The sequence below is a fragment of the Euprymna scolopes genome, chromosome 21 (genome assembly GCF_053919585.1).
Source record: "Euprymna scolopes isolate OS-2025 chromosome 21, ASM5391958v1, whole genome shotgun sequence".
NCBI lineage: Eukaryota > Metazoa > Mollusca > Cephalopoda > Sepiida > Sepiolidae > Euprymna > Euprymna scolopes.
Window position 1 is genome coordinate 87,602,650 of NC_136502.1, and position 67,407 is coordinate 87,670,056.

The 67,407-nt window shown below is 33.8% G+C and overlaps 2 protein-coding genes across 3 annotated transcripts in view; one reads left to right on the top strand and one right to left on the bottom strand.

The window, feature by feature from the left end:
* Positions 1-2,792, top strand: part of LOC145242556 (uncharacterized) — a 15,993-nt gene extending 13,201 nt beyond the window's left edge. For both annotated transcript variants that reach the window (XM_080105641.1, XM_080105642.1), the window contains one exon: positions 1-2,792. This exon is cut by the window's left edge and continues 54 nt beyond it. In XM_080105641.1, coding sequence (XP_079961767.1) covers positions 185-922 — 738 coding nt within the window. In that variant the 5' untranslated portion in view covers positions 1-184 and the 3' untranslated portion in view covers positions 923-2,792.
* A 22,340-nt stretch (positions 2,793-25,132) lies between these two features.
* Positions 25,133-59,648, bottom strand: LOC145242557 (uncharacterized). The gene is made up of 2 exons (XM_080105643.1): positions 59,388-59,648; positions 25,133-41,557 (listed from the first exon to the last, which is right to left on the bottom strand). The coding sequence occupies exon 2, from the start codon at positions 40,211-40,213 to the stop codon at positions 37,955-37,957; it is 2,259 nt and encodes a 752-aa protein (XP_079961769.1). The 5' UTR covers positions 40,214-41,557; positions 59,388-59,648; the 3' UTR covers positions 25,133-37,954.
* Positions 59,649-67,407: the final 7,759 nt, after the last annotated feature.

A 67,407-nucleotide genomic window follows, 5' to 3' on the forward strand; every position in this document is an offset into this window, starting at 1 on the left:
AACAAAGAACACATCCAAAAAAACCTTATGGTTAAATCTGTCATGTCCTAGCCACAATGAGCAGTTTAACCCTCAAGATTACAGAACTGCAGAATCCCAACAAAATTCCAAACTAAGGGTCCCAATTTTGCTCCCTTCTTCAACATCAGCTTCTTCTCCAACTGGTCACCCATCATATCCGCATATGTCGTCATCACAGAAAGCGTCCCACATGCACAACAGTGGTAGTGGGAAGCCTACAAAGAACTCACCTGCTGCACGTTCGACACAGCCGACGCTCAGCATAAATACAGACAGCAAGCTCAACATAAACACTGGCCCACTCAGTGCCAACCCGCTCAACTCAAAACAGTTCTATCTACGGAGAAATGCGAGTGATCGATTCGATGGAGAGGAGATATGTCAGAAGCCGTTTCACTGCCCCATCTGTGGAAGCCCGTATCTACGACGCCGTACGATGGAGGTGCATGAGAAGACACACAGTGGCATTCGGCCATATAGCTGCAGTTACTGCCCGCAGCGTTTTTTTCAAAAGGATAAGTTACTGATTCATGAACGAACTCATACGGGTGAGCGTCCATTTGAATGTAACATCTGTTCGAAGCAATTTGCACGGAAGGACACGCTAAACGTGCATCACCGGATGCATTCTGGCGAAAAGCCATACCCGTGCAGCTACTGCCACAAACGATTCGGTCAAAGGGACAAATTGCTGATCCACGAGCGGACCCATTCTGGAGAAAAGCCCTATCAATGCATTTTTTGTTCAAAGCATTTTGCGCGCAAGGACACGCTGAACGTACATTACAGGACGCACACAGGCAAACAGCAGCCTCACAACTGCGAGAACTGCGGAAAGCGCTTTTCACAGAAGGATAAACTTGCTTTACATAAATGGAAATGTTGCGGCACCAACTCTTGAGTAGCGCAGTTTGTTTGTTTTTATTCTGCAATTTGGTGAAGTTAGACCCTCTCTAAGTTTTCTTTTTATCTCCGCCCCCCCCCCCTCTTTTCACGGGAAGCTTCTTATAATCTCTATCTCTAAGATGCTAGTAAGTTCTTCCACTTGGCATCCTAACCATTGGATCGATCTAAAGACAGAACACAGACAATTGTAATCTCCATTATTCATCTTTTAATCATCTTCATCGATCATGTCTGTTAAACAGAATCGGATCAAAACTTCCTTGGCTCCCTGGATTACTAAATCAAAACACACCTGCCAAACAAAAATAAAGAAAAATTTGTATGATGTACGTACCAGTGATAGATCAAAAAGAACAAATTAAAAAAAAAACACATAAATTGATCCAGTAGTTGTTATTTTTATAAAGAAAATTAAATTTTGAGTAAGAGAGAAGAGACTATCTCGCATCAGCATCTTGAAAACAATGCCACAAAAAGAAGGAAGATAACTGTACAATAAATCATGCCTACAAATATGATTTCGCTGGTTAACAAAAAAGTTTTTTGTCTGTATTTTACAGCTGAGTTATGACGCATCTGATGCGCTGAATCCAAAAAGCACGTTGGTTTTGCTCAATTCGGTCAAGCTTTTGATCTACGGCCACGTTTTTTGCATTTTTGTTCACATTTACACACGTGCGGAACATTTTAGGAGTTGGTGAGCGTAAAATAACATTTTGAATAATTGTTTTGGTTGGAAATGATTATTTTAATGACAAGAAGTATTCAGAACCAATAGAATTATGTCAAAAAGGAATTAGTCCTAAAACCTCGAAATCTTTCAGAAATTGGTGCAGCACCATGCTCAGCATTACACAAAGAAGAACTGGCCTGTGTGGGAGGAATTGGTACCTTGCAAAGAAAGAAATATCATCAATGACACTCTGGTGAACAGAGACAGATTACTCTTCCCTCTTCTGTACATTACGTTCAGCTTAATCAAGCAGATTGTCAAGAAAGGATGGTGACTGTGTCAGACTTTTCCAGGATTGACTATGGAGAAGTTGAAAACTGGCATCTGACAGTCCTCAGATCCGGCAGCTCATCAGAGATCCAAAGTTCGAAATCTCAACGAAGTGGAACTGGAAGCATGGGAGGTATCTGTTCTGGTAGTAAAGAACTTTCTTGGCAACAATAAGGCCAGAAACTACGCAAAACTTGTCAATAAGATGTTCACTGTTTTCAGAAACGTGGGCTGCAACATGAGCGTACGGATACACTATTTAATTTCAAATATTGACCGGTTTTCTGACAACTTGGGTTCAATGAGTGACTTGCAGGAGAACTTGAAATAGATGGAGACCAGGTATCAGGAATGCTGGGATAGAGTCATGATGGATGACTACTGTTGGAATCTGAAGAGAGACCTTTCTGCTGCTGAGCATTCCAGGTGTTTAAAGAAATGGAAGTTCAAGCCCTGAAGTTTGAACAATGGTGAAGCGACATGCAATTTACATATACTTACGTTTATCAATGCTCACCATTCAGTCTACAGTAATCGATGTTTCTATCAGGTTATCAATATATGTTGTTGGCAAAACCTTTTTTTTCTTCAAAACATATTTAAGAAGATATGTGTTAACAAAGATTAGCTGATAATGCCACAAAAATGTAATCGATTTTGTCACGAGATCTGATTTTTTTTTTTTTCAAGTCAACTTAGCACAAAAACCTGACCTGATGGAGAAAAACGGATGCCATTTCTTGATTCAGCGGTACAAAAATACCCTAAATCAGTTGTAGAAATCTAGACAACATTTAAAAAGTAAAAAAAATTGTTGCTCAGTGTTTTCTTTATAAAAATAAAACTATTGGGTTAATTTACATGATTTTTGGAATATATTTTGGTTTCATCACAGATATGCACATCATACAGATTTTTCTTCATTTTTGTTTCTTTATATAAGAACAAGAACCAAAACTTTTTGTAATCTCTCTCTCTAAGATTGACATCATCTAAGTTTTGTTTTTTTTATTTCTTTTCACTTCATACAGGAAACCTTTTATAATCTCAAAGATCCTTGTAAGTTCTTCTGTATGACATCCCAACCATTGGAAAAATGGAAATGGCACTAACCCTATACAGGTTTAACCGGCTTCCTCCAAAGGAAGAAGTTTTATGGGAGTATGAAATTTACGAGCAGTTGCATGTATATCCTCATTATAGGGGGAGATGACGACGTTAGGTTTTTGCAATTCTTACAGGGAGGTGTCGACGACCTCCTACATACAGTGCCTGGAATTCTCAAATTAGTCACCCATCTGATAGGGACCAGGCTCAATGTTGCTTAACTTTGGTGATCTGACGAGAATCAGTGTGTCAACGTGATTATGCGATACATATCCCAACCATTGGATAGATCTAAAGACGGAACACAGACAATTGTAATCTCCATTATTTTTTTAATCATCTCCACTGATCATATCTGTTAAAAAGAATCGGGTTAAGACTTCCTTGGCTTTCTGGATTATATAAAACCAAATCAAGCCGGCCTTTCACCATCAATGACATTTTCAAAAGTAAAACTTCTATTCATTTAACGTCATTTTTAGCTTATTTTTGGTTCTTGTCCAGAATCTCTCCTATATTATAAAAAGTAAAACTAAAGAAAAATCTACATGACGAAGCGAAAATATCATACTAAAATTCACATAAATTAATCAAGTAGTTTTATTTTTATATAAGAAAATCAAATTTTATGAGTAACAAAATAGTGGCTGTTTTGCCTGCCATTTTTAAAACAATTTAAAAAAAAACAGAACCAAGGGAGATAACTCAATAATTCAAACTAAGATTTATGTTGTAATGCCTGCAAATTCTCATTAATCATTTCAAAATAATTTTCTTTATAAAAAAAAAATTACTTGATCAATTTACATGATTTTTGGAATATGATATTTTCATTTTGACAAAGGTACATATATCATACAGATTTTTCTCTATTTTTGTTTTTAATATAGGGGGAATTCTGGACAGGAACTTAGTCTTGATATTACGCAAACTCATTCTCCATTCCTACATGGTTCAATGCATCAATTGTCGCCAAATTCCATTCTGTGCAGTCTTGTCTGATCATTTGCTTCCAAGTTTTCCTTGACCAGCCAAACTTCCTGCGTTTTAAGGCATCCATGCTTCTACAATGGTTTATCCAGACAGATGAATATCCAACATGACCATACAAGCATAACCGATTTGTCCTTAGGATAACGTTTATATTGGGCAAATGTTGTGCTTGTTTCTAGACCCACACTAATTGTCAAGAATGGATTTTTGACTGGTATTTTTTACCCAGTCTCAAAGGTGCCTCTGCTACTTGTGTCTTGTTCCTAGACAGGGTTCAAAAGAGAGTCGCCAACCTGATAGATCTTGAACTGTCATCTAAGCTTCAGCCTCTGTCCCATCGATGAAATGTTGCATCCCTTTGCCTGCTCTACAAGTATTTTAATGGTAAATGCTCTGACAAACTGCAAGCACTTGTACCCCCTCAACGTAAATACCCCCGACAAACCCGACAAGCAGCTAAATCCCACCCCTACACAGTAGAGATCCCTAGATGTAAGAGAGCTTTCTACTCCAGTAGTTTCTTCCCCCAGAACTGCTAGATTTTGGAACTCCCTTCCGGGTCCCTGCTTCCCCAACTGTACTGACATGCAGAAGTTCAAGTGTAATGTGAACAGACATCTTGCTGCCCAACTCCTTACATAGTACTCCTGTAACTTATGTCCCTGATAGTAACCCCCTATATCAAAGTGGCAATATGCCTTGTTTAATGTAAAATGTAATTGATTTAAAAAAAAAATGGATGGAGCTTCAGGAAGCTTGAAAATACTAAGAACTTTGTAAACCACAAAAGCATTTTTATTATTTTCTTTTTTTTTTTTTTACTCTTTAACATAATTTACAATTTTTAAACGATTCATTGTTAAATAAGTCAATCCTGCTCTATCAAAAACAAAAATGTCTATTTATCCTTTTGATATTCTATGGGTTTCACCTTCGTTGATCGATCACTTAATGGGAGATTTCAGAAGATTTCTTATCATGTGACCATTTTTTTTTTTTTTTTATTGTACATAGAAAAGAGAGAGAGAGAGAAGCTCAATATTTTTGCCAAATGCATCTCTTCTGAGGTTTAGCAACCTGTTAGTGTTAAGTAGCATCAGCTCAGGGATAGTTTGTGGTCACTAAATTTCTTTCCTTCATCTGGCGTCATCTGTAAATCTATTTATAAATAAATGTTAATTCCACAGCAGTGTAAAATAATTCACCCAAGCGTATCCCTGTCAGTAAAATTGTGCTTTTGAGAAAATCGTCCATCAATTAACAGAAAAACATTGAACTCATTTTTAATTTGATTCTTTCAATTTACAATTCTCATCTCTTGCCTTCTTCAGGTGCATTTTGTTGGATTTGGGAATAGTGTTGAGATTATTTCAAAATTGGAAAAATTTGAGCCTAATTTCTGATTCTAAAAAAATGATTCTTGAAAAAAAAAATGTTTTCTGTTCGCTTTTATTTAATTAAAACTTAATTTTCTATTGTTGCTGTTAATGATAAAATGATGAATATTTATTGATTTTAAACTCCCAGTAAATCTAAAATTTATAGATCTTAACAAATTTGGGTGAAAATGGCACATTAAAAATGGCACAAGTGGATAAATAAGAAAAAATAGCACAGGGGAAAGATATGGATGAAAACCTTAAAAAAAAAAAAAAAAAGATAGAATTTCATGAGGTGGTGTTAGAATTGGAATCTGTAGTTGTATCAGAATTGGGAAAAATATTGGAATCGAACCATCAATACCCTGGACTCTTTATTTAATTTATAGAGTTAAGTTATTCTTGTTCTCTCAACCATGACTGGGTAGAAGTGCTAATTCTTTGTTATTAGTTGTTATCGCCTGCAATAAGGATCGATACTTCAATATCCAAAAAAAAACAGTCACTTAAGACTCACAAAAAAACAATAATTGTTAAAACCTGGTTTGGCTGAACTTAGAAATAGTGTAACACCCTCCCCTCTCCACAAACACACTTAAAAAAAAAGGTTTGTTGTAATAATGTATTGATACCGATTGGATGTCAACTTTCAAAGAAAAATTTTAAATTGTGAGAAAATCTAAAATCATTAAATTAGAAAAAAACAACATTACTAAAAACCATATCACGAATTATCAATGTATTGTCATAAAAACGATTGTTGTTTTATTTTAATAATTATAATGAGAAAAAATGTTTTATTTTAATAAAATTAAATAGTATACATAAATTATGTCGAATGTACATGAATAATTTTTTATGACAAAATTTATTGATAATTGGCTGGTTTTGGATTTTATAGTTTTTTCTTTTGCCAATTAAAATGAATTATCTTTTAAATCAATTATCTTTTTTTATAATGACACAATGTATTGATAATTTATTGACTTAAAATTTTTCAATCCATGTTTTTTCTTTTAAAATCAAATAAATTTCAGATCAATTTACTAAATAATCATTTTTTACAAAATATATTTACATAATTTGCCAAAATGTATTCTTATAATTGGATAATTTTGCATTTTCCTTCTAATGTTTTATATGCAATTAATCGTATTTCTTCTGTCAAAAATTATAATCAATATAATAATCGTTTTTTATAATGAGAAAATTTAGAAATATTTAAAATCTTAAAAAGTGTAACAAAATGCCAATTACATTTTTATTAGTGCATAAGGCACATCTGATTGAGTATAAATAAAATAGTTTTGTTTTTTGTTTTTTTATTCTAGTATCTTCCTTTTTAAAGTTTAATATTAATAGTTTTCGGTAAAATTATTTTCCAGGTAAACATTTTGTTGAATATTTTTCTGTTGAGGCAAAAATCTTTTTTCAAGAAAATTTATATATATATGAGGAGAAAAAGTTAAGATATTATAGAATTGGATTTACAATATTTTATTCAAAACAAGGAATACAAAGTAAAGGTGAAAGGTTCCTTATTCCATGGAGTTTCAAAGAAAAAAAATTAGCAAAAAGTATGTATAGATATCTAATTTTGCTGGTTAGCTCATTTTTGAAAATGGTCGAAAAAGTTTTTTTTTGAAAGAAAATTTATAGGAAAAATGAAGAAGAAAATTCAATAGTATCCAATTATTTTGGTTGCAAATATCCAGCGAGTTTCAAAAGTTTGTAATAGGTGTGGCGATTAGTAAGTCCTTTGAAATCTCTTAAAAAAAATATTCAGGGTTGAAGAAGTGATGAAAAGTTTGTGTAGATTAATCTTGTATTGAAGAAAGGGAGTAAAATCCAATTTATGGAATTAAAAGATATTACGTCAAGAGACATGAGTTTTTTTTTTTTTTTTTTTTTTTTTTAAATATAGAGTTCAAATGGAGAAGAAATAAAAGTATTATTGAGCCTTTTAAATCTGGATTAAGTTGTTCTATAAATATATGTTCCTATATTTATATTTCTAATCTTTTGAATTTAAAGTTTTTTTTATTAATCTTTTCTTTACTTGTGAGGTTTGTTTGCTCCTATATATATATTATGTACTGTACTGTATTTGTATATATATATTATGTACTGTACTGTATTTGTATGTATATATATATATATATATATATATATATATACACACACACACACACATATAATTTTGTTAATGGTATTGATAATCTACTATTTTAATTATATTGTATATCTAATTCTATACTTAGGAAACCATTGTCATTCAATATAGGTGCTGCTTCTTCCTTTCCACCATTCTTATGTCTATAATTTTTAATTTGTCCTATGAAGACGAGTTTTTTTCCCCTATAAGTTTTCGGGTTCCAAAAGATGCAGGTGTAGAAAGTCAGAAGTTACATCCCCTGAAATGTGGAAATAACAGCCAAGATGAGAATTGTAGTCTGAATAATACAGTATTTAAAAGATGTTGTTTTTTTGTTTGTTTTGTTCCTGTTTATATGAAGTTTTATCTCCTGTTTTTATTCTTATCATGAAATGGCAGACTTTTGGTCGTAAGAATAATGTATTTTTTTTGGTTGTCATGAGACTATTCTCCTAGGGATTACCATTTACCTTCTTATACAAATGGTTTCTCAAAATGAAATAAATCAAAAATGAACATTATTAATATAATTTTAGTTTTATTTTGGTGCGTGTTAAGATAGAATTAACAGAGCTATTTTTTAAATACAGTAGAACCCCAGGATACGGCATTAAAATTTAGTAACAAAATACAGTACAGTATATAATACATATGTATATAATCAAATAAGACCATAAGGCAGGGCAAATACCGTAACCAGGGGCCGGAAAAAATATTGTATTCCACATGATAACCTGAAAAAAAACGTATCCTAGGGCCACCATATCCCGGGGTTCTACTGTATGTCATTTTAAACAAAAACAATGTTACGTACTTAATTATCATGTCAGAAAATAATATATCTAAGGATTATGAACGTTCATTGACTAGAACAACTGCTATTGTATTTTTAATTAAAAAAAAAGTCTATCACTATAGGCTACAAATGTTGGTGTAATGTTAATTTTGTCTTACGAGTGATATCCCTATTGTACGAATTCTTTTGTGTCTACTTTATAATATCTAAGAAAAATGTAAATTTACCCAATTTTCATGTAAAAATTACTTTTCATTATAAATAACTTTTTACATAATGAATTTTCATAACTTTTGGATACATTACTATTTTCGACATGACAAGTAAGTACGTAATATTGTTTTTGCTTAAAATGACATATTTAAAAAAAAAAAATCGATTTGTTGACTCTATCTTAAAAAGCACCTTTATTTTTATCCTTATCTATGAAATGATGCAGATGTATTGTTTTTATTCTACCTAATGGTAGGACTAGCTTAAAAAGTTGTTGATTTAGAAATGGGTGCATTATTCGTATTGTATCAGACATTTATAAATTCAGATAGCATTTGATATACAATTTTAAAAAATAAGATTTTAAAAAATTGATATCCATGCTACAACTGTTAATCAAATTGCCAAAATGAAGGAAAGAAAAAAAAGATACTTGTACAGTTTAATCAAGACATTAAAAAATGAAAATATCGAAAAAAAAGTAATATTGTACGTATCCGTTTTGGAGATCTCCGAAAAAGAATTTCACTTAATTTGATCGAGTAGTTTTTTTTTTTGGGGGGGGGGGTTACAGCGGAAAACCACGTTTTTATGAGAGCGCGTTGAAGGCAGACATCTTGGCTTTTTTCTTAATTTTTGTTTGGAGTTTAGAAACGTCACGGGAGATAACTCCAGTTAAAGCGCCAACACTCCCTTCCCATCTTTAATACTAGCTTTTCTTCCTAAAATTCGAACCTTTTGCTAGGTATCATAACAAATTGTTTTTTCACTATAAAAAAAAAATACTTGATGAAATTAAGTGAAATTTTTTTTTTTTTTGAGAACTTCATTCCATAACGGATACGTACAATTTAAACTTTTTTCGATATTTTCATTTTTAATGTCTTGATTAAACTGTACAAGTACCAAAAGAAAATTAATGGCTGCTATATAATCAAAATTATATTCATATCTTTCGCAAGGCAAAAGAAGTGCATAATTGGCCTAGTAGATACTGAAGCAGACTATGGAATTGACTATTGGATCTTTATGTTCAATTACATAGTATTATTATTGGGAAAGGTATAAACTTGACCTCCTTCTCCAGTTATGGGTAAAATAAGGAGTGGAAGCACAGAATTCGACCTAATTAAAAAAACAAACTATACAGAAAAATCTTTATGTACCTGTCACAGAATGAAGTCATATTCCAAAAATCACATAAATTGATCAACTAAGTTATTTGTTTTAACTAAGGAAATCAAATTTTATGATGAAGCGATCATGGTATGTCATGATTCGCCATATTTAATAAAGAAAGACAACTCAATTCAAACTACAGAGTTTAAAATTAGCCTTATAATGACTGATATGCTATTAATTGCTTGAAATCATAAAAATTGATTTTCTATATAAAAAATATTTTAGCAATTTATGATTTTTGGAATATGGCATTTTCGTTCTTTAATATGTTTATACATCATAATGATTTTTTTTTTTTTTTCTTTAATTAGGTTGAACTCTAGATAATAACAGAATAGGGACTTGTATTCAACAAATCATATACACTGTATCAGATCCAGTATGTTTCGGCATTGTATAACTCCAAAGGGTTGATATGCCATAAAGCAGACAGACCCATCGAAGCAAAATCTATCTTTGCCAGAAATTGAACTCACTTCACCAAATACATTTTTTTTTTTATCCGTGAATATTTTGCTGCTCAGCTTCCACAAAAGACAGTAAACAAACATTTTAATGAAAAACAAAAGAAAACAAAAATCGCAGAAAAAAAAAATTGATGTATATTTTTCTGATATTGTACTGTGTATATTTCTGACTTTCATGTTTCAACTACAATCATCCACACATCATCAGCTTCATAATTTTTTTTTTATATCTTTGTTTTAAAAAAAAAAAATGCTTGACTTTTGTTTTTTTTTTTGTTTTTTTCCTGCTGAAAACATCTTTAATGAATAAAACCATTTTTTTTTCTCAAAATGAAATATAAATAAAAAAGTGAACATTATTAATATCATTTTCGTTTTATTTTTTATTCTTATCTATATATTAATGCAAGCGTATTATGTTTTTGAATTTTTGAGATATGATATGAAGAAAGGAAGTAAAACTAGAAAAACATTATTCAAAACATACAGGAATGTGTAATTGTGTAGCAAGATAAATGCAGGTGTGTGATAAAAAAAAAAGATAATTAAATTGAAAGAATTTATCACACTCTTAGGTGAATTATTAGTACTAGCGGGACCTGTGGAAATTCCACAACAGACTTTTTCATATGTAATATATTGACATTGGCATTCTGTGGTTGTAAAAGGAGACGCCCTGATATTATTGTTGCTCTTTTGTTAAAACTGCAAAAGTATTTACCTAAGCTAGCAGAGACGTCCAGCATAGCCCAGCTGTAAAGTACGCTTAAATATGATATTCTTGCAGATTTTGTATATAGTATTATAGAGTTAATGTTCTATCGATTTTTATAAAGTTGCGATTTCAAAAATATGTCCATATCACTTGGGTGCATCAGCTTGAATCAAAACTGAAACCAAAACTTATAAATATATATATATATATATATATATATATATATATATATATATATATATATATATAACACGTATAAACTTGAGTTCCTTCAGCTATAACTGAAACCAAAACTTATAAAGGATTCTTTTGTTTGTTGCTCTTTTGTTAAAACTGCAAAAGTATTTACCTAAGCTAGCAGAGACGTCCAGCATAGCCCAGCTGTAAAGTACGCTTAAATATGATATTCTTGCAGATTTTGTATATAGTATTATAGAGTTAATGTTCTATCGATTTTTATAAAGTTGCGATTTCAAAAATATGTCCATATCACTTGGGTGCATCAGCTTGAATCAAAACTGAAACCAAAACTTATAAATATATATATATATATATATATATATATATATATATATATAACGTATAAACTTGAGTTCCTTCAGCTATAACTGAAACCAAAACTTATAAAGGATTCTTGGTAAAATTATTTATTACAAGAAATGGAAGTCCATAACAATTAAACGACAGTCACTCAAATGTAAGTGCGAAACATAAAATAAATAACACACACGCTATCCTATTAATATAAAGATTATTATGTTTATTATTATTAGTAGTAGTAGTAGTAATAGTAGTATTTGTATTATTTTTATAAGGAGTTTAGTATAAGAATGATACTTTCCTGTAAAAAAATGTTTATTTACTTTTAAGAATGTTTCACATAAAAAAGTTAAGTTACAAGAAATAAATATTACACATTTATTAAATAAAAGTAAGAATTGTTCACATTGTTCCAATTATTTTCATATAATAATAGTAATAATTGCTAAATAATAATAAAAAAATATAACATTCTATATTATATATAATACATAATATCCGTTGGAAGATGTTTCGTCAGTGATACCAAAGCATTTATCACCATCTAGAAAACGGGAAGTAATGCAACAGTGAAATATCTCAAGAAATATGCCAAATTGGCGGTATATTTTCAAATAAGGTTAGAGTTAGCAGAGAAGTTAAAAATTAGTTTTTTGGGATATTTTTATTATAAGTTTGTTCAAGCTGGAGCATCCTACCAGATGCCAAACATTCACCCACTAACTCAAATATTCCAACCCAGAGATCTTTTTTAGATTCTGACTGTCCCTTTAAGTGCAATTGTTTGAATCTCTTTCGCACTTGGTTCACCGGGTATATTTTCCAGGTAGTTTTTGAAATTCTTTTTCAGGAGTCCAGTTGCCCCTATAATAACTGAAATGATAGCGATCTTCCTAAGATTTCAGTTTCTTTTCATGTCATACATAAGACATTGGTATTTCGTTTTCTTTTCTCTTTTGGTTCTGTTAGACCCAGCATGATTGTGGATACTAACTTCTACTAAGGTTGCTTCTTTCTTCTTCTTGTCCCATATCACTATGTCAGGTTTTGTGGCTCCGTTTTTATGTGTTAGGATATGATGTTACAGACAAGAAGTCTGAAATGAGATGTTGCGAGGAAGAGAGCTTTGAACTGTGAGCTGGTTTTGACGTTTTTGAAGCACTGCCTTTTTTCGTCCCTTTGGAGAGCGGGTGATGAAAAACTCACAATGTGTAAAAGAATAAAATATCAAAGATGACGATATGATTAAGAAAATATGTGTTATGTCTCTGTAGGAGTAGAGATGGAGTGAAGGATGGTGTTTGCTTATTTGGAGTCAATGATCATATTTACAGCAGCTCAGCCCTTTTGGGGAATTTATAAAATAAAAGCACTAATGTACCTTTTTATATTATCGTCACATCTCTTGACCGTGATGGCTTACCTAGAGCAAAAAGCTCATAACAATGCAAGGCTCACTTTCTGGTCAATTAGGACTTTATTGGTTTCATGGTCAAATGGTGCGTCTCTATTTCTCTGCCTATCCTTAGAAGGAGAGTGGAAATTTCTCTATTGATTCATCTTCCATACATAGCTGCATCTCGTCACTCCACGAGAACGCTCAATCACCCGACTGTGTTTGTCGGACTCAAAACTCGAACTCAACTCTCAACAAACTGACTAAAAAAACACCATGTGCGTTCCTATTTATATTATTTTATTTTTTGTGTGTGGGCTGTAATTCCCATTAACTGGCTCACACCTAAAATACACTCACTGACCTGTCTTGCAACGCAGGCGCACGCTCTGTCAACGGAAATCCTGGGTTTGATCTATGTCACCGGTAACCTTTGTTGACTCCTTTGCACTCCCTGGCACAACAAGTTGCATTCACTGAGTACTATGTTAACCGCACAATTCATGTCATGGACTCAATAACATATGTAGTTTTTTTTTTGTTTTGTTACATTATTTGTTTGCTTTGTTTGTTGACTCTTCACACCTTGTTAAGAATTTATGTGCAGAGCCTCAGTCCTGTATGAAATTTTCAGAGAATGTCTATGGAGTGGGGTGAGGTGTGTGTGTGTTAATGCTTATAATGCATTTTCTTTTGAACAGATTTTTATGAAACTTGAGAGTATGGCTGGAATAATTTTCTTCTTTAATATGACATTGTCATTTGGACTAAAATATTATCAAACAAATTATTTGAATTATTGTCAAAAGCAGATGTTTTAAAAAAAATCTGGTTCTCATGTAACTGTTGTCTCCCTGATTCTACTTTCACTTTTTCTCACTCACATGCCCTTATTCTGAATTCGTAGCAGTGGGCTGACATCAGTGGACTTTTTTTTGTATCAAAATGTTCTGCTTTTTTTTCTTTTTTTTTTTTAAGTTTAACCTATTGCACATTGATTATTAAATTTAAAAAATTATTCTAGCAAATTACCTAACAATTTAATAAAGAAAAATATCATAAAAACTGAATTTAACTTTAAAATACTATGAAAAAAATAACTTTTAAATTTAGCAATCAAGTGAAAAAAAAAAATGAAATTTTTACTTGATTAAATAATTTGAAATAAGAAAAATGATTTTTGTTTCAATTTAATTATTTTTACTGTCAATAATTCATATCAGTTTGATTGCTATATATAAAAGTTATTTTTTGCATAGTATTTTCAAGTTAAATTCAGTTTTTACAATATTTTTGTTTATTAAATTGTTAGGTAATTTTGCTAGAATAACTTTTTAAATTTAGTAATCAAGTAAAAGTGATTTTTGTTTTAAATTAATTATTTTTACTGTGCAATAATTCATATCAGTTTGAAATAGATTAAACTTTAAAAAAAAAAATTCTTAATGACCGTTTTATTGCAGGCTTAGATAACATACCTCCTGAAGTATGGAAGACAGGTGGTTTCAATGACATACTTCTTAATTCATGCAATTCTGTATATAATCAAAAAATTATTAATATATGGAGGGAAGAATGCATATTTCCCTTCCCCAGAAGGGTGACCTAAGCATACCAAGCAACTACAGAGGAATAACACTCACTCCAATTGCAGCAAAAAAATCTACAATGCCGTGCTTCTCAACCGTATCCAACCAAAGATCGAAGAAGTGCTCAGGAAGAACCAAAATGGATTTAGAAAGAATCTCTCTACTGCTAGTCAAATACTTACTGTTAGGAGACTAATTGAAGGGGTCAAAGCAAAAAATATTGAGGCAGTCATGATCTTTGTAGATTTCTCCAAAGCATTTGACTCTGTACATAGAGGAAAAATGGCCAGCATATTAAAAGCATATGGCATTCCAAATGAAGTCATTAATGCTATCATGATGCTATATGAGCACACTCGAGCAATGGTCAGGTCCCCATATGGGGACGCTGAATTTTTCGACATCCGCACTGGGGTTCTACAAGGAGATACTCTTGCCCCTTTTCTTTTCATTGTCTGTCTGGACTTTGTACTTCGCACCTCTGTTGATATACACAACATGCTAGGCTTCACCCTAAATGAATCCAGAAACAGACGTCATCAATCAGCACACATAACTGATGCAGATTACGCAGACGATATTTCTTTGTTCGCAAACAACACTGCTGATGCGCAAACACTGTTATGTAAGCTAGAAAAGTCTGCAAATGACATTGTTCTCCACATAAATGCGGATAAGACAAAGTTTATGACTTTTAATGTGAAGGGAGAGATCAGGGCTTTGGTTGGATCAACACTGAAAGAAGTCGCTGAGTTTACGTATCTGGGCAGCAACATAGTTTCCACAGAGAGAGATATCGGAATTTGCATCTCAAAAGCATGGACCGCATTGGATGGGCTACATTCAGTATGGACTTCGAGACTGGCTGACAAACTGAAAAGGCAGTTCTTCAGGGCAGTGGTAGAGTCTGTCCTTGTTTACGGTGCTACAACCTGGACACTCACCAAAAGATTGGAAAGAAAACTAGATAGCACATACATCCGTATGCTAAGAACAATATTAAATATATCTTGGCAAAATCATCCCACAAAGCAGCAATTTTATGGCAATCTACCTGCCATATCTAATACCATCAGCGAAAGATGCCTACGATTTGCCGGTCATTGTCTGAGGAGCAAGCATGAATTGGTGAGTGATGTATTGCTATGGACTCCACGACATGGACGCGCAAGCAGAGGATGACCTAGATCCATGTACATCCAACAGATATCACACGACGCCAACTGTGAACCTGAAGATCTGAGACAACTGATAGAAGACAGGAAACTCTGGAGAGGAAGAATCACATTGGTCCGGGCAAGGAGCACATCATGATGATGATGATGATGAATGACCGTTTTGATACAAAAAAAAAAAAGAAAAAAGTCCACTGATGTCGATCCACTGCTACGAATTTGGAATGTATGTGAACTAGAAAAAGCGAAAGTAGAATCAGGGAGACAACAGCTACATAAGAACCAAAGTTTTCTGAACTTAATTTAGAATTAAACCTATTTTCAAAACAAAAATATAGAAAAATCTTTAAAAAACTTTATGATATATATGTAACAGAGCCTCTAGTGCTGACAGCAGCAGCAGCAGCAGCCGCAGCCGCATGACAAATATGTAAATGGCTGAGTCAGTGCGTAAAGTGACGTCATAGCGGAGGAAGAAAGAAAAAAAAATAGAGAAAAAATACACCACATGGCAAGGATCGACAAAGAAATTGCGTACCAGGGAAGATGAACACTTGGCCCGTGACTTTTAACTAGATGGTTGACGACATAACCGAAAAGACTTTTAAAAGATGAGGCAAAATATTATTTTAGAAGAACCATGAATAAATGCCTTTCATTTCAACTGGAAAAGTTGAGTGGAATTTCTTTCATTTTTGTTTTCCTTTGTGGCGGTCTCAGATACAACGTGTGGGTCTGAGTATTAAAATGTAATGACAATTTTGAAGGAAAATATGAACTACATTATATATATACCCGTCACAGAATGAAGATGTCATATTCCAAAAATCACATAAATTGATCAATTAGTTTTTTTTAAACTCAAAAAATCAAATTTTTTGACAAAGCCATGTTATGTTTTGATTTGCCATTTTTTTAGAAATAAAGGGGAGACAATTCAATTTGAATATCGAAGTTAAAATCAGCCTTATAATGGCTACAATCTATTATATTATAAAACTCAAATCGTCTTGCTTCGGCGTTGAAATCAGCCATTCAGTTTAAAGCTTCCGGTTTAACAAATTCTGCACATACGAATTTAGGAAAACTCGTCTCCGGAAAACTCGTCCCCTTTTGCTAGGTAGGAAAACTGATCCCTTATTGAATAAACATCGATTGAAAACACATTTTATGACCGTTCTTTAAGAAGGGTGCCCAGAAAACTCGTCCTGAGAAAACTCGTCTCCGGAAAACCCGTACCCGGAAAACTCGTACCCAAAAAAACTCCCCCCCTTTTTACTAGGTAGGAAAACTGGTCCCTTATTGAATAAATATCGATTGAAAACACATTTTATTACCGTTCTTGAAGGAGATATTGTTTTTAAATGAGACTATGCACCTCCATAATATTTAAAAAAATTATTTTTAACTCTTGCTTAAAAAAAATAAAGTTGACCACGGAGTCAAGATACGAAAAATGAAACCAAATATTTATTTAAAAAAAAATACTCTAGTTTTAATACTTTTTGTGTCATTACGAAACAAAAATAAAGAAAGAAAACACGTATTATCAAAGAAAGCAATTATTTTATTTAGAAGAATGAATTCAGTTTAAATAATTCTTGTGTTATTACAAAGCAAAAAAGAAAACACGGTCTTATGTAATTTTGGTACCGCGCTGAAATAATAACGTTATTATTTCGAAAGCCATTCTTAACATCGGGAGGGGAGGGTATCATTTAAAAGTCATTTCGGGGGCACTTGTGCAGTACTTAAAAATATACAATTTATACATTTTATTTCAGATTATTAAAGCGTTATTCATATTTTTCTGCAATATTCTCAGCATATTAACCCGAAACGACCTTTCTTTAGGCAACAGAAAAGGATTCATCTTCGATCATGATAATGCTCGTCTCCACACAGCATGAACAAAGATCTTGGAGAATTTGGTTTGGAAATCTTGATACATCCTGCATATTGTCCTGATCTAGCTTCCTTGGATTATCACTTATTTCAAAGATTACAAAACCATTTAGATAAAACTTAGGTTAACATCATGAGAGGAGTTCAAGTATGAGTGAGATTCATATTCCACATAAAAATCAAAAGAATTTTACAAGCGAGACATTTATAAGCTCATTGACAGATGGAATCAAGTTATAGAGAGCAAAGATCATTGTTATTATGAATAAAGATTTTCAAAAACATCTTTTCATTTTCAAGGTGAAATTTTAAATTAGTAAAAACTTTTACACTGACCTAATATAACAATATGACTGTAACCTTAATATTAATCTGGCCAGGATCAAAATGTATTTGTTTTGTGACCCGATTACCTTGTGATTGTGCTACCATAAAACAACACAAGACAAGTACTTGATGTAAATCAGTTAAACTCTGTGTGTGTGTGTGTGTGTGTGGTATCGTCACGTAGCATGGAAAACGAGTAACTCCAAACATTGTCCGTTGCTAGCTGTCATATCTCATCAATCCCCAGCGATTTCCTTCTCCGACCGATATATTCTTGTTCAGTTTCAACTTCAATCTCTCTTGGGGGATCTCCGAGCTGCCAATTGTTAATCAATTCCTTGGGAGAAGTGAAACCGACGGTACTGATGTAGAGAGAAATGAGTTGTGTCATTATCAGCTCTGGTATTGTCTTAGTGAACAGTTGTACTTCGATTATAAACCAGGTTTTTATGAATGAAGAACCATGAATCAGATGATAGGGAATTTAAAGTCTTTAAACTGTAGGGTACAGAAGGACGGGCGTGTCTCATATCACGTTGGGGTTACCAATTTGTAGGGGTTCCTAAGTTTAAGTAAAATTAAATTTCCTCGCCCCAAACAAAATAATAAAAAAAAACAGGAATGAAACAAAACGACACCTCCTTCTGATTTAAATACACCGCATTTACTTTTTTTAACAAAAACAATAAGGTGATAACACAAAGGTCTAATTGGTGAGAATTCTTTCAAAGTCATTATGATTAAAATGTTAGGTGAAAGTCCTTCATGGAATTAATGAGTTTTGAAGGTTAAAGTCCTGTGTGAAAATAATGAGATCATTTTAAAGTTTGTGTTTATCTGGCGAAGTTCGCCTTACTTAAAGAGTCCCATGAGAAAAGTAATTTGAGAAGAAAGTGATTTGTTGTTATTAATTTAGATGTGCGGAATAAATGCGTGCGTGCATAAGTGATTTTTCAGTGTTCGCGTGGCGTGTGTATGGCGGTGTTGGCAGTGACGATGTTGTGAACATGAGAGGCATGTTCTCATTGTGTCGTCAAAGCGAGCTGAGAGGGAAAAAGCTGAAATCTCTCAGTAGACGACTGTTTTATACATTTTAGGCGGCTCCAGAACATGATTGCTACTGCTGATATTTTGGTTTTTGGAAAAGTGTTATAAAGACAATCTTCTTAAGTTTCTCATTGGTTAACTGCCAGTAAGTTGCTTGCCGGCATTGATCAGCAAGCAGTCACATTAGATATTATTGAGTGTAAATGAAATGAGGCTTGTGGCGTGTGAAAGGAAGAATCTAGAATATGTCTTAAGTGGCAGATGAATGACCCCGAATGAAGAAGGTCATCAGTGGGTTATGGCTGGCGTTCGAAGATGAGGTGGAGGATGGATTTAGACTGATGCTAAGAGGAGACATTATAATTTTTGGGGTTTTTGTTTTTCCTTTATTTTTCTCTTTCCTTCTAAAGACAAGAATCAAACTTTTGACCCAAAATAATTGAATCAAGTCGTTTTTGTTTTTTTTGAGAAATGTTTGAAAAATTTTTTTTTTAAATGACTCCAGAGAGACTATCCTGAAACTCGGAAACAAGAGTTGTTCTTCTTGTTATGACGAGATGAACTATGAATTATCCTTATTTAACAAGACTTTGCATGTAGTAGCTGTGTGGTAAGTGTTAAGGCTGATACAAAACTACCTACCAGCATAAATAAATACTAAATGTAACACAAGTATAATAGACAAATATTTATTGACAAACATGAACACATGACAACACTGCAATACCGAACATCACAATAAAACATTACTCACTTCAATAGTGGGTTTACCGGCTGAGTGGGGGAATCCATCAGTCTGGAGTTCTACTTTGTCTCTCCCGTGGGCGTTATGCCCATGGGAGTTAACACGTGTTCTCTTGTCGATGCTCAAACTTGTTCTCTTTTTTGTCTCTGTGTGAAGAGAAATCACTTCTTACTCTACACTATAATTACTTTTATTCCCCTACAGCTATAATTACTAGGGCTAGGACAACAGCATATTCTTTTCATAGTTTTGACTTTCGAGTGTGTATCTGTTGATATCTTATATGCTTTTATATAGAGTGATGTGGTTCTCGGTTGATTAACTGTGTCTAACTGTGTCGGATATATACTCGAGAGTCAAAACAATGACACGAATATACTGTTGTCATAGCCCTATTAATTACTTTTTTTTCCCCTTTCATTTGGACGAAGAACCAAAAGCATATTATAGACTATTAAATCCAAGATTAAATTTTTTTTCTTTGTGTATTTATTGCATGCGCATTTTTGATTGATTATTTTTCAGCTATCAGTGAAGAGAACCGAGTGTTGTTTGGAGGGAAGTGGTGTCTGTTTATATTGTGTGTCAATGTTCACACTTACGGCACATCAGCCCCCCACCCCCATTGAGGGGTTTATAAAAACGAAGCAGAAGCAGAACGTATCTTTTATATGTTCTTCGCATCTCTTGACAATATCGGGTTGCTTGGAACAAAAGTCCTCTCATGCATAACAACGGACGCAAATTTCATTTTTCTGGGCAATTAAAACTTTATTCAGTTTCACAGTCGAAGTCACATCCCTGTTCTCTGCTCATCCTTAGAACAAGGGTAGGAATTTTACTATCAATTCATCTGCCATACTTCGCTACCTCTTGCCACTTCCCAGAGAAGTCTTTCATCTTCTCAGAATAACTGATATACTGTATACTGTCGAACTGAAGACTCTAAACTCAAACTGGAACTCGAACTGTCTAAGCACGTGTGCATCCCTCATTTTTATATTTGCGAATGACGTGTTTGTAGGTGATCTCTGACCGGATGCATCTGCAAGTCAATGCACCCACAATACATCAGAGTGGTGTTGCCGGGTTTGGTGAGTCCTAACCTTCTGAACCCTATCGCACTCAACGCCATCCCACACTAATTATGCTGTTTATGTCACGGACTCCATAACATGAGAACCTTCATACAATAGGATAGAAATCAGGGAAGTGAACATCACATTTTTGAGGGGTGTACTAACGTCGTTAGGAAGCTCGAAGGTCATATTTTTATTGGGTAAAAAGACAAAAATAAATAGGGGGCAAATGTAACATTGTTGTTTCGATGGAACTCCAGTACCCACCGGTGTAGCTAGTCCCGAGAGATTCACTCCCTAGTCCAAGTAAACCGTTCACTAATTATTATAATACCTATGGGCTCTGGTTACATTAGATACATCCACTAGTAGATATCAGATGGGTATATATGTGTGTATTTGGCAAATAATAATAAATTAGATTGGATGCACCGACCAGGGGAGAATGAAATAATTAATTGTTTTGTTTAAAGATTTACTTCCAAGCAAAAGGGGAAATGGTAATTTGCTTTGAGTTTTCAATTGATGACAAAAGAAATTGTCAACTCAAAAAAGTTGACCTGTTGATCCTGACTGAATGAGCTGAGATATGAAATCATATGTGTCCTTGAAAAACCATTGAGGCCAGTTGAACTGGCCATGAAAATGGACCAATCATTTTTCAGTGAAAATCAAGGTGGCATGAGTTAATTGGTTGATGGAAGGAGAAATCACACCCCTAACCGACCACACTCTCAGTATAAATGGCAGTGCATAGATGTTTTTCAGCAATTCATCCACAAAAGCGGAGAGTTGAGTTTGTCTGTGAGATTGGAGAGTGCAGTTCGAGAATCCAATAGGCGTAAGCAGATCAGTTCCGCAAAGATAGACAGATGAAGAATTTTTCAGGTATACAGAGATATGTGAAAACTCTCTAGATAAATAGCAACTCCGAATTTCCACGATGAAAACCATCATAAATAACTCGAAATGTTAAAGATATTTTCCCCCAACCTATTATAAAAGAACATTAGAAATCTTGAATACGTCGATCTTGCCAATAAAAACCCCAGGAAAAGGAAGTGAAAAAAAGAATGAATTGAAAACCCGATTTCAGAATAATGTATAAGAATGAACAACCCTCTCTCTGTCTGACGAGAGAAAAAAAAGAAGAAAAATAAAGAATGATAGGGAGAAAAATTAACAGCACCGTTATTAAACGTGTGCCGAGTGAAATGTTGATGCATTCGTTTTTTTTTTGTTGTTTTTTTTTTTTGATTGATTCTCTTGTTATCTATTGTTGATTGTTTCACATGACGTTGGAAAATATAATTGTCTGACAGATCAAAGGACGGCTTGTGTCGTTATTTCCTTTTATTGCTCTAACAAGCGTCGCTTCCCTTTGTTTTGCTTCTTTCTTTGTCTTCTCACCAAGAGTGACAACACTAACAGATCAATCAATTGAGCAAAGAACTTCTACATTGTACATACAGTAATTTTATTGCATTTTCACATCATAGAGGCCAGAACATTTGAAAACGCCCCCCCACCACCACCACCACACACACACACCTTATGACCGTATGGGGCTGAATCTATCTCTACTGGGGGATCATTTTGAGTGTTATTTTCACAATGTTTCGATCGATGTAACCACCAATCTTCTTCAGGTGTATTTTGTCAAACTTGGGAATCTTCTGGAAGTTGACGGTTAAAGCGTCGGTGCAAACAACATTCAAACATACAATTGCGAATTGCTTGAGACTTCTACCCAGTCACAGCTGACGGAATGAGAGCATGCTACCAATGTGGATTAAATAAACGATTTTGTTTGAAATTCCCTTCAGATTCTAGAGTTTGACAAAAAAGATTCCCGAGTCCAACACAATACATTGACTGATACGTTGTGAAAATAACACCGAAGATGAGAAAAGTCGATCGAAGAATCCAAATAACACAAATAATCAATTCTCATCTTAAAGAATTCAGAAACAGAAACAAAAGTCATTTCCAAAAATTTTGGTTGTGGCCTACTTTGGAAAATTAGGAAGTGCTAATATCAGAAAATATACAAAATTATATTATTCCAGAAGATGTTATTTATCCCAAAAGTTTGGGTGACCATAAATGTCCTTCTGGGGATGCAGAAAACAAAAGAAACAAGGTTGATGTTCATTGCTGAGATGAGAATGTGTAAAAAAAAAATCTATTAAAGAATAATTAGCTCACAAAATATATACCTGATTGAAGAAGGTAGGTGTGAGAGTCGAAGGAACCTCCCCCATTGAGGTAACATTGAGAGATAGAAATAGAGGCGGAAGAAAAAACTAGGGTCGGAGTGAAAAACCTGTTGACCATTCAGAGAGGGATTTCCCCATAAATTAAAAATTGCTAAGTTGCAAATAAATTATAGAATTAATGATTTTGATATCTTTATGAAAATAAGCGGAACCTCGATCAATTCCAAAACACCTAATTTTAAATATAAGGTGAAATATGAAGGCTTTGGGGGATTGTTTTTTGCTCACTGCTGGAACTGACGTCAATCAAAGGCAAACATCAGACTTGGATTGAAATTGTCAGATCAAACACGATACCTGAACGTGTCATTATTTATTGGTTCGAAAATGCACAAATTAGAAGTGCTCAACCAATATAAACTTGTATAGAAACATGATTTACCAAATAATTACTTTTCTATAAATGCAACCATAAGATTTGTTATTTATTTATTTGTTTTTAATTTTTTTGTTGTTGTTGTTTTGCCCAAAGTGGCTTTTGCTTCTCAGTGATACCAAATTTGCTGACCAGCACCAAACATTGTCCCTTTTGATCTTGAATCACAACATGGGAAGAACAGTAGTTGACAAACTAGGACCTTTTATAACTGCTAAACCTCCATCTGAACTGCAAAGTTTCGTGAACAAGTATCAAGTGATCAGCAGAAAATCATGAACGGACAACATTGGTGACATCGTGCAGGGACAAGGATACATCCTTTACACCTTGGTTGTGTCCGAAATATGTAGCAGTAGTCCTGCACACCGGACAAAAAGTTAGCTTGTGTTTTTCTTTTTTTCGTTTTTACATTCAAAAACATTTTTTTTATTTTTTTCATAAAAAATTTAAAAAAAGATGACAAAAATTAAAGAAAGAGATATCAAAAAACAAAGGTAACATTTATACATATACATATGTTTATTGAATCTATCTATTGTACACTGATAAGTATAGAATGTGCCAGGACATTATATATATATATATATATATATATATATATATATATATATATATATATATATATATATATATATATATATATATATATATACTTCAGAATAGTTTTTATTTAACAATCAGTTGTTATGGAAACGTGAGATTGTAGGTTTACAAAATATTACTGGCAGTAATATTCTATAAGTTATCCCATCTAAACAAGAATTGCTCGATATGCAAGATAGAGCAAATAAATTAAATTGTAATTCAATGAATTTCAAAAAACTCTCATTGAAATGAAATGAAGTGGTTGAGTTTCATATCAAAGAAACTCAACCACTTCATTTCATTTCAATGAGAGTTTTTTGAAATTCATTGAATTACAATTTATATATATATATATATATATATATATATATATATATATATATATATATATATATATATATATATATATATATATATATATATATATACCATGATAGCAGGGTGTAACAAGTTCCACACATGTAGATGTTTATAATCCAGGGTATAGTGATTTTTTTATAAGAACACAATGGACTGACTGCATGGAAGCTATTTACTGTGATATGTTCAAATGACAGAGCAGGGAGGAAAGAAAGTAGTACAATTAATTTACAAAGAAAATTATGTTCATAATAATATATATATATATAATAAATGAATTGTTAACATATGGAATTAGTGGATAAGTGGGTAAACAAATTAGTTAAAATAATAACACAAATACAGTTCTAAAGACAACCAATATTTCAGTCGTTGTACCAATTGTAATCTCTGGTAGAAAAGTGTTTATTGTAAAAGAATGCATTTTTTTTTTTTAAGAAAAATGTTAAAGTAAATCCAGAGCGATGATGGAAGATGTAGTATTAAGTTCAGAGAAATGGGGGAAAGAGAGAGTGGATCAAAAAGAAATGGAGGAGTTGAGGAAAGGGGGGGGGTAGTAAGATGGGTGTATATTTGATTAGATGGGCAAGATAGATGAGAAATAGAGTGGTGTTGGGTGAGAGAAAGTTGACAGTATCAGCCAAGACAAAAAATATCATAATCGGTTTTCTTTTGGAGATGTGTTTGTATGATTATTTTAACTAGTTTGTTTACATGCTTTTCCAGTAATTCCATATATTAAGCATTCGATTTTGTCTGAAATTTCAAGTTTTAAACTTCCCATACATGTGTGTGTGTGTGTGTGTGTGTGTGTGTGTGTGTGTGTGCGTGTGCGCCAAGAAATAAAATATAATTGGGGGAAAAAATAGTCTTTTTGCAGCAGTATGATTTTTTCAGTACTATTCAATACCATAGTAAACATTTTTTTTTTTTTTGACACACAATAAGCAAATAAATACAAACCAGAGTTTATTAATTTGACTAGTTTTCATTTCATGTTCATCTTGTATTCTTCTTCATCGTTTTTTTTTTTTTTTTTTTTTTTTGCACAACTCAACTTCAGTTTATTTCTACGATCGTTTTATACAGATATAACGGATGATACTATATACTGATAATTCAGTTAGTCATATTGATACCGGCGGTTTCAAAGAATATATATATAAAAAAAAAAAATAAAAAAATCCGTACTGTTGGGTTAGGAAAATCACTACAGTCTAATCATCATTCAGCAGGTCAGCAGTGAAAATAGAGATACTTATAATATGTTCCTCATTTGTGCAGATGTTCAAGTTTGACAGAAACATTCCCTAGTTCGGCAAAGGTACACCTGAAGTAGGTCGAAGGTTACATTGACAAAAATGTTGTGCAAATAACACTCAAGATGAGAACAGTAGTCTAAATAATGCGAATTATCAATCTTCATCTAAAAAATATAGAAACATATTCATCATTCGTCTGGTAAATGGTGATAAGTCTGTAGCGATTTTCCTAACCAAATGGGCTGCATCTTTTGAATTTACCAGTATTAATATGACTACCCTGATTATTACGTTTCTGAATTTTTGAGATGAGGATTCGTATTATTTGGATTCTCCGAACTACTGTCCTCAGCTTGAGAATCACTTTCACAACGTTTTGGTCGATGTAACCTCCAACCTTTTTCAGGTCTATCTTGTTGAACTCCGAAATATTTCTGTTGAACTCGAGAAGTTGGACAAAATTTTGAATGGAACCCTTTATTTAATTCACGGGTGGGTGGGGGGGGGGCAGCATACTCTGGTTTCGTCAGCCATGATAAAGATTCTAAGTAATTCACAATTCTATTTTGTGGTAGCCTACACTGAGAATTAAATCTTCAACCTTCAGGAGAATACAATTGTGAATTACTTAATACCTCTATCCAGTCATGGCTGATCGAACAAGGGCATACTACCCCCATGAATAAAAGCATCCGTTCAAAATTCCATCCAAATTCCTGAATTTGATAGAAGCGTTCTGGAGTTCGACAAGATATATCTGAAGAAGGTCGGGGGGTTACATGAACTGGAACTTTGTGAAAATGACACTCAAGATGAGAGCAGTAGTCGGAAGAATCCAAATAATACGAATACTTTGATTATTATTGTATAGCATTATCAATAATAAATATGTTTTTGCAAACATAATGGAGCCGTGTGGTTTATTCACCACCATTGAGAGACAAGATGGTGGTAGTTTATTCCTCCTCCTAAACCACAAATATATGTACTAGAAGTTTGTTCATGTGATAGATCAATAGAACTGAACTAAAAAAATCTTTTATTACAAACGGTATTTTTTATAAGGAATCTATACAGAATAATCATTTTTTTTTTTTTTTTTGGTCACCGCTTATCAAGGCCCGGAAGTCACTCAGGGATAAGGGTTATTGCAAGTACAGTACATTAGTGTGGAGATTTAATGAAATGTTTACTAAAGGGGGCGGTTCATTAGGAATTTGTTAACGTTGGACTTGAAGACATCCAGGTTACACCGGTTCTTGTTAGATCACATCAAGTTAAGCAACATTGAACCCAATCAGTACCAGATGAGTGACCATTTGGGAATATCAGGTGATGTATTTAGGAGGGCGTTGACACTTCCAGCAGCTCCTGCATCCCATCCAATCTCTAGCTGTCTCAACCCTGTCCTACTGCTGGATCAAGCTAGTTGGGACAAGAGAGTGAGGCTGACTCTGCACAAACCAGCTTCACGTTAAACAAACTCTGTGTCATCAATCATCTCTAGGATGATCAGCTGTTCTTTGTCATTCCGACGGACAAACTCTCTATTCTCTCCATAAGAAATCTAATGGTATGCGCAAAAGTTTCAAAATTAAATATATATACGGGGAGGTACAAAAGTAGGTTGTACGGCAACTCAGTAGAAATTATTGACACATTAGCTTATTGTCCAGAATTTCCTCTAAATTAAAAAACAAAAAATAAAGAAAAATCTGTATGATGCACACACCAGTGACGACACAAAAATATCGCATTCCAAAAATCACATAAATTGATCACTCAATTAGTTATATTTTTAACAAAATCAAATTTTATGAGTAAGAGAGGAACACCCAACTGTCTCCTGTTGCCATCTTGAAAATAATCTCAAGAAAAAAACGTAGATAACTCAACAATAATTCAAATTACGAGATTTTTGTTGCAATGTCTTTATGATTATATTTACAAAAAATTAAGCTGCTTGATCAATTTACGTGATTTTTGGAATATGATATTTTTATTTTGTCATGGGTTCATATATCATACAGATTATTATTTATTTTTGTTTTGTTTTTAATATAGGGTGAATTCTAAACAAGATCACTTAACTTTCTATTGTTATATTTAAGTGAAAGCGACATATCTCAAAATAAAAATGATGTTTTTTTTAGATGAGGATTGATAATTTGGATTATTTAGACTACTGTTCTTATCCTGAGAATTATTCTCACAACGTTTCGGCCAATGTAACTTCTTCAGGTGTATTTTGTCGAACTCAGGAATTTTTCTGTTGAACTCAGAAATATGCACAGAATTTCAAGTGGAACCCGTTATTTAATCCACGGTATTAACCTGCTCTAATTCTTTCAGCCATGACCATGTAGAAGTCTTAAATAATTCACAATTGCATTTTTAGTACCACCATCACTGAAGATTGAACCTTCAACCTCCAGAAGAGTGTCACTTAGAAATGAATTTTATCTAGTACTTTATATGTTACACTACAGGTTTTGCAATTTTGACAGAAAGATTCTTAAGAGTTACAAGATACACCTGAAGAAGGCTGGAGGTTACATCAGCTGAAACATTGTGCGAATAACACTCAAGATGAGAACAGTAGTTCGGATAATCCAAATAATATGAATTAAAATAAAAATTCATGAATTTTTTATTTCCTTTTATTAAAATACAATTATTTCTAATCAGGTTTCAAAGGTTGTCAGAACTGAGGGCGATAATGGGGATAAGCTCCCTCTCTCTAAAAAATGCCCTCATAGTGTGCACCTCAAATAGCCTCTGACAACCAAGTCCAGCTTCCGGCCTTCTCATATTGTTTAGCTACTAAACTCAGCGAAACTATTTATACTAACTGGGAGAAGAAGCAAAGGCAATCCACTGGCACCTTAAAACCAGTAACTTTAGGCAGGTGGGGCACGTCAACAATGACTCTGATTCAAGACCTCCACTGCCTTGCAGGATTACCCCCTCAAAAGAAAGGCTAAGGGAATAAAGCCGACAGAAGATCCAGAGGCAGAGTCCCTAAGGCAGCCTGACCTTATATTGTCATCACCGGCAACTCCTGCAGTGCAGTTAGAGCCAAGCTGTATCAACTCTGTCTTTTCCCTGGATTCTCTAGCTTTGCGGAAAGGGAGAGACTGCTGCATGGGCAACAGCTATCCTTCCATACCACTCTGCCCAGGCTATGTAACTCCACTGCTACAGCACCGTCTCCCAAGATGGACAATTGCCAATAACTTTTAATCATTTTCTTTTATTCTTTCAGTTCAATTTACAATTTAATTTGAGTATCTGAGTGATTAGTGATTCTTATCACATGCATGCATGTGTGACATTCATTTGTTTTTAAATTAAATGCAGTCTATCATATGTACATGCTTGCCCTTTTATTTATCACTGTATACCTACTTTACCATCACCCTGTATATAAAGTATTCTATTTGAAAATTATTGGTTACAGTACCTTTTGAGTATACCCAGTTCTTGTTGATCTGAGCATGCCTGCTTTTTTTGTGTTTACCCCATGGGCATACATTATATTGAACCACTGATTTCTGTTTTTCCTCCTTTTTTCTGGAAGTGTTTACATACTGAATGGTGCTAAAGAGTTGGTTTTCAACTATAAACCGGTTTCTACCTAGTTTTTAAAATATATTTGACAATTAAGCTACACGGAATATTCTGTGATTCGTCAGGCTATTGCATGGAAACGATATTACTGTGCATGTTTTTATCTATTCCCGTGATACTGAGTTTGCTAGTTAGCCAATCAAATTCTTTGTTATTAACATACTCATTTTATTGCAGCCAATGATTGCACGTCTTTCAGGTAGAGGTTCACTTAACCTCTAATTCACCCCCTTATATATATATATAATATATATATATACTAGCAGAGATATCCGGTGTTGCTCAGGATGTAAGAGAGTATAAAAATAAGATCAAAAGATGAACAAGAAGTTTTGGTAAGAACTACCTATCTATGGTACACGTTGCCACAAGACTGTTTTCCTAAGAGCTACCTTATAATCTTTTTCAAATCGGGTGTCAATGACACTTGTCATAAACCGTCTTTATAAGTCATTAATCCCTGAATCAGCTTTCCTTGGTAAAAAATTAAATTTGTTTTTCTTACTTGAAAAGAACAGAATTTTGTAGTGCTACAGTGTAATTGTCGTTTCATTGGGTGACGGGAAAATAAAGATTGCAAAGTGTTTACAATACATGTGAGAAATGAGCGTACAGTTAACAATGGGAAAATCCATGTTCTAAACATTGGAATACGTCATAAAGTTTATGCAGCGCTTCTACATTATCAGAACGAAATTTCGGAAATCGTAATACTGAAACAATGGTATCTTCATATTCTTTGTATTTTTAAGATGATTATAGCCAAAAATTATGAAAATCAATAAGGCAGAAAATTATTTATTAAAGAAAATAGAATCTGAAGAAAATGATCATATTTGTTTATGTAAGACACAGGAGAGTCCAAATGGGAGGTAATTTTCTATTTTAATTTATTTTATAAAAAACAAGACTGCCACAATTTTTCACCTGCTAACATGATTAAAGTTGTTTTTTTAAAATAATTCTGTAATATTCAGGTAACTTTAACTGCATAATTTGGAAGCTAACATTGTAATTTATTAGAATTGATAAAAAAAAATCAGTAGAAACCATTGTTTTTATCTGAAAACTCCATTTATCAACTACAAAATTTCGTTCTGGTAGTGTAGAAGTGCCGTTTATGCTTTGATACTTAAAGAATATATCTCATTTGTTATTGTAGCAAAATGCGAAAATAGAAATATTGAATTTCAAATGAAATCAATACTATCTACTAAATTGCCATGTTACAGTAATGAACATATCCAAAAATTACAAAAAATGATAATATAGAAAATTAATTATTAATGAAAATCGTTTTTGAGGACAATTAGCAAAAATTGATTTTTGCAAAAAAAAAACAAAACAAAAAAAAACAAACAAAAAAAAAACACGGAGAGTTCGAATCGTACCAAATGGGAGGTAAATCTTTTATGAAAACTAAAAATCTTTCACCAATTTAGCAAAACTTAATTTTCGATAATTGTCTTTGAAAAATGTTTTCATTAATAATTAACTATCTACCTTATTGTTTTTTTTTTTTATAATTTTTGCATATTTTCATTATTGTGACATGACAATTCAGTACATACCATCGATTTCGCTTTTAATTCAATAATTCCGAATTTCGCTAGAATAACGAAGAAGAACCATCGTTTTTATATTGAAATGCTATAAAATGATTCCCGCTTTCAATGAATAAGAAAAATTGGTACTTATAAAGTTACAAACACATATGAAAATCACATTTTAAGCTTCATAGCCTTGTAGGGGATTTCCTTTTCTCTTCCCTGCAACCTCTTTCTCACAAAAGAGATGTTGCGAGTTTGTCTCTGCTTTATCATTATTTTCATGGAAAGTGCTCAGCCGAGCTCCAATCTATGGTCCTCCCCTCGCCAAACTTTCAGAAGAAACACCTGTCTAGGAGAAAACACTATCACTAATTTCCCCCACTCTTTATTTGTGCCTAAACCTAAACATAGATTCCATGAGCAAAGCTTGTTTCTTAGAACTGCACGCCTATGGAATTGTCTTCCGTTTTCCTGCTTTCCAGCTGACTACAATATAATTGTCTTCAAGTCTAATGTAAACAATTTTTTTATGAGCGGTTCCATATAAGTTAACAAATTTACCGAATTTCCATTACTAACAATTATTATATTGTCCAATTTCTACTGTACACTCTTTAACCCTTATCCTCGAGTGACCTCTTGGCCTTGATAAGTGGTGATGCCTATGTAAAAAAAAAAAAAAGAAAAAAAAAGAAGGTCGCCTCCAACTCTTGTTTGAATTCAATATTTTAATTTTCGAATTTTGCTACAATAACAAAGAAGAACCGATTTTTGTATGTTTTTATTTTATATTCCATCTTTTTACCTTATTTTTGAAAAAAAGAAAACAAAAAAACAAAAAAAAAAACTCACATCCCAGGCAATACCTAGTATGCCTGCTAGCAAAGGATCAAAATAGTAAGCCTGTAAGTATGAGTTTTACTTTTCGCATTGAATGTGTTCAGCATCTCTGCAAGCGAAACCTTTATACTTTGCTGATTGTGATTTTCAGCAAGTCAAATTTATCCTTATTTTATTTTTTACAATCATGAAAAAAGATTTCTTTTCTTAAATGGTCCAATTTTTGGCACAAATCACCTAAAAGACATAATCTCTCAGAAGCTCAATGCATGTTGATAACAGACAAGTAGTTTTTATTTTAAAGAATGACCATACAAAAAATGCTATCCATAAAATCATTAATACAATTCACAACCCTTTCTGCAATCCAACTATATTTAGTAAGAATAACATTTTTTAATTAAAAAAATATTTTAATTAAAAATTAAAATTTTAATTGATTTTTTAATTAAAAATTAATATTTTCAGTAAAAAAAATAAAGTTTTGATTAAAATTTATTTTGCAATTAAAATTTTTTCAATTAAAAAAAACAAAACATTTTGAAATATAAAAAAAAAAAGTTCAATTCAATTTAAAAAAAATTTACCCCCCCCCCTTCTCAAATTACTTGTCCATTATCAAATGCACCAAGGTTCTAAGTTTAGCCTATTTACAAAATTGGCACTTTTTTCATGTTGGTATGATTATAGAGAAGTACTGAATGGTCGCGTTAACTTACATCACATTTGTTCTTGCCGAAACAGATTGGCTTTAACAGTAAGGAGGTTAAATAAATTACAATTATCCAATAATTAAAATGATAACGTAAAAAATAAAACCCATCTCATCGTTTAATAATCAAAATAAAAAGTATGAAATAATCTATCATGTTTGTGGGAAATTTCAGTTATAGTCAGCTAAGGTACTTCCTAATTTTCTGCTCAGTGCTAGTGGAAGCGGTGACAAGGCAAATAAGTTCCTTCACTTTTATTGTTCTTCAGTATTTCTATTGTGAAGAAGTGATTTATCGAAATAAAATATAAGAAAAGGACGTTATTGAAAAGTATACAATAAAAATTAACACAATTATAAAAAGATAAAAAACCACAATTAGTCTTTATTTGCACTTTTAATTACAAAATTTAAAAAACTAAAAGTTTTTATCTCATTTAAAGTTTTATAAGAAATATATGTTCACAAAATTATAAAAATAAAAGTTTTTTATTTGAATTTATATGATAAATATATGTTTATGAAAGTATATAAATAAAATTATTGAAATCAAAATAACAAATGAAATTATTGAAACCAAAATAACAAAATTTCAAACATCATAATAAAAAAGGAATCCAAGACATAATAAAAGCGAAGGAACTGATTTGCACTTGTCACGATTTCAGGTAGTGCTCCACAGAAAATTAGGGAGTATGTTAACTAACTATAATCAAAATTTCAGTTGGCACATCAATCACTAATTCATTCAGCTTGCACATAACAAACTGATTAAAAAAACCTCCCCATAAATTATTTTAAAAAATCATCTTTGGCAAATTTAAATAGCAAATGAAATTTACAGATTTGTTTGTTTTTTTTTTTTTTGGGCAGTAAAAAATAAACATAAAATTTGAAAAAATAAAACATTTTGTGTTTTAAAAAAAAAGTGTTTGCTTTTAAAAATATACATTCATTATCATTTTTTATTTTTACCCCATCTCATACTGCAGATTAGTCTTATTAAACGAGTTTTCATTTATAGAATAAATATATTAAATCTTTTTTTTATTAATTGCAAAAGGAATTCTAAAATAACTTTTAGTTAATAAAAAAAAAAATGAAACAAATAAAACATTTTTAGCCATTTCTTTTCTAATCGCAGATATAAAATTGCAATTTCTAAAAACATATATTGTGAATATGATTTGTTAAGTTAAATTTATCCGCTTTTTTACAATTGCAAAAAAAGGTTTTGTTGTGTCTTAAATGGTTCAATTTTTGGCATGGATCAACTAAAAGACATGATCTCTCCTTGGACATTTTTTGATAGCCAGCACTTTACATTGCTTTTATCTTTTGTGGCTACTTCTATTAGTCTGTTCACATTCCTAGCCACTATTCCATATACTAAACATTCCATCTTGTTTGAACAAATAAAAGGTTTTACATCTTATAGATATTAATAATTAACTAGCAGCACCTCCTAGTCTTTGCACAATGTTTTTGACATCAATTTGTATAATTTACTATTACCGATGATATTCCTTTTGAAATAATATGCATCAAGATCAATATTATATAGAAAATGACTTTTTAATCTTTTGTAAAAAATAAATATCATTGTTAACTTAAGTAAATAAAACGAATATGTCTCTTATTTATTTATTCAAAATTTCAACAATTTGATTCTTTTTAAAACAATAAATATTTTGTCTTCTTACCATAAAACAATGATGATCTAAATATTTTTCAAATCAATAAAATGTTACTTTGTAAAATATATTTATTTAAAATTGTAGTCAACAATATAATTTGACTTGGGAACAATTCATTTTAAAATAGGTAAAGTCATATTTTTTTTTTACTTTTGTAACATCAGATTAATCACTAGTAATCATCTTTGCTAATCAGACGATCTCATTTTTTTTTTTGTTTGGGTGGGGGGTGGGGGTTAATTACTAGGACTACACAGAACAATATGTCAGCCAGCAGAAAAAAAATCCAGTAACTTCAAAATCCACAGATATTTTAGCACAAAGCTTTCATCAATTTTATTCATCAATTTTATTCATCAATTTGATTTATCGCTTTGATCAATCAATTTGATTTATCAATTTGATTCAACAATTTGACTTATCAATTTGATTTATCACTTTGATCCATCAATTTGATTCATCAATTTGATTTATCAATTTGATCAATCAATTTGATCAATCAATTTGATTTATCAATTTGATTCAACAATTTGATACAACAATTTGATTCAACAATTTGACTTATCAATTTGATTTATCACTTTGATTCATCAATTTGATTTGTGATTTAATCTAACAAAGTACCAAAGGTAAAACCTTTTTAATCTTTCAAATTAAAAAATGATTTATCAAATTAAAACAAAAATTAATAATATGCATTTTTAACAGATTTCGTCAGATTTCATTCTCCCCCCAATACACTAATAATCATATTCAAAAATAAATTATTTGATTCAATTCTATAAATCATTTTCATCTTTAAAGTTTAAATAAAGCGACTTCACAGTATGAAACAGGATAAATAATAAAGTTGTTAGAATAAAAATCCAATGGCCAAAAACCCACCATAAAAGTTGTTCAAATAAAAAGGAGAGAAATCTAAAATATTTTTAACGATTATAATAAACAAGCAGTGTAGCTAAAGTTTAACTTCCCTTATGAAATATATGAAGCTGGTAATTCTGATAACAGTAAGAGGACTTGACACTAAGAGAAAGTTATTTCCTCTAACACCATCTATCATATTAGTAATCAAAACAGAAACCGGTGAGCAAACTAGATAGTTAAATGTAAAATAAAAATTGGAAATTAATTTTTTTTCTTTTTAAAAACATGGATCAATATTGATAATGAATGGAGAAAGAGATTTTATGCAGTTTTTGTTGATTAGTCTTAAATTTCAAAAAATTAAAATAGCAGAAAATCTTATTTTAATTTATACTAGCAGGTCACCCAACATTGCCTGGTCATAAAATATGCTTTAATATGATATCTTAATTAATGCAGATTACATATTTATTATTATAGAGCCAATTCTCTATTGATTATTATATTGTACCCAATATATAGTAGTGATTTCAAAAGTTAAAAAAAAAATATGACTTAGGTGCTGTCAGCTAGAATCGAAACCAAAGCACTATTCATTACCATCTGAGCTAAGTCCATATGCATATTAAAACTTTAAAAAAAAAATAGTTGTTAACTGTATAAATGTATATTTGTGTATGTGTAGCAGACACATTTATTCGATTTATCCAATTTAAAAAATTTTTTTGACCTCTTAGCAGCTATTTCTACTGGCTAAAAACCAAATCAAATTTTTTTTTCACAGGTCCAAATATCCTATACATATCAAGTTTCACGTCTGTAGACCAAAATTTGAGAGAGGAATTTGGTAGAGACCGTTCCGCACACAGATTGACAAGGTCACTTTTATATATATCTATATAGATTATAATATGTTTATTTATACAAACGTTATTAGCTACATATGTGCATACATGTTTCTGTAGCAAATTCTTTTCAGAGATCTCACATGGTCAGGCAACAAAGAAAATATTTTGTAAAGCTCCGGCCAAGGACATCCTTTTTATATAAAAACGTTTTGTTTTCATTTAGTTTTTAACAGAGGGATAAATCCTTATCCTCAAGTGGCCTCTGTATGTAATAAGTGGTGACTCCACTGTAAAAAAGAAAAAAAAAAGAAAGAACAGCTAAAATAATAACATAAACTAATATAAATAAATATAAACTAATATAAAATGAATGGGAACATGTAAAGGGGAAGAGGCAGATGTCAGCAGCAAATCATTTAGGATTGGTATATTAAGTTACCCTTTTACTACTAGCTAGTCAAATCTTTTATTTCAAGTTGCTTTTTGGCAGCTATATATCTCTATATAGATTATAGATTATATATATAGATATAGATACACTCCAATTATATTATTACTTTATTTTATTACCTTTTTGTTTCTTTTTCTTTTTAAATTTTCAATTTTTATGATTGGTTTTTGTCTCCTTTTTTTTTTTTTTTTTAACTTTTGTTTGATGGATTTTTATCAGCTCCTAAAATTAACTGTAACTTTTATTATACATTTTTTTTTTTGTAAAAATTATCTTTAAAAAATGTCAAGAGAAGAAAGATGTTTCTGAAGAAAAAAAGAATGGTACAACTGTGTTGATTTTATTATTATTATTTTTTTCAACACATTTATGACATGACAGACAACATATGACACGTGACAATAAATACAAAATATTACAATATGATTGCGATAACAAAAAATAGAAGGACTTCACAATGCGAAAAAAAAGTCTGGAAAAAATAATCGTCATTTTTACAAAATAGAGTCAGTGAATGACAAAGTTCAATTGATGAGATCACTGGATGAAAAAACTAATTTTTTTTTTTTATTAAAGAAATAAAAATAAAATCGATTCTCGTTCAGAATTCCACCTATATTCAAAAAAATGAAAAAACTGTGTACAATGTATGTATCTATGACGAGATGAAAATATCATATTGCAAAAATCAAATAAATTGATCAAGTAATTATATTTTTAAATAAGAAAATCAGATTTTAGGCATATCTGAGCAGTGACTGTTTCACCTGCCATTTTGAAAAAAAAATCTCAAGAAACAATAATACATACTTACTAGATTTATTGTTGTAATGCCTACAGATTCTAATTAATAACTTAAAATTTGATTTTCTTATTTAAAAATGAAACTGTTTGATCAATTTACATGATTTTTCAAATATGATGTTTTCGTTTTTGTCATGAGCACGTACATCATGCAGATTTTTCTTTATTTTTGTTTTTAAAATAAAGGAATTCTCACCAAGCTCAGATTTCCAGACAGATTATGTATTAACTAATGGGAAGTAACTCTTATTTTTAATCAAAGAGTTAATGCCCCTACAAATTGTGTGTGTGTGTGTGTGTGTGTGTGTGTGAGAGAGAGAGAGAGAGACAGAGAGAGAGAGAGAGAGAGAGAGAGAGAGAGAGAGAGACAGACGAATGGTCTGATCAGAGAAGAAAGAAGGAAGTGGGAGGGAGTGAAAAATATATGAGATAGAAGTTTTACAAGAAATACGTTACACTTGTGCCTCGGGTAAAGCTGGGTCACCCTGCTAGTAACAAATATAGCCAAACTTAAAACTTATGCTTCTTTAAAAAACAAAAACAAAAATAAAGCAAAATTAAAATGAATTTGTCCAGAAACTGACTTTGTTTAAAACTTTTTTTTTTTCATCCAGTAATTTCTTAAAACGAAATCCATGTAAATTCGGCATCCCAATTTTGCTGACCTATAAAAGGAATGGGTTTTGCATGGCACTGTATATGACGTCAATCGAATGTGCCGCGCTTTCTATATATAAAGTTTAAATTTATCACCCAGTGATTTTTGTATGAGACAAAAAGATTTTTGTCGCTCAATGTTTCTTTTGTTTTTTGTTTTTTTTTGTCACATAATTATTACTTTTCATTTTTAAAGCAGCATTTCCTTAAGAAAAAAAAAAAAGTGGCATTGTCGGATACTTTGATCAATAATGCAAAAAAAAAAAAAAAAAAAAATGGAAGAAATTTTTTGTCTATTTCATATAATCACTATTTGACTTTGACATGCTGCTGCTGTTATTATTATTGCCGCCATGGATTGGTGGTAAGTTCGGAAGACTTGGATACGTGTTCTGCTTGCCGTGTTTAACACTGGTTGTAAATGCACTCGGCACACTGTTCCAGCCAGTATTTAACATGTGGGGCATAGCAAAACCACGCGACCACAAGTAGTTATTCTCCCAAGACGGCGGCATCTCCTGCAAATAGAAGGAACCCATCCGCGATGTAGGGGTAGGTGTCGAGGGTTGATTAGAACTATGCAGTCTCGGCAACGGGCTTGACATATGGGATTGCTGATGATGCTGCTGCTGCTGTTGTTGCTGGTGGTGGTGGTGAGAGAGATGGTGTGGTGGGGGTGGGAGTTGAGGCAGTGGAGGCAAAGAGGAGGAGGAAGAAGACAAGGAGGGTGATGCACGAATGTTATCGTGATCCTGGTGGCTATTGTGGGGCAAGGCTGGATGTTGCTGCTGAGGATTGTGATGGCTATTTCGGTGGTGGTGGTGGTGGCTGCTACTGTGCTGTTGCTGCTGATGATGATGATGCGGGTTGTGATGCTGCTGGTGAATACTCGGCTTCATATCATTCTTAACCGATGACGATGAGGACGACGATGATGGCGAGAGGGGCTGCTGCTGATGGGGTAACGGCGGTGACTGCATGTGATCCTTAGGGTTCATACCAACACGGCTGCGATTGAACGCCGAGATATGAGACAGGCTTGGTGTCGGCGTTTTCAGGACATTCATCTTGGGTAAAGAGGTTGACGACGGTGATGACATTGGCGACATTGGTGGGGACATGATTGGTGATACCGATGCTGAGGAGGGTCCTGAGGTAGCAAATGCAGGTGCAGATGAGGTTCCAGAGGCGTTGACTGCGGTAGTCGGGTTACTGTGAGTGGAGTTTGGTACGGTGTTGGAGTTGGGATTACGGACGTACAACTCACAGCCGGTCCGCGTACGCTTGTGGTTGTTGAGGTTGGCCTTCTGAGAGAAACACTTGCCGCACTGGTCGCACACAAAGGGTTTCTCACCTGTGTGGGTCCGCATGTGCGTACGGAGATTGCACTGTTGGCTGAACATCTTCGCGCAGACCGTGCAGTAGAAGGGCTTCTCCCCAGTATGCACCCGCTCGTGGTTGCGCAGGTTGATCTGCTGGCTGAATTCTTTCGGGCACATCGAGCATTTATACATCTCGCCCGTGTGGATTCGTTCATGGATCTTCAGGAAGAAGGCGTTGCAGAATGCCTTCTTGCAGTATTGGCAGTAGAACATATCGCCCGTGTGGATCCGTTTGTGGTCCGTCAGGTTGACCCGTTGGCTGAAGGCCTTCCCGCAAACATCACATGCAAATGGTTTCTCTCCAGTATGAGTCCTTAGATGTAATTTGAGGTTGCCCTTCTGGCTGAACGCTTTTCCGCACGTCGAGCAAGCAAAGGGCTTTTCACCCGTATGGGTTCTCTCATGATTGCGGAGGTTGATCTGTTGGCTGAATGCCTTTGGGCAAAACGGACATGCAAATGGCTTCTCCCCAGTATGGACGCGCTCATGGATCTTCAGGAAGAACGAGTTTGTGAACGGCTTCTTGCAGAACGAGCAATAAAACATGTCCCCCGTGTGCACGCGTCGGTGGTCATCGAGATTCACCTTCTGGTAAAACGCCTTACCACAGAGGTCACACCCGTATGGACGATCGCCTGTGTGTGTCCTCATGTGCAACTTCAGGTTGCCGCGTTGGCTAAATGCTTTCCCGCACACCGAACATATAAAGGGCTTCTCGCCAGAGTGCACCCTCTCGTGGTTCCGAAGGTTCACCTGCTGGGTGAACGCTTTTGGACACGTCGAGCAACTAAACGGCTTTTCCCCAGTATGAATACGTTCATGGATTTTCAAAAAAAAATTATTTGAGAAGCCTTTCTTGCAAACGGAACACTGCACATCTTTCAATGGAGCTATCCGCTCATGGCCAGCAGAATGATGTTGTTGATGTTGATGATTAATGCTGTTGTTAGCATCCATATTATTTACCAGGTCCGTCGGGTTAGAGCCAACGCCTCCTTCATTCAAGCTACCCGAGAAGTCTTTTTCATCACAACAGATCTCTGGCTTATAAAGTTTCTCATCAAGCAGATTCAATTTCTCCGGACCTTTTAAAGGTTCAGAAGAGTAAAAAGGTTGGCCATAAATGCTTGGCTGACTCGTCATAGGAAACAATGGTTGCATTGGATACATTGTTGCTTGATTCTTTAGGGACTTTTTCTTCAGTAGACGTATGTGTGCCAGCACATTCACACAAAGATATGATGTGTTATTTTCTAGGTCTTTAAAATGATTACCAATGAAATTAAAATGTCTGGCATCTTGTCGTCTGTGAAATGCTTTAAGAGAACCATTGGTTTAATGTTTTTCAATGGATTTGTGAATAATTTATAATGAATTCCTTTCTTATAGCAAAAAATATTCTTGAAATCATGGGATAGCAGTAGGAAATGTTAAGAATTATGCGATAGAAAATATAAAGTATTATGGGATGTTAACTGATTGAAAATGAAGAAAAGGGAATAAAGTAAGATCGTTTTTTTATCAAAGGAATATTTTCTAAGGAAAAAGTCATATTAAAGTTATAGTTTTGCTTACATTTTATCGAATTTCTTGAAATAGAAAAACATACTTTTTCTTACTCAACATTTAGTAATTTTAATTACTATTATAATAAACTATTTTACCATAACCTGTGTGAGGTCTCACTAAATCAGAAAATGTAACGTTTGTAAATGTAACTTTGATAGCTTTTAAATTGTAGTCAGCCAGAAAATGCAAGTTTCCTTCACGTAACAAATCACACTTGTAGCAATGTATGTATATTTGTTCCTATTTGCTTGCTTCGTGATAAAGGCAGAGTTATGCACAAGGTCAGTTTTTAATGTGAGAAAAATCCAGCCACCTCAAAAAAGGGGAAATTCTGGATTTATACAAAAATACAAATGGCCTCAGTTTAGAACGACTTCTCCTTCACTAACCAAGGACAAAATAGACTAAATGCAGTATCAGAACAGATATTACACTATATTCATAGCCAAAAGGTCAATTGCTATATTGACATATTTTAGTGGAAATTACCAATGATTACTATTTATTATTCTTTGATGATTTTATTATAAGTGAGCAAGGCGGTGTAGATTTTGGACATGATTTAAATGGGTCACTAACAGAGGAAAAAAATGTAAGCCTTGGAAATATATTTCCACTGTTTCGAAAAAAAATTGGGAAACATTCTGCTACGATTAGTCTTTAAAATTTTAAAACAACATTATCAGTTAAAAAAAACTGACTATTAAAGGGGTATGTAAAGAGATTTTGGAGTGTGGGGAGGTTGAAAAAAAAAAGGCTTTGTAATTGGGCGTGGCAGGGGCGGGTAACTCATAAGAAGATAACGGATAAAAAAAAAAAAAAAATTGTTCGTGTCCTGTGCACAGTTTTCAAATATCCTCAGAGTTTGAAAGAGCTCACATTTTTGTGGTCAGGGTTAAGAGGCCTGTTCTCGGTAAAAGGCTTCCTCTGGAGATGTTGCATGAGCTGAAAATAAAAATAATGATAATTGTAAACAATAAAAAAAATAAAATAAATAAAAGATGAAACCTACAATAAAGGAAAGAATATTACGTTTCTGAACTTTTTAGATGAGGATTGATAATTTGTTTATTTGGATTATTCGGACTACTGTTCTCATCTTGAATGTTATTTTTAATGCTTCAGCTAATGTAACCTCCACAAGGACCTGTGGTGTAACAGATAAAGTAGTAAGTAAAATTCAGTTCTAATGACATTCTTCTTGAGGTTGAAGGTTCAATCCTCAGTGCAGATTATACTAAGAATACATTTGTGAATTGCTTAAGACTTTTACCCGGTCATGGCTGACAGGACAAGAACATGCTCCTCCCATGCACTAAATTAAGAGTTCCATTTGAAATTCAGTACAGATTTAAAAGATCCAACAAGTTAAAAAAAAAAGAAATGCTTTTTTAGCAGTTGTGGTAGGAAGACGAGTTGTTGCTGTTAAGGTTTTACAAGGAAGAATCAGAGAATCCATGGGAATTATGATAGAGTAGAAGAATTATTAGCAATGTCGTTTCCATGAGAAAAGAATTGACCCACAAATTTATTATCCAATTAGTCTTCTCCTGCTCTTCGTGAAAATCTTTGAATTGTTTATAAATCTAGCAATATAACGTTTCTGAATTTTTTAGATGAGGATTGGTTATACGTGTTATTATTCATCGGACTACTGTTCTCATCTTGAGTGTGATTTTCACAACGCTTTGGTCCATGTAACCTCTAACCTTCTTCAGGTGTATCTTGTCAAACTTGGGAATGTTTCTGTCGAACTCAGGAATTTGGATGAAATTTTGAGTGGAACCCTTTATTTACTTCATGAGGGTAGCATGTTCTTGTTCCGTCAGCCATGACTGGATAGAGGTGCTAAGTAATTTGCCAAATATATTTTTTCGGTCGCCCACACTGAGGATTGAACCTTCAACCTTCAGGAGAATATCACTTTTACAATTGATTTTTCCCAGTACTCTAACCATTGCGCCACGGGTCCTTGTGGACGCTACCTGCGTGAAGTAAATAAAGGGTTCCGTTCAAAATTCCGTCCAAATTCCCGAATTCAACAGAAACATTCCCGAGTTCAACAAGATACACCTGAAGGAGGTCGGAGGTTACATCTACCGAAACGTTGTGAAAATCAGGATTCAGGTAGAGGGGAGACTTGGTTCTGTGCGAGCTATCAAATTTTATCTGAGAATTTAGCATCTTGTGGTGGAGGTAGCATTCAGGATCCAAATGACACTTCATACCCTGAGAGGATGACTCTCTCAATTCGCATAATGTTCTATTTATACCGTACTTCCTGGCAACATCTAAGAAACGATTAAGGTTTTCATCATGTTCCATCATATTACGGCCGCATATAGTGATGTTATCAACATACGCGAAAGTGTCGGCAACCTTCTCGCATTTTATTAGATTGTCTATCGATCATTGGAAACATGCTACATCATTTGTTACGCCCAATGGAATGCGGCAGAATTGATATAGATTTCCACAGGCTTCGAAAGCTGTGAATTTCTTCTCTTCTTCTTGTATTAATATTTGATGATACGCATTCTGCAAGTCCAGGGTAGTACAAATGGAATAGCGAGCAATTTTTTGAACTAGTTCATCAATTCTGGATAAAGGATAAGCATCAAGGTACGTGAACTGGTTGATGGTCTGGCTATAGTCAATGACAAGACGCTTCTTGTGTCAATCGTTAGTGGTTACTAGAAGCTGTGCTCTCCAGAAGAGGGTTCGATAACACCGTCTTTTAGAAGGTCATGAATTTCGGATTGTATTAACTGCTGATGGATCAATGAGTGTCTTCTGGATTTTGTAGCAATAGGCTTGCAACCAGGCGATAAATGTTCAAATAGTGCTGGAGAAACAAGACGGGACACCATCACGGTGCATATAGAGAAGGGATCTTTGTGACCCCCAAAGGGTATTTCTACCTTTGAGTGTAGTTTGAGAAAGTTGTGGCCAAGTAAGACGTCTGAGCAAAGAAAAGACTGAAAATTTGAAACACGGGTAGGTAAACCCTTTATATGCTAATGTCGCATAGCAGTGACCTAATGCACTGCTTGATAAGACTGTGGACGCCATTGATATCTTCCGGCATGAAGTTTGTGTCAGCCAGTTGTACTTATTGATGATGTTCAATGATATATAGCTTTCTGAGCTACCAGTATCCATCAGAGCCTCTAGAATTATTGCATTCACTGAAAGTTTATGTCTTTCAACAGACAATCAGGTGTGCAGCGGTTACAATGGATGCGATTGATGATTCACAAGCAGAAGACACCTTCTTAGGGGTGTGATTTGATCTAGTTGGAAATGTCCCCTATCAGGGGTGGGGCATTTAATTTGTGGATGTCATCAATTACAGCAGAAGAAACATCCTCCCTCTCCCCGCTACAGCTGAAACATTTTTGAGAGTACAAGAAACCTCACAAGTTACTGATAGTTCAGCAGTGGCACCACATAGTGTGAGGTTAATATAAAATTTGGCTTGTTTCTGGGCTGTTTCTAGAGAACAAGCTAACTCGGAAGTGTCTTTCAAATTGAGTGTCCTTTCTAAGAGTCGTTGTTGAATTGTATGAGAGTGAATACCTGTTATGAGGGCATCATGAACTGCTTGGTCGCAATGTTCTTCGGCTGTTACTGCCTCAAAGAAACAATCCGCAGTAAGCGAATCTAGCTTCAGCAAAAAGTCATCAATCATTTCATTAGGCTCCTGCCTAGAGGTTGCCAAAAGATGTCTAGAATGAGCACTGTTAGAGGGCATTATGAAAAGAGACTGGAGTTTAGTGATGGCTGATTCATATGAGTCACAATTTGCTATTAATTTGTGCACTGCATGGGAAATGTAATTGGGAAGAAAATCTAATTTACTAGTTGGTGGACAGTCGATTGACCGCAGGAAGTTGCTGTCCAATGGTCTGCAGAATCATTATCATTGAAACACTGTGGCTTCAGAAATTGGTCCATTTTGGGTTAGATTCTCGATGAATGAATTGTAATGATTTGGAACACGGAAGACGAATGATTACCAGTCAATAAGGCTTTATTCATCTAGAATGACAGGTATGCACGCTGAAGATTGAAAAATTGCTAAGATTTTACACAAGTAATAATGCCAATATAATAACGTGCTCGAAGAGAAACAAAGTCAACGTAGAAAGAAAGAAATGCGTAAAGCGAACGTAACTAATGGCTGACTGCGGCTGGCATGGGGTTGGAGAGGAAAAGTGTAAACTAAGCGAGATAGATGATGATGAGAGACTTTTAAGTGATGTTAAAAAAAGAAAAGGAAAAATGCAATAAAAACATTTGGTAAAAAAGAAAAAAATGCCGACCTGGATATTTATTTATTTTTATTCCTGTTTTGTTTGTTCGTTTGCAACGTAATGGCCACGTTACAGAATGCAAAACAGATTTTTGAACAGCACCTCTGATGTGGCAGCAGTATTCGATTTTAGAATGCATCTGACTGCTATATAGGTAGAGGATTGCATAAGGAGTCAGGTACTTTCTAGAGCAGTGGAATGATGCAATTATTTTTCTAGCAATTTTAGCAACAGAATGGATTATATGTTTTTTAATTTTAAGTTTTAACTTTTATTCGTCCCCCTCCCTCCAAGAAGGTATATTGCCACTGATGTGTAAGGGACTACTGAATGGTCAGTTGAGCAATAAGATGTTTGTTTACATTACATTTAAATTCCTGCATGTTGGTATGATCAAGGAAACAGTGTTCACACACAACAGACACAGTAACAGTAGTAGTAGAGAAACGATCCCTGTAAAATAATCAATGTTTAATGGTTGATATATTTAAATATGAATTTATATTTATAAGAAAGTCCAAATAGATCAGTTGATAGAACATTGATTGGAAATCTGAATGTCATGGTTTTAATTTCCGGTCATGACATCCACTTCAAAATTGTTGGGAATTTATTATTTACTATTAATGCGAGAAACCATGCGTATTGCCTCAGGATATCTGAAGTCAACTCCAACACAATGGCTACCAGTAGCAAGCTCAATCACACCACCCTACAAAAGGAGGGAAGAAGCAACCTAAAAATGGATTCAAAACGTCCAGGAGGACACCAGGTTCTTACCAATCCAACGAGGATGTACCAGATACCTCCAGACTCAAGTCATGAAAGCCCTTCTACAACTCAAAAATCAAAAATTTCAACCCAGTTGAAACATGGAAGGAGAAATAGAAATACAATACTCCCAAAGGAGGGGACATCATTGAAGACCTAACTTTGCGCCTCCCAGGTTTTGCTACAAATAGTAGGAAGCAGTGGCTAGCCACAAACCAGATCAGAACAAGACACTGCAGGACTGCAGTAAACAAATGCAGGTGGAGACAAATAGACTCCCCAATTTGCCCAAAGTGCAAGGAAAACCCCAGGACACAGACCACCTGACCCTACACTGTCCAGTCACCCGACTGGAAGGAGACTACGCGACAGCCCATCCATCTATTTCTCAGACTGACTAAAAAATAATGGTATAGAGGTCTAATCCATACGATACTACTACTACAACTACTGCAATATTTTCTATTTCTAAAAGTAGTGAAGATCTCTGATATTTCGAAATAAGGCAAATTCCACAAAGTATTTTTTACATGAAAAAAAAAAAGATGTAACTGACAAAAAGATACAATCTCTATTTATATAAGACTAGCGGAGGTACCCGGCATTGCCCGGGTGTTTGTAGGTGTAAAAGAAAAAAAAAAGTGTTTCGAACCCGTGATGAACCCGAAGGTGAATAACAAAGTGAAAGAAAATGTGAACTTTTATCGCAACGCTACGAAGCCGTAGGAAGTGAAAAGCGTTTAAATTTAGTGACGTCAATGAAGAAGTTGACTTGCAGAAACGAACGTTGGCTGGAGGCTAGTTCAGCTTTCCACCGTTTCATTTATTTGTTTCCCCCATGATGTTTGGGAAAACCAACTCCCCACAAAAAGGGAGTATCCAAATGAATAGCAATCGTCTGATATCGTTTTCCCCACATTGATCAAAGCTAATTGCTTTCTGGACGTCTTGGCACGAAAGGCCGAGAAGCTGCCTTCGCTTTCAATTCAGTTTCACTTTTATATGAAAAAGCCAAACAAACACCCAAGAGGAAGGAATAGTGCAAATTTTATAAAAGTCGATCAAAATAAATCTAGAGATGATGTTCCTTCGCAAATCGTAGATATTATAATCTAGGGAGTATATAAAAAGTTCTAAAAAATAGTAACCCCCACCCCAACCCGGCCATAAAACCTTTGCTGGACATATAAAAACGTGTACGGCCGTTTTGTCTTATATATATATAGAGATAATACAACACATTATTTCCCCCTTGCGAGGAGGTTACACACAAGATCAGGTGTGGTTGCAGTGCACTAGGATAAGCACACTCTAGCCTACAAAAAATACCTGACTGTTGGCATTTCTTGATAGAGGTGCCTCAAGCAATTGACAATAAACCAACCTGAAAGAAAAGGTAAAGCTTACATCCTAGGACTAAACAAAACAGCAGTCCAACAACAAAGTCACTGTCAGATTGATTTGGTCACATTGAAAATATGAATAAAAGCTCTTGGGTTACATTGAAGTAGAACAGTTGAGGTAGCAGGGTTAATTGGTAGGGAGAAAATCAAGGAAAACATGGGTGGAAATGATAAGGATGGATTTGAATGAAAGTGTGCTTTTTATGCTAGGTTGGGGCGGGGGATCACTGCTTATCAAGACCCAAAGTCTACCCAAGGATAAGGGTCTATAAGGGTTAGGTAGCTGGTGAGATAACACCATGATTATCGCTAATGGTGGAACTTGGGTAGTGCTTGTTTATTTAAGAGTACGGCTCAACAGGAACTTGTTTATATTAGACTTGAAAACAGCTATGTTATAGTCAGCTAGAAAACAGCCCCATGGTATTGTGGAATTAATAAAGACCTGGCCAGAGATAGTTTAGTTTGAAAGCCAATTTTCTAAAAGCCACCATGCCAATCTGTATATAACGAGTTAGCTAAATAAATTAAATTTATTGAATCAACAAAAATTGGGAAAAAGTTGAATCCATTATTTTAGATTCAAACATCTTTTCAGAGATTTTTTTATACTAAAATCATTTTGACAATTAGTATTTTAAGATAAGGTGAACTGGGGGCAGGGCAGTGGTGGTATTTACTCCCCCTTCCACAGCAGGAAGATGTGACACAAGGTTGAAATGTGGGGAGAGTTAAGCCCCTGTAAAGAACCATTTCGGCCCTTTAAAATCTGGATGGGCAGCCCTGTTAGCATTCTCCAGTCGGGCTCCTTGACAATAAACTTACTCTATCTCCAAAGGGGGAAGGCAAGGCTTGAGATGGTGGACCTCATAGGATTACCCAGCTGTTACAATGGATGCGATTGATGATTCACAAGCAGAAGTCACCTTTTTAGGGGAATGATTTGATTGACAGATTAGTTGGAAATCTCCCCTCTTGCCGCAGCTTCTACAGACCATATCAGGGGCGGGGCATTTAATTCGTGGATGTCATCAATTACCGCAGAAGAAACACCCCCCCCCCTGCTGCAGCTGAAACATTTTTGGAAGTACAAGAAACCTTTTTAATAAATCTCCCCTCTTGCCGCAGCTTCTACAGACCATATCAGGGGCGGGGCATTTAATTTGTGGATGTCATCAATTACCGCAGAAGAACCCCCCCCCCCTGCTGCAGCTGAAACATTTTTGGAAGTACAAGAAACCTTTTTAATAAATCGCTTTACAATAGTCCCTGATGGTTCGACAGTGGCACCACATAGTGTGAAATTGATTTAAGATTTCTACGCTGTTTCTAGAGAATGAACTAATCAAAATGGTTCAGTTTCTGTCAGGCTGATTGTCGAGAACGGATACTTGACCAGCATGTCCGTGATTATCACTGGATGCCAAATGAATAGCGTGTGACGATGGCTAAGTGGTTAACAACATGGACTGAAAACCTGAGTGTCACGTTCAAATCCAGTTTGTTTCACAGATACGTTCTTCTTCAAACCCGCAGTTGACCTTGTGTCTAACAACCGGGCAAAGAGATAAAAATAAGATAAGGTGGACTATAATCGCTAGAAGAAAATCTAATTTGTTCGATAAACTATTTTTCTAATCTATTTTGTCTTTAATTTTCTTGAGAGAGTAGGAGTCATTTTTATAAAAGGATCGACCCTTCCCTATCCATCGTCTTTTGTAAACATTTGATACTGTTGTTTGCTAAAATAATCCGTGTATATGAATTCCACGATTCTGAGCTGATTTTTAAATTTCGACCACCATCACCATCTTCTTTGGTTTAATGTCCATTTCAACATGTTGACATATGTGTTGCATTGCAACAAAGCTGCTGACGCTGAGAGCAGCAGCAGCAGCCGCATTAAGATATGCAAATGACCAAGTTGACTGGGTAAAGTAAGATCAAAGCCAAGAGAAAAGGACATATGACTGGAAGCAGGGTGTTTGGAGAAGTGGTGTGCGAGATGTGATGAGAGAAGCCCGTGTTCAAGACATGTGGGTGACGTCATGGCGGGTACGAAAAGTCACACGCGGCCAGAAAAGGAAAACTGTTTAAATATTTAGAAAAAAAGTGTTATTGGAAATACCAGATATAAAGGCTTTTTGTTAAAAAAGAAAGTGAGTCAAGTTTTTTCCTTTCTTCTGTTTCTTTGCGATGGAGTCTACAATGTGTTGGGTCCATTAAAATGTAACAACACCGTTAAAAGAAGGTTTACAATGTGACAGTGTATAGCTTTAAGAAATTGAATTCCAAACTAACCCATATCCGACCAGGTCTGTCTTTACGCCTCTTTCTCTCAAATCTGTTTTATCACTTTCTCCCATGTTTTCTTTGGCTTTCCCTTATGAACTGGACCTGCTATCTCAACTGTTCTACATCTACTGATCCAAAAACTCTCATTCATTCTGTCAACATGGCCATGCTATGGAAACACCCCCAAAAGTCAGGTAAAACACTCTTTAGATTTGGTACACAATTGCTTAGAGATGGTGGCTCAACAAAAACACTTATCACCATTACTTGGAGACAATGTCGGGCAATTAAACTTGAAGATTCACGGTTGGCATCAGGAAAGAGCATCTAGCCCATAAAAAACCTCATCTATATATCTATAAAAGTAAGAATGTGTACGTGTGTGTATGTGTGTGTATATGTATGTGTGAGGACACTTCTCAACCTACATACTCAACGAATCTTTTATCTACAGACTTGAAATTTGGTATATAGGGTACTCAGACATGTGGGAAACTTTTTAATTGGTTTTCATCTGGAAAAAAAGGCTGTTAAGGGGTCAAAATTGAAAAATTTGTAAATGGGGGATCATTGGATTTTCATCTGTTTGTCAACTGTTTCACGACTGTGCACGCACGCTCGTGAAATATGACAGTTTATGTTAAGTATAAGTAGTTTCAAAACACTTTCTGAAGATCGTTTCAAGCTGGTCTAATGGTTATTGTACTTGACTCACTGTCTTTAGGTTTTGGTTTCGATCTCAGCTTGAGTATTTTTTTTTATATACTTACAAGAAGTGAACTGTTTAGAAAAAACATAATACTCACATGCACATGTCTCAGTTTCTATATAGATTAAAATATAATATTTATGCATATTTTATGACCAGGCAACGCCGGGTAGCCTGCTAGTTTTAAATAAAAAAAAAAATGGCTTCCAAAGAAATTCAACCATTTATTTATTTTATGCTTTGTTATTCCTTTTTGTTACATTTTACTTAGGTCGAACTTTTCAAAAAATCAAAGGACCCCCTTCCTGGGGCTAACACTTAAATTTCTCTATGAGATACATAGATATTTGAATATTCCATTAAAGTTCTCCTTTATATCTCAAACACTGATTTGGTAAAGAAGTTGAGAATATTGATTCTCCTCTCACTTATTGATTAGTTAACTGTGTTATAGTTTATCTTTCTTGTGGTCTCTTGATCTTACCGGATTCCAGGACAAGAATTCATCTAGTCTGTTGGAGTATTCAGCTTTGTGCTATTACTCGAAGTCACATCACTTGGAGAAAGTGCACCATCTATATATATAAATCTCAACTGTCTGTTTAAATGTGTGTATGTATGTATGTATGTATGTATGTATGTATGTATGCCTAAAACTTTCGACAGATGCGACGGATTTTCACGAAATTGGTATCGTTTTGAAGCTCAGCCCTTTGGATGACAAACATCGAAAAATTGGCTAAAAACATTATTTCCTTCACTCTCAACTGAGCACTTTTCAACAGGGAGGGGTCGCTTTTTTCGCCGATATTTTCGAAAGTCATCCCCTCTTTTCGATTGACTAGCCTTAATTTAAACCTTTGTTACTTCCGGTTCGGCGATGGACACAACAGCAAAGACGTCATGTTTTTTTTTTCACGTTCTTTTCCTCCTTCGCGGTACGAGTTCGAGCCTACCTGCCTACTACCACTTTTTTTTTTTTTTTTTTTTTTGCTCAACACACACCTGAAAACACCTGGGCATCCAGGCTAGTTCCTCAAAAAAGCGAGTGTAGAGTAGCCATGCCGAGGTGATCTTATTTATTCATAGCATATCTTTATTTTAGTTTCTTGGTTTTACTGGATTCCAGGACAAGAATTCATCTAGTCTGGTGGAGTATCCAGCTTGTTGTTACTAAAGACAATATTACTTAGAGAAAGTGCATCGATCCTTGTATAAGCTAGTGTAGGGCAGCTATACCAAAGGGATTTTATTTGGGTTTCGAATACTTCATGTTATTTTGAATATTTAGTCAGGGTTTACTTGTACGGAAAAATATCCTAATGTCAGATTATTCTAACAAACATTTGTACAGGGAGACTTAAGACACTTGAGGATAGTGTCTAGTAGGCATTCAAGTTATCAACAGAATGTGCACTGACATCAACATTCTTATGACAGTTTTATAAGCCTTACTACTTCCGTGCCGACTCATGACAAATTGGAAGTAGATGCTTTTGTTATTGAAACCATCACTAGAAGATTGTCCTTACAGGACTGATGGACACTTTCTCCCCTGTTTTTCTTTAATCAGTTTTTCCTTCTCTTTGATAGATTGCCTTAATCACAACTGAGGAGCTCTATCTCCCCCTTGTATGGTCATCCTCTGAAATATCAGACAGAGGCTAGCAGGCTCTACACTGTATCCAAAGGTGATCTTATGGGCAGATACTTTTTAAATTGATATGTTATCACATAGGTCGCACACATGCACACAAACATTACTCAATTACACATCGATTATCTGCCCTTGTCGTGATTTCTAATTTGTCTGACAGGGGGCGTTCTCTACTTCCTGTTTCATTTTCTTTACCCAACTTCTATTCTCTATGTCTCTCTCTCCCTTTTCATTGGAATCATCCATGTGAGGCATGCCCATTATGTACACGTCTCGACAGGGCGTTTTTCTTTTCAAGGTAAGAAAAAATACACATATATACCTTAACAAAGTCTTGCATACACAATGAACATTCAACGTATACTTTAATGAACCCTTGTGATCACATAGATCATAGATGCACAATGAATACGTGCAACGAACATTTTCAACTTCATGCCTGCTTGTTCGTATACCTATACAATACCCACGCATGTATACACAACTCACTCTGTATTATTCATAATTTCTCTGTGTAAATAAATATTTCTTGTATATATGTAAATATGTAACTCTGTTTCAACGTCCTCTCTTTTAACGTGTTTCCTTTTGACGTCTCTCATTTAAATGTGTTTCTCTTAACGTTGTCGTTCTCTTTTATTCGGAGTCATATGGCCACATAAAAATTGACATAAAAGTTCAATTTTCCACACGTTGATAAAAAGTTAATGCAAACATTTACTTTGTTATTGTCTTATTCTAACTAACCTGTTTTACCTGCCAAATTTTAAAAACATTGCAGAATAATAATATGCTATTTGAGAGCGCTTCAGCTTACCATTCACAGTTAACATAAATCGGAACAAATACATTGAAGACATTGCCAAGGCTGCTGCAAAGAAGGTAGGCACTCTCTACCATGCTAGAAAACTACTCATACCTAGCAGTATCCTGTATTTCTACAAAGCTACCATTCATGCATGGAGTGTTGTTGCCACATCTGGACTAGTGTATCTACCCCTCATAGACAGGGTCCAAAAAAAAAAAGATTTTCTAACCTAAAAGGCTGCGCACTATCAACCAAGCCCTAATCCTTGTTCCATCGCTGTAATGTTGCATCCCTGTGTCAAATATTTTAATGGAATGTGCTATGATTGACTCCCCTCGACATACATACTCCCGACTAACCCGACAAGCATCAAAACCCTAACCCCTACACTATAGAGGTCCCTAGATGCTGGAAAGCTTTCTACTTTAATAGTTTCTTCCATCAGACCGCTAGACTTTGGAATTCCCTCTCTGTTTCCTGCTTTTCTGACATGCACAAGTTTAAAAGTAATGTGAACAGACATCTTGCTTCTCGACTTCCCACAATCCCTTGTTAGACATACTTCCAAATAGTGGCCCCTTATGTCCAAGTGGCAATACGCGTTTTTTGGGGTGAAAAAGAGTAATAAAAAAAAATATTCCTGCCTCTTCTTTGATTGTCTATGAGCGATTCTCTACTCACATCAATATTTTCTTTGGTATTTTTATCAAATCTCTCTCGCCTTCAAACCAGTTAAGTCCAACCGGAACAAATCTTTGACAGAGACATTTTCATAGCAATTATTGTTTCAAAGCCCACGTATATCAGAATGTACAGCATTACAACATTGTGAGTCGCCCAGCCGCACACATGCGATAAAGGAACTATGTTGCGCTCCATATGCTGTGATACAACAAACAGACTGGAATATTCCAGAACACCTCTCTATAAGGTTTTAACCGCCAAAATTCAAACAATCCAGGATACAGTTCTACAAGTAAACATCACGTATGTCTTCAGCACATATGCTGGACTTCGTCTATTCAGACGTAAAACAGCTTCGCTGAGAATGCTGCAAAATCTGTACCTTAATTCTCATCATGGAAAGTTACCACAGTGAATGAGAATTATTCCTTCTTTTTAACAATGCTATTTTGAACTACTGTTTTCTTATGTGATGAACGCACCCATTCCGCTTACATGGTTTAATGACTATTTTCTTTCCCTCAGAAAATAACCACATGTGACATTCCATCCATAAAAATCAGTAATCTTAAACCTCATGCCTTTTTCACGCGACACTCATTTAACTAAGCCTGCTTAATGAACACTCGTTGCAAAAAAACCTTAACGATGGAATGATTTGAATTAATGTTTCTTAAACACATAAATAAATGTTATTTCATTTCAATACAGCGAACTCGAGTTCTTTGTCAAGTGTTGTTGTTTTTCCGAAGTTATTCACATTTTTTTATTTTATATATATGAGGATGTTTTTGTGGAAGCTTCTTGCAAATCGGAGATTATGTTAGATTTATCTTTAACGGTCCCATGGATACTCTACTACTTTTAACTTCTAGAGATTCCTACACCTGCAACCTCAGTCTTAAAAATTGATAGATCTCAATTCTGAATTGATGAACACTGACTCACATCCTTACAAGTTAGTGACTTCATATAGTCCTACAAAACCAAGCGACCTATTCGCAACGTTTTTCGGTGCTACAATCGATCTAAAGGTACTTGAAGAAAAAAAAAAAAAAACATTATGCGGGCAGCCGCCATGTTTTTTGGTGCGTTTCACTAAACTATTGCCAAGTGGCGATTTTCGGTCAAAGAACAGGGGGGGACGATAACTCATACTTTTTGGAAATTTCATTTAAATTATTAATTTGTTGTTGACCATTCAATATTGCTTGATTCGAAAAATGTCTCATTTAAATCATTTATTTGTTAAAAAAAAAATAAACAAAAACAAAAAAAAACAATTTTACTTTATAAAAATCCAATGTTGCTTTAATTACAAAATTCTTTTATTAAAATTATATTTTCTTGCGCAGACTTTTAAATAAATGTTTTTACAACAATAAATGTTTTGGCTTTCTAATATTTTTCTGTTCGGAAAATTCTTGTTTGTTACTTATTTGCTATGTTAGTTGATCAAGAAGAAATTGGAGTTATCATCCTCCCTAACAATGGCGGCCGCCCAAATACTGCAGAAGTGCCGAAAAATCTGTATGATGTACACATCGGTAGGTGTATCAGAAATTTGGAGGAATTTTTGACACCCCTAACAGAAAACTGTGAATAAAATATAAAAAACTCGTAATTTCTCTTTTTAAAGTGGGTTGTTTATTTTCTGTATAGAAATATATTTCCAAAATAAACTATTAAAGTTGTTTAAAAAATAATAAAAATATTATTTTTTATTTTTTAAAAAACAGTGTTTACAAAATGTTTACAAAAGGCCGGCGTGCCTTCATGCAGCCATTATTTTACGTAATAAAATCAATAGAATTTTACGAGTTAAATATTTTTCAATTTTTAAACTTTAAAAATCTATCAAAATTTTTCTATTGGTTCAATTTTTACGATATTTTCAGGGTCAATGTGAAATTTTATGCTCTTTCCAATAAACCAAACGTTTTTTTTCAAATTCTCCCCCCATTTTGAAATATCTATTAAAATTTTAATAATTAATTTATGTACCAAAGTTTTATATATCACAAATTGAAGTTAAAGATCAATAAAGGAAATATTCTAATTTAAAACAAAAAAAAAAGAATAGTTTTTTTTAAATTTACCTGTAAAGTCCAAAGTGTAAAACCATTTTTTTTAAAAACCACGTTGATTTTTTTTTTTTTAATGAAAGCTCATGTTATGCTTACATCGTCAAGTAAATATCAGACGCTGACAGCAAATTTTTCTATTTCATTGAATGTTTTCTTTTTTCAGATATTAAAAAAAAAAAAAATTAGTCGATAAAGAAACATTAAAATATATCAATTAAAAACTTGTGTATTTCATTAAAAGAATTAAAAAAAAAAATCGATGAAGCGGATTTTTTGTTCTAGGGGAAAAACTTATAAGTGAATATGCGTTTACTTTTAACTACGGAGGATGAAAAATACTAATTTTGGTTAACACACACAATAAAAAAGAGACATCATTTATGTCCCTTGGACGAATCCATATTTCATAAATTTCATATTAACAGCAGCAACTCTTTAAAGCTTCGCACAAAACACGTTACGAAAATTCGATTTTCTAGGACCCTCGCTTTAAAAAAAATCCTTTTATTTAAAAAATACATGGAATTTAAAATATAAATATGGATAAATTCTTAACAATGAAGAATGGAACTACCCATTTAATAGTATTTTTTTTAGGTAAGTGATTTTTTGGCATTTATATATATATACATATATTTATAAGCAAGTCAAAATATGTTGATTTTCTTTATATTTTTTTTTTAAAAAACAAATATTGCATAATTTGCTATTAAACCTGTTATTTTTTTTAAATTTAATCTTTGCTCCTTTAATTGAAAAAAATTTAGGGGTTGAATTACATTTTTCAAGTAGTTATAAGCTTCGAAAAATAGTAAGTTGAATTATTAAAGTTCTGATCATCATTTTTAATGGTCACTTTCTGATACACCTAACACATCGCCGACGAAACGAAAATATCACATTCCAAAAATCACGTAAATTGATAAAGTAGTTTCATTTTTAAATAAGAAAAGCACTTTTAAGCGATTAATGGGACTTCGTGGGCATTACAAAACATAAATCTAGTAAATATGAATTATTGTTGAGTTATCTTTTTTTGTTTCCTGATATGTTTTTCAAAATGGCAGGCGAAATGGTCAATGGTCACTCCTCGCGGATACTCATAAAATTTGATTTTCTTATAAATAAAACTACTTGATCGATTTACGTGATTGTCGGAATGTATTTTCGTTTCGTCATAGCCACGTACAAATTTTTCTCTATTTTTTTGCATTTTAATTCTAGACAAGCCCCCCCCCCACGTAAAAAACAAAACAAAAAAAAAAACACCGGGAGTTATTATTCTATACAACTCCCTTTTATTTTTAAAGTTTAAAAGATTTTACAAGTAGAACTTGTACCAAGAGAAAAATGCGCCCGTTAAATTGAATAGCCCCCCCCCCCCCGCCGCCACCTCAATCGGTAACATGGGTTTCAGTTTCAGTTGAAAGGCGGACTTGAATACCGCTTGCCCGGTGGACGCCACCTCCTCCTGCCACCTTGTCTTCATGCTCCATCTTATCAGCCAAAACCTGGCGAGTGTCAGAAAGTTCCTAAGAATTGCACTGCAGTAATGTGCGATTGTGCGAGTACAAGGTCTGTTCAGGGAGTGGGAATCTTAAATAGACTGCCCTGACTCTCATTGTATGATTCAAACGTTGCGGGCGATTCAAACGTTCCTGAATTGTTATGTGATAATAATGAGGAAATAAGTGGTTTAAGTAAAAGAAAAAAAAATTGTTATCTTTACGATTACTGTTTCCACTTCACTTCCGGCCCCCCCCCCCATCGTTTTTAAATTGATTTTTTTACAGTATCTTTGTTAAGTGAAAGTGTAGAATAAGTAAAGGAAGCCAGTATGTGTTAATAGGGGCTTTTAACGTTATTATTAAAATAATAATAATAAAAAAAAAAAAAAAAAAAGAATCTGGGGAAAGGGCAACCGGAAATGAAGTGGAAACAGTAACTGTAAAGATAACCAAATAAATAAAGACAGACGATTTCTTTTCTAAAAAGCGGGAAATATTTAATGTCTTTCTATATCGATAATTTTAATTTGTTTGGCATTTAAAGTTTTATACATTCTAAAAATGTACTTGAGAAAAATAAAAGGAGTATTACGTAAAAAATGTTATTTGCATGAAATGTTTCAGTTTAAAAAAATAATAATAAATAAAGTAATAAAAATTGCTTTTGTTTTCTATTAGATTTTTTGCAAATTACATAAATTTTGGTAAAATAACTCCAATGTGATAATTAAACATTTAAACAAAATTAAAATTGTTATTATGGTTATCTTTACGATTACCGTTTCCATTTCACTTTCGGTGTTAAGAAGGTTTTGTTGTTGTTTTTAAATAATAACTATTATTTAGAAAATCTCTTTATTTTGGTAAATTTTTATGACGTGCCCCATCGTATTATAAAAACCACAACCTCCCCATATGAAGAACGGCTTTCGGAATAAACACCTCCAACCTCGAAAGCCATTCCTAGCATGGGGAAGTTGGTGGGATGTTTATACCGAAAGCTGTTCTTAACATGAAGTGGTTGGAGGTGTTTATACTATGCTGGGCGCTGGGGCAGTTGTAAAAAAATACCATTATTTTTAACTAAGAATTTAATAAATAAAAGATACCATAAAAAATCAATTAAAAACGAACGACAAACCGGAAGTGAAGTGGAAACAGTAATCGTAAAGATAACCGTTATTTTCACTTAAAAATTAAACTTAAAATGTATTTTAACATAAAAGAGTTTATTCATTTAAACAAAATAAAATTGGCTTTTCTTTTTAAACTTAACTTTAATTAACACTAAGAAAATTATCAAACATTTTGTGTTTCGATTTCCATTAAAAATGAGAAAAAAATATAATCCAGGAACGACATTGTACTTTTGAAGAAAACTGTCATTTTGTGCACGCAGCAAAGGGCGAAATATTTTAGCATGCGCGACAAAATTCCATTAAAGACGCGCGCTCACGCGATCCGATGTCTTTTTCTTTTTTTGCACTGGTGACCTATGGTTGGTTTTCTAAGTTCAAATGCCTCTAGTCATAGATGGTATTTTTTCGCGAAAATAGAAAAAAAGAAAACATTTTGGGGTAGATGGGAAGAGGTGTCTCAGGTGTGAATAATAAAAATTAAATTTCCCCCACCCCAACCAGCAGATGCCTGTGTTAGTATAATGTGTGTGTATGTGTGTAAATAAAATCATCCCCATCCTATAAATATGCTTGTCAGTGTGTGTGTATATATATATATATATATATATATATATATATATATATATATATATATATATATATATATATACGTGTGTGTGTGTGTGTGTGTGTGATTTAGAAATTGCACATAACATTTTAAAAGATATTACTTTAAAATCATTTTTCTTTAAATAACCATAATTGGGGTTTCGTTAATGTTAAAAAAAAATATTGTAAAAAAATAAAAATAAAATAAAATAAATAAAAAATGGAAAAAAAGAATTAAAAAATAAAATTTTAAACTGCCAATTCAATTTCAAGATATTTTGTCTAAAAAAAAGTCTACCCTTAAAAAACTGAGGTGGCATTCTCAAAGTCTATATTCAGAGTACTTATGTATATGCCTTGATTTTGTTTCATAATATTTATTATTTTATTATCTGGTAAAAGTGCTTATTTTTTATTTTATTATTATTATTATTATTATTTATTTATTGCTGTAATTTGATGACTGTCAAATAAATATAGCCACCGTCACTGCTGCTACTACTCCAACTGCTGAGGTTAAATAAGTGTGTATGCCTATACCTATCTATGTAAGTATGCAGATATCTCTGTATACGTATGAATAGTAAGTATGTATATATTAATAATATCCGTTTTCGGGACGGGGGGGAATCTATAATAAACACGCCGACAAGAGTTTGGCTTGTCTCGCGGTTTCTTTCACAGATAGACTTTTTTCTCTCTTTTTTTTTGCTCAATCATTTTGAAATAAGGAAATTAGGTAAGAAATTTACATGAAAAGTAAATCAGAGTTTTAAAATTAATTATGATATATGAAACTTAGATACAGACCTGGACCACGTGTTTTTTTTTTTTTTTAATATAGGAGAAGGCACCTGACTTAATTTTGGGAGAGATTTCGCCCGTCCTTTTAGGCCTTCGCTTGCAAAATTACGTACCATGAAGCTATATCTGGTAAAAGAAAGTAAGTTAAAAAAACCAAAAAACAAAACAAAAAACATCAGTTTTACGCTGAGCAAGGGAGATAATGTGACACACAGACAGACACATTTGGTTGTTTTATTTTCCGAGTTTTTTTACAAGAAGTTTGAGTGAGTCAGTTGCCCAAATGGGCGTCAAGATAGAAAACCAAGGGAAGTAACTCATGGATTACTAAAAGCACGGCCCGCCCCGTTTGGACACGCGCAGAACACATTCCGCTAGAATGTCATAGCTTAATTCATAAATTAAATTTAAAGTATATTAAAGATAATAATTGCATAAATTGTTTTAATTACACAGATTATTTTAAACCAATAAGCCAGTATAAGTAAATTAATTGAAAGCAATAACAATACAGTAACGCGAATTGAACTTATCGTGCACTCGTGCAGTAACGCATTTTGCCATTTAATTTTAATTAAAAAAAATCAATACATTTATAAATGATTAAAAGACATTATCCAAATATTTATCATTCTTACTTATTTTAATAATTAAAAAAAGCAACAGTCACAACACGAAGCAAAAAAAGAAAACCCCTGAATTTACTCAAAATTCTAGTCACACGAAAGTCGGCCTATTTTAAACGGGGAACATTTTATCTCTTCACCGGTTTTATTGTTCTCATCGCAAAAAATATGTTTTTTTAGATTCGTTTTCTGCGGGGGCGAATAGTTTTTTGAGATTTTTTTGCGAACTTTTCATAATATGACTCAGTTGTATTTTATTTTAACTTTATATTTTTGTGGGAGAATTTTAATAATGTTTTGGTTAGCTGAAGCAAGATTTTCTTTTTCGTAACTTATTTTTTAGCATTTTTTTCGACCGGAAGATCATTTACTGCGGGATGACGTGGACTCTTGCTAACGAGAAACGCAATTCTGAATACTAATGGAACCTCTGCCTTGGAAACTCTCTAGGAAAAAAAAAGTGCGAAAAAATAAAATTGCCAGTGGAAATTTACCTTGTGAAAATCCACATAGACTATGTCAGTCTGTGTCAAAAGGAGGGGGGGGTGAAAAATCCTTAAACCAAAAACACAATTTGACATCAAATATTCAAAGCAAAATATTTTTTTTGTTTTTTAAATTTGTCTATTTTCATAAATCATATCTGAATAAATTTTAATATTTTTGTGTAATTAAAAAAATTATTTAAAAGTGTATTTTTTTTTTCACTTGAAAATGTAAAATTAATTTAACAATTTAAAACAAAACAATCAAATATTAATTATTTACTAAACCTTTATGAGAAAAGAATGGAGTTATGCAGAATTATACGAACCATGCTGAAAAAATAACATTATTATTTAGAAACCCATTCTTAACACAGGAGCATTTTTAAAAAACTCTTCTGTACTTTCATCTAAAAATTTGATAAACAAAAAAAAAAAAAAAAAAAAATACCTTAAAATTGAATTCAACTTGAATGTAAAATAACTTCTTTTTTTTTTTAACCTAAATTATTTCCACTCATTGCATTTAAAATAAACCTCATTTTTATGCATACATTTGGGATGCGTATTGTTTTCTTTACTTTTTTAACAGCCGTTTGCAAAATCTATTTAAAATGTTAGTTAATACATTTTTTAATCAAAATAATAATACGGACCATGCTGAAATAACGTTTTTATATAGAAACCTAGGGGACGTTTTGTAACTATTTCGTACTTTCACCTAACTTAAAAAAACAAAAACATACCGTAAAAAAAAAAAAAAAAATCATAGCCCAAAAATTAACACAGTCTGTATTATTTTGTATAGGTATATAAATTAAATCAAATTCCTGAATTTAGAAAAAAAAAAAGAAAAAAAAATGCAGTTATCAGTTGTAATTTTATTGGGTCTTGACAAGATTAAGACCTACTCGAGGATATCGACTATTTGGACGCAATGGTTGTCATCCGAGATGAAGAACACGTTTGATCACTTGATCGCTTTAGAAAATTAATTTGTTGACATTGGATTAACCAAGTTGTAAGCAGCAGAAAAGCAGTTCCGGGGGACCGTTGCAAAGAAGTTGTGGATACTATTGTAAATTAACACCCTCACCGCCGGTAATGTCACTAAATAGGGTTTGTGGGAGATATGAGAAAATAAATCTGTGTAGGCATTAAAAATGTTTACTATTTTAAACATAACATGAGGAGTCATTTCAAGTAAAAAACAAAACAAAACAAAAAAGCTAAATACAACACCCCACCCCATTCCAAGAGATTCTATTTTTTGGCTCGCGACTAACAGTAACACTCTACAAACCCCGTAGAAAAAAAAAGGAAAGAAAATTATTTTAGATTGGGTATCGGATTTGCGTATAAATTATACATAAACTAATCCTCCAATTCCGGACCACGGATTTGTTTTACAATCCACAGAGATTCGAAAAAGTGGAAAAAAACAAACAAAAAAAACAACTTATATAACAAATATTACCAAAGGCAAGGTAAGTTACGCTTCTACCTAGCTGGATAAATTTTTAGTGTTTTTATTTAATGTAAAATGTTTATTCAATTAAAAATCAAGTTGTGTCGAGCATTACACGAGCACAAGAAAAAATGGCCACGTGGTATCCCTTATATCTTTGAAGTCTTGACAATGAGTTCAAAATTATACAAAATACTGTTAGAAACCTACCCAATAAATGTCACGGGTAGGTTTCTAACAGTATTTTGTATAATTTTTAACTTATTGTCGAGTCTTCAAAGATATGAGATAGCATGTTGCAGCAGACAAAAATTGCAATAAGCACAAGCAGGAGCTAATTCTTGCGGCTCGAAATTTTAAATCTACTTTCTTCCTGGCTTGTCCAATCACAAGACAGCTCTCAGTCACGTGATCGCATGTATAAAAGATTTAACCTCTCTTTCTCCCTGCTCTTGCTGGCAGCAAACATCACCCGGGCTCTGGGGCTGGGCTAACACGAGTACAAACAAGCCAATATGGCTATCTTCAAATACTGACTTACTTCCACGTGCGGTACACACACATACTCTCTTTTTTACCACGGGACTCTTTAATCCTTTACTTCCATCTCTACACGGACACATGCTCCTACTACCGACTACAACATGTGTACACTGAACTATTCTTTCTTTCAACATGCCTGTCTAATATTTAATCTCAGTTTCCACACAAGAATAATTTCAGCTACTAACCCGTTTCTTTCCTATATATTCTTATTAACAAAGATAACCAATAAAGTTACTTTTAAATGTTAGAATGAGACTTCTTTTCTTTTCTTTATTCTATAGCGTGACCATTTTTCTTGTGCTTGTGTAACGCTCGACACTACTTGCTTTTTTTGTTTTTTTTTAAAAACTGAATAAACGTTTTATATTCAATAAAAACACTAAAAATTTATCCAGCTAGATAGTGGAGTAACTTATCTTGTCTTTGGTAACATTTATTTATTATATATTAGTTTTTTTTAAATCACTTTTTCGAATCTTTGTGGATTGTAAAACAAACCCCTGGGCCACTTTAGATTTTAGAGCAGATAATCATATTTTGTTCATATTACTAATATTTAGATACATTCTGTGTGGTTTGAGGGGTGGATGAGGAGTGCTTCTACTTTTTTGGCCTATTATTGTGATTTTAAGAATGGGCCGTTTTTTGAGGAGGGGGAGGATAGTAATAAATTCATCATTAGATTAATACTCTGCTAAATTACTCTAAGAATTTATTTAGGGTTAATGGTGAAAAGCTTGGACTTAGTGGTTGTAGAAGGGTTATGTTTTTTTTTGTTTTGTTTTGTTTTTTTTTCAGAGGAGGGGGTCATTTAGATTATTGGTAAAGTTAGTTTTTTGTGGAGGTGGAGAATGAGCATTCTCACTTGAACTAAGGGTTATTCTCTTTGAATGTCTTATTTTCTAGTTTCATTTTCTAATAAGATTATATGTAATCTAAATAAAAATTAACAGTACTCCTTTTCATTGACACTGTAATTCGCACAAATTTTAACATCGATGTGTTCTCTCAACTGCCAAACACTTGACTCGTTGTCCTTCACAACAGAGCTATTCCTCTTGTACGCAAATTAATGCCTTTATATTCTTAAACCAAATTATATTTTGTTAATAACTAATTTTTTAAATAATGAAAGGTAATTTCGTTTTTTTATTAACTTTTCAGCATATCGTACCCCTCGAAAACAAACAGAAGCTATCGCCGCTGGCTTTGCCATAAAAAAAAAAAAAGTATCTTATCTGTCCCTAAAAAGCTAGAGTAGCCTGGAACTGGGAGATCATTTTATGTTAAATTTATATGCAAAACTGATCTCTCGCTCTAAATTCTAAAATAATTGTTTTTTTTTTTTTCGCTAGCTTGTAATCATTTAAAAAAAAAAAAAGAAAAGTAGAATCTAATTTTTGGGTGAAAGTTCATTTAACTGAGGACATTAATCAACAAATTGACTAAGCTTTGACCATGGAAATTTTGTCTGATGCAATGCACATGGAGACAAAGAGAGTAGAAAATGGACTGTAGGTTTACTTTCGACAGTTTCATAACTTTCGCTTCCCTTATTTTGTCCTTTAGTCCTCACATTCCAGGCCTACTTCACAAGATTTCCAGCTACGGTATAACTGGAAATGTTTTCTCAATCATTAAATCATTTCTCTCTGATAGGCTCATAAGAGTAGTGGTTGATAGGCAGAAATCAGAGGTTCACAGTATTAATGCTGGAGTCCTTCAGGGGTCTATCCTGGGCCCAACTCTCTTCCTGATCTACATCAATGATCTCCCAAAACACATACTTAAATCATTCGTTGACATCTATGCTGATGACACGACCATCTACGGCAACACATCAAAGACTGTAAATGACAAAGTTCTCTCTGATTCTCTCTCCTCTGATTTTGAGCGCGTGGTACAGTGAGGGAAGAGGTGGCTGGTTACTTTTAATGCATCTAAAACCAAGCTCCTATCTTTACATCATCAACGCTCTGATCCCCATCTGGCATTAATTGAAATGAATGGCTCTCGTCTAGGGGAGGCTCCATGTTTTGATAAGCTTCTTGGTTTGACCTTTACTCCTGACCTGAAATGGAACACGTACATCAAGTCTGTTGCCAAGGTCACTGGGAAAATAGTGGGATCCTTCTACCGCTCCAGAAGATATCCCACTACTGATGCAATTCTCTATATAAAAGCCAAGTACATCCAAGGATGGAGTACTGCTGCCACATCTGGTCAGGAGCTGCTAAAAACAGCCTATGCTGCCTTGACAGGGTAGAAAATAGACTACATGGCTTAGTGGAAGATGCTCTTTTCTCTTCCCTGCAACCTCTCTCCCACAGAAGAGACGTTGCGAGCATGTCTTTGTTTTATCGTTATTTCCATGGCAAGTGCTCTTCTGAGCTCCAATCTCTGTCCCCCCTCGCCAATCTTTCACGATAAACACCCGTCTAGCTGAAACCACTGTCAATAATTTTCCCCACTCTTTATCTGTGCCTAAATCAAAACGTAGATTCCATGAACAAAGCTTCTTTCTTAGAAGTGCACGCCTGTGGAACTCTCTCCCGTTTGCCTGTTTACCACCTGACTACAACCTGGATGTCTTCAAGTCCAACATAAACAAATTCCTGGTGAATCGCCCCCTTAAGTAAGACACTTTATCAAATCTCCAATACTAACGATTACTACGATACTATCCCATTGATTACTATACACGCAATAACCCTTATTCCCAAGTGGCTTCCGGGCCTTGATAAGTGGTGACCTCTATGTAACAAAAAAAAAAAAAAAAATTCCATTAGCGATGTTTCTGGCAAAGAAAGGAGAATTGCTGTTTCCTGTGCTGGAGTCTATCTATTAAACACTTATTGTTGGCAAGTTTTTGACCTTGTGTGCGAGATAGTAACTTCCGTTACTTAATCACTCTAAGATCATCTGTATTAAAACGTTAAGCTTCATTAATGTTAAAATTTCTCTTAATTTTGTGTGGCAAACGGTGACTTGGGGTATGTTTGGAGCTAAAGGTGGCTTTGTGGCAGAATTTGAATCCTTTGACCAGTGTTGATTGTCATCTCCTGCACTGATGATTGTGTAAGCATGAAACACTAGTGTCTAGGTATTAAAATAATTATTTATAACTAGTGGGACCTGTGAAAATTCCACAGTAGTATCTTTCATCTATAAAAGGCAAAAGCGGCACGCATGTTTTTGTATGTCCAGCAAAGGCTTGGTGTGGGAGGGGGGTACTATGTTTTACAACTTTTTATATACTCCCTAGATTATGATATCTACAATTTGTGAAGGGACGTCCTCTCTACCTTTTATTTCAGTGACTTTTACAAAACTCATGCTATTATTTCCTCTCGCATGTTCTGGTTATGGATATGACCTTAAACTATATCCAGTGGTAAGGCTCCAGCTTGTGGGCTTTGGGGAGTGTGGAGCCACCCTTTAATTGCCATTGCTCCCAGGTTCACTCTGACCCGGAGTGGTAGTACCTGTTAGGGTCCCAACAATGGGTTAAATAGAAACCGACTTGAAAACAACAAATATATTCTAATAAAAAATTTTTCTTCAAAATCTTTGGATTCAGCATTAAATAATCTGAAAAAGGGTTGATATGCCATAAAACAAAAACAACCAACCAACCAATCTCTCATGTGTTTGTTTGTCTTTTTCATATAAAAGCGAAACTGAATTGAAGCAAATGTCATCTACCTGGCACTCCTGCCAGGGAATGTCCAGAAAAGCAATCGCTTTGATCAATGTGGGGAAAACCCTTCATATCAGACAATTGCTATTCATTTGAACACTCCCCTTTTTGTGGGGAGCTGGTTTTTCCCCAACATCGTGGGGGAACGAACAAATACGCAGAAAGCGGAAAGCTTAACTGGCTTGAAGCCAGAATTAACTGCGTGATTTCATTTCTCTATGCCATGATGTTTGGCCTCGTTAAATTTGAATGCTGCAGGAAACCAGATGTTCATTTAAGTGCCTGCATTTTTTAATCGTTTAATTTAAACGCTTTTCAATTCCTGTACCCTCTTAGCGGAGCGGTAAATTGTCACGTTTTCTTTCACTTTTTTCTGCCTTTGCGTCAAGGCTTCGTGTTCGAGCCTACCTGCCTACTAACACTTTTTTTTCTTCTTTTCACGTTCTTTTCCTCCCTCACTGTTCTGGTTCGAGCCTGCCACTTTTTTTTTCACACACACCTCCAAACACCTCGGCACCCCCACTAGTCTATATATATGAAAGACAAAACAACCACGCGCGTTTTTGTATGTCCAGCAAAGACTTTTTTCACCAAGCTTCTCGGGGGGGGGGGTCTATTTCTTAGAACTTTTTATATACTCCCTAGATTGTAATGTCTACGATTTACGAACGGCGATCGTCTATATCCTTTATTTGAGTGACTTTTACAAAATTCACACTATTCCATTCTGTTGGGTGTTGGCATTTATCGTATAAAACCGAAACTGAATCGAAAGCTCAGTGGGACATCCAGCTCTGTGGGGGAAAACCGACAATTGCTATTCATTTGGACACTCCCTTTTTGCTTGGAGTTGGTACAAATAAATGAAACGGTGGAAAGCTGAACTGGCTTTCAGCCAACGTTCATTACTGCACCTGTGTGAACTCATTCACTTAGCAAGTCAACTTTTTTGATTGACATCGCTAAATTTCAACGCTATTCGCTTTCTATTGCTTTGTAACATAGAGGTAAAATATCACGTTTTCTCTCATTTTATTTTCCGCCTTTGCATCACAGGTTCGAGCCTGCCTGCCTACTAAGACTTTTTTTTTTTAAGCGCCCATCATCTTCTCTTACGTCCTTTCTCTCCTTTTCATAGTCTTCTTTTTCCTTACCGTGACGTTATTTTGTTCACAGCTCTGTATTTGCATATGGCTGCCAA

What these genes read in the sequence shown, in the direction of transcription:
- LOC145242557 (XM_080105643.1), bottom strand. Translation starts at nt 40,213, where the DNA reads ATGTATCCAATGCAACCATTGTTTCCTATGACGAGTCAGCCAAGCATT.